Source organism: Drepanopeziza brunnea, assembly GCF_022702325.1.
Source record: "Drepanopeziza brunnea f. sp. 'multigermtubi' strain 214-2 chromosome Unknown ctg5, whole genome shotgun sequence".
NCBI lineage: Eukaryota > Fungi > Ascomycota > Leotiomycetes > Helotiales > Drepanopezizaceae > Drepanopeziza > Drepanopeziza brunnea.
In genome coordinates this window covers 149173-210120 of record NW_027094068.1, presented here as the reverse complement: position 1 = coordinate 210120, position 60948 = coordinate 149173, and the positions used below count along the sequence as shown (strand labels likewise).

General features: G+C 36.3%; 6 protein-coding genes across 6 annotated transcripts; 4 read left to right on the top strand and 2 right to left on the bottom strand.

The window, feature by feature from the left end:
- Nucleotides 1–605: 605 nt before the first annotated feature.
- Nucleotides 606–2763, top strand: L3040_003545 (uncharacterized protein; the record flags this gene model as incomplete). Its single annotated transcript, XM_007291860.1, has 3 exons — nucleotides 606–800; nucleotides 884–1757; nucleotides 1814–2763. 3 exons carry the CDS (start codon nucleotides 606–608, stop codon nucleotides 2761–2763), a joined length of 2019 nt encoding a protein of 672 aa, XP_007291922.1.
- A 412-nt stretch (nucleotides 2764–3175) lies between these two features.
- L3040_003544 (uncharacterized protein) lies at nucleotides 3176–4493 on the top strand (the record flags this gene model as incomplete). Its single annotated transcript, XM_066156453.1, has 3 exons — nucleotides 3176–3206; nucleotides 3267–4173; nucleotides 4235–4493. The coding sequence occupies 3 exons, from the start codon at nucleotides 3176–3178 to the stop codon at nucleotides 4491–4493; spliced, it is 1197 nt and encodes a 398-aa protein (XP_066012041.1).
- Nucleotides 4494–5594: 1101 nt separating this feature from the next.
- On the top strand, nucleotides 5595–6898 carry L3040_003543 (uncharacterized protein; the record flags this gene model as incomplete). Its single annotated transcript, XM_007291858.1, has 4 exons — nucleotides 5595–5683; nucleotides 5811–5997; nucleotides 6062–6757; nucleotides 6827–6898. The coding sequence occupies 4 exons, from the start codon at nucleotides 5595–5597 to the stop codon at nucleotides 6896–6898; spliced, it is 1044 nt and encodes a 347-aa protein (XP_007291920.1).
- A 945-nt stretch (nucleotides 6899–7843) lies between these two features.
- Nucleotides 7844–8644, bottom strand: L3040_003542 (uncharacterized protein; the record flags this gene model as incomplete). Its single annotated transcript, XM_007291857.1, has 1 exon — nucleotides 7844–8644. The coding sequence occupies one exon, from the start codon at nucleotides 8642–8644 to the stop codon at nucleotides 7844–7846; it is 801 nt and encodes a 266-aa protein (XP_007291919.1).
- A 1337-nt stretch (nucleotides 8645–9981) lies between these two features.
- On the bottom strand, nucleotides 9982–11619 carry L3040_003541 (uncharacterized protein; the record flags this gene model as incomplete). Its single annotated transcript, XM_007291856.1, has 3 exons — nucleotides 9982–10938; nucleotides 11002–11374; nucleotides 11468–11619. 3 exons carry the CDS (start codon nucleotides 11617–11619, stop codon nucleotides 9982–9984), a joined length of 1482 nt encoding a protein of 493 aa, XP_007291918.1.
- Nucleotides 11620–31581: 19962 nt separating this feature from the next.
- Nucleotides 31582–32187, top strand: L3040_003540 (uncharacterized protein; the record flags this gene model as incomplete). Its single annotated transcript, XM_007291854.2, has 1 exon — nucleotides 31582–32187. The coding sequence occupies one exon, from the start codon at nucleotides 31582–31584 to the stop codon at nucleotides 32185–32187; it is 606 nt and encodes a 201-aa protein (XP_007291916.2).
- Nucleotides 32188–60948: the final 28761 nt, after the last annotated feature.

Genomic DNA, 60948 nt, shown 5'->3' with positions numbered 1-60948 from the left:
GCTGCTCAGTCGGTTGTTGTTGACTCGGGGAGCCCTTCTAGGATATGGGTTGGGCCTTCCTCAGGCCGTGGGTGGAGGACGAAGAGGATGTGGGTGGGTGAGTGTTCGTGTACTCGCGACCAGAGGAAGGTAGGTGGATGGGTATCTACAGTAGTATGCAGGGTGTTTTGTTTGTGGCAAAGTTGTAGAGTTTTTGAAGCTCGAAGCAAGATGTGATGCGGATACTTTGGTGGATGCAGATGTACAATCCGAATTTCAAGGCCCCGGCTAGAGAGCTAGAGCGCGAAAGTCAACAGCAACGCATCTCCTGGGCAACGGAACTTCACTCGCCAACCCCAGCCCGGCCGGCGACCGAGCTCCTTCATCCCGACTGTCTGGTTGTCGCCGACGCTGTCCTCGTCGTCGCCCTATCAACCAAAACCTCGACTCGACAATTTCCCACGCACTTAATCACTGCGGTCAACCAGCGACCGCTGTCTTGCACCTACCTATAAACCCCCCCACCATACATACTAAATACGCGCTTGCAAAGGCCGACAAGAGGATCCAATACTGCTTCATAACACAACACAAGACCGTACAATCCTCCACGGCCCACCTCCAGGATGGCCTCTACCACAGGCACCATGAGGGGGACCCCGAGTCGCGGCGGCAATCGAGGCACGGTGCCAGCATTCCCCAACACCAACAGTCCGGCCTCGAGTATCCCACGCCCGACTCTGGAAAATCACACCACCCAGAGCGAAGCTGGCGGATCGAGCATGAGTGTGAGCAGGCAGAAGCAAACCAAGAAAGATGAGGTGCGTGGAAACGAGAAGGAGACAGATATGTAGGGCCGGGTTTGTTTGCTTCGGGACACCTCTGACAGGATATCCCATTCTAGGCAATCCGAAGAAAGATCGAGACGGATCTCAGCAAGAAGAGGCATACCACCAGTCGGGCCAGACAGACCCGAAAAGCCCCCCCTGGAACCGTCCTCGCTCTCCGCCCGAGTCAAGCTCTCCAGATCAAGCCCAACACCACCGTCGCCGAGGCTGCGCAGCTGATGGCCGCAAAGAGGGAGGACTGCGTACTGGTGACCGACGATGAAGACCGGATTGCCGGTATCTTCACCGCAAAAGATCTGGCATTCCGGGTCGTTGGAGCCGGGATCAAGGCCGGCAATGTGACCATTGCCGAGATCATGACCAAGAACCCGCTCTGTGCGAGGACGGATACAAGTGCTACGGATGCTTTGGACCTTATGGTCCGAAAGGGCTTCCGCCATCTTCCCGTGATGGACGAGAACCAAGATATTTCGGGTATCTTAGATATTACAAAGTGCTTCTACGATGCCATGGAAAAACTGGAACGCGCCTACAGCTCCTCGCGGAAGCTCTACGATGCATTGGAGGGTGTTCAGTCAGAGCTTGGGTCGAGTCAACCCCAGCAAATCATCCAATATGTGGAGGCTCTGCGATCGAAAATGTCGGGGCCCACGCTGGAATCAGTCCTCGACGGCAAGCCCCCGACCACCGTCTCCGTCCGGACATCGGTGAGAGAAGCAGCGGCATTGATGAAGGAGAACCATACCACTGCGGTATTGGTCCAGGACCAAGGCTCGATCACTGGTATATTTACCAGCAAGGATGTTGTACTGAGGGTCATCGCACCTGGGTTGGACCCTGCGACTTGCAGTGTTGTCCGTGTTATGACCCCACACCCTGATTTCGCTCCCATGGATATGAGTATCCAAGCTGCCCTCCGAAAGATGCACGGTGAGACAACTTTGCACCCTTTCCCTTTGTTTCTTCGCTGATCTCCATTCTTCAAGATGGCCACTACCTGAATCTCCCAGTCATGAACGAGGCCGGAGAAATCGTCGGAATGGTCGATGTTCTCAAGCTGACCTATGCTACCCTGGAGCAAATCAATACCATGTCCACCGGGGACAGTGAAGGTCCGGCATGGAATAAATTCTGGCTCTCGCTTGAGAACGAGACGGAATCGATCATGTCTGGGGAGGGCAGTCACCACCACACCCAAGGAGCGAGATCATTAATGTCACCTGACATGTCCCGGGGCCATGAGCGGATCGTTGACGCCAGCGTTGCGCCCGGAGATTCTGCATCTCACATTGGGGTCGAGTCACCACCTCACTCGGTTGTCACTAGCCCAGCGGAACAGAATGTGGATGAGATCCCCTTCCCATTCAAGTTCAAGGCTCCCAGCGGCCGTGTTCACAGACTTCAGGTCATTGCGGCCAATGGAGTCGCAGAGCTCATCGATGCGGTTATCTCCAAACTTGGCGCAGAAGTCGACGCCGTTGGAGGCATGGCAACTTCCGAGAACGGTAAAGTTGGCGCTTCTGGGTTTGCCCTCAGCTACTTGGACGATGATGGAGACACCGTTGCTATCACCACGGACCACGATTTGCTGGATGCCATTATTCTTGCCCGTCAAGGACACCGTGACAAGGTCGACTTGTTCGTTCACGACCCCGAGAAGCCCCCTATTAGCGCCACTCTGGATCCCCGTCTCGTCATCCCTAACGAGCCGACCCCACCTCCATCTTCCATCCGCGAGCGAAAGAAGATTATTTCCGAGGATGACGAGAGCGACGAGGAGCTGCCAGTCAAACGCAGAAAAAATACCTCCCCGCCTGTCCAACAGCAGGCCGTTGCTGGTGTCCCGAACGAGCTTTTGCTACCTGGGGCGATTGTAACTTTAGCGGTGGTTATCGTTGGTGTGTTTACTTTGACTCGCTTGACGAGCCGTAACTAATCATTGTTTCGATGGGAGCGTGATTGCGGGGAGCGTGATTACTGGGAGAGATAGCGAGAGAGTTAGAGTGTATTAGATTGCAACGGGAGCGTTTGGGTTACTGTATATTTTGTCTCTATTATATCCAGAGTGCTAGCATTAAGAGCCGGTCATGAGATTGATCTAGAGGCTCTGGCTTGTTAAATCTGTCTCTATACGATGATGCTCTGTTTCCCTTCAGTCAAATTATATATTGAGTGTGAAGCTTTCGTCATTATCTTGTAAAGCTTCGTCTGATGGTTGACATTTAGGTATGCATCCCAAAGTACACTAGCGTGGTGGGTCCGATTTTTATATATCGTATCGTACTTTATCTTCAACATCAAAATACCATACCTCGGGACAGCAGACAACAGTGCCGTCACCAACAACCATGATCCTCCGAAATGTAGCCATACGGCATGGCATGTCTCCCCGCACCCCCTGATACATGTGTACTGTCAACTAATTAATTGATTCTGCAGGCCGCAAGGCTCTAGCAGGACCCCTCCGAATCTCCTCCATCCGCTCCCTCATGACCGAAAGCCTATCCGACCCAACCACCTCCTCCGACTTGAAACCCAGCATCGTAGACCTCAACCAAGTCACATCATCTTCCTCCTCCTCCTCACCCCCTAGCGAACTCCACCTGGCCCAATCCCTCTCCTCTACCGGCGAAGCAAATCGCCGCGCTCAACCGCGGAGGGTCCGGGAGTCCACGAGTGTCCGCCGCAAATACAAGCTCCAACGCTTCATCAAAAAGAACATAGGGCACCTAGGCTCAGTCTTAGAGCCGCATTACACCCCTGGCCAGGTCATCGTCGACCCGCCGAAGCCAGAGGATGTGACGCTGGAGCTGCTCATGGCCAGCCAGTCTCACTTGGGCCACAGCACCAGCTTGTGGAACCCGATGAACCAGCGTTACATCTTTGGTGTGAGGCAGGGTGTGCATATCATTTCTCTTGAGACGACGGCTGCGCATCTGAGGCGCGCGGCGAAGGTGGTAGAAGGCGTTGCGTATCACGGCGGACTTATCCTGTTTGTGGGCACGCGACCGGGACAAGGCCCAGCGGTGGTGAAGGCGGCAGAGGTCGCCAAAGGCTGTCATCTCTTCGAGAAATGGATTCCGGGGTCGATCACCAATGGGGATCAGATATTGGCCAAGTGCGAGGTCAAGGCCGTGGGCATCAACGACGAGTACATCGAGGGCTTTGAGGACAAGGTTGCGGACTGGAAGGCGCTGAAGCCGGATTTGGTCGTGTGTATGAATCCGCTAGAGAATTACATCCTGCTGCATGAGTGTGGGCTGAATAATATCCCGACGATTGGGGTGATTGATACGGATGCGGATCCGACGTGGGTCACGTATCCCATCCCGGCGAACGACGACAGGTCTGTTCCCTCTTCCATTACATCGACCTCACGGCATCTTTGCTAATCTGTATTCCCACAGTCTACGCTGCATCCAAGTCATTGCCGGCGTCCTCGGCCGTGCTGGTGAAGAGGGTCAGCGGAAACGTCTTGCGGCTGCCCAGACTGGCGAGTCAACCTGGCTACCGCCTCAGGGACTGGGCAAGCCGTACGACGAGGAAGAAGAGAAGAAGAAGAAGCAAGAAGCGGAGATGTTGGCCAAAGCCAAGAGCCGTGCGGAGGAGAGGGCGAAGATGTCTCTGGAGGGAGGAGATATTGACCCGGTGGAGCATGAGCTGTAGAGCACCGAGGCACTGGGCTGAGGTCTGTAGAGATAGGTGTGTAGGTGTACGATGCATCGCATGGGAGGCGTCTTGATCTGGCTCGGCCCCTCCCCATACTGACTTGTTTCCCTGCATCACATCCAGTCCCTTCTGATAATTCTGCTTGTTATGATCTCGCTCAGCTTCTTACTACCTGGCCCGAGTGCAATTTGTGGTCATACGAGGCGCAGATGCATAATCAACATCTACTCTGTAGGAGGCCTCTACAGTTCTCTCTCTCTCTGTACTTCCACTTCCAAGGCATGTCTTGTCTTTTTCATGCCCGAGAATTTCTCTTCCTTCTCGGCTTCTACTTGCTCCAGTGTCTTCATATTCCGAGGTGCTTCTTGTTTGTTTATATTTCTCATTTCTTAGGCTAGGTAGCTTCTTCTCGGCTTCCCTTGGTTTGCCTACTACCCAGACTCGCATCGTCGTAGTGCACTTCGTTGAGCGCCGGTACTGTATGACCGAACCGGACCCAGCCAGCTGCAGTGCCCCGCTCCCACCGGCCCTACGCCCCTACTGTACGACCTTCCCTCTGTCTTATCCTCTCACCTGGTTTCTGATCCACCACAACATACGTGAAGCAAATCTCATCTTGCAGACCAGATCAGCACCAATAGCAACGTGCATAGTCCAAGGGATGGTGCATAGTCCACGGGATGGCGCATATTGCCAGGGATAGTGCATGCCATGCTCACTTCGGCATCATATTCTTCCATCGCCTTTCCATGTATGAAAAAGGAGGAAAAAGAAGGAAAGAGCTCGCTTGTGTACTGCTTGGTAGTACCGGTATCCAGTTCCACCGCCGCAGTCGAGTGACGCAGTCGTCATTTCCCCTTTTCCACATCTAAGGCAAACTTTTAAATAACATCATCGTCATCATGATGATCAAGAGCTAGCTGTTCCTGTGTAAAATCTCCTTCTCTGCACAACTCCATCTCACTCTTCTTTCTGACCGCAGTCATTCATTTCAACCCTCTGCTTCACTTCTTCTTCACATCTGCTCCCTACACCCTCTCTGCTCTCTCCTTTCCTCCTCAAATTGTGGAACTGTTACTTTGCATTGTGGCTTCGAAGATGCGTCTCTCCATCCTCCCCCTCCTTGCTGTCGTCGCTGGGGGTGATGCCAAAACGCCTAGCAGGTGGTCAGGATACATGAATCCCCAGTAAGCAGCAGTTTTTCTCCATCTCTCTATAGCCTAAGATCCAAATTGTCTCTCAAGATAAGATCAAAAACACGAATCCTATATCCTCCCTCTCTTCCTCCTACATCTCCGCTAATCCACACAATAGAACACCAATCAACACCTCCCGCATGGTCGACAGCTCGCCCTCCCTACTCGTTGGCTCGTACTTGAACAACACGCCCCATCTGACCGACATCATCGGGACGTGCAAGAACCAGCAGGGCGGCATAGTGGTTCGGAGTGACTGTCAGCGCAGCGTGTTGAGCATAGGAATGGCGATGGGACTGTCCGTTGTAAGTTCTTGTTGCGATGACGCGGAGAGGATGATGTGTTGGCTGATTGCTCTGGGTGCGGTAGCTGAGCTGGAAGACAACAGACTGGTGGGCCGGTGCGTTTGGGCCGAATGGTAGTAATCGGAAACGAGCCTTGGATGCAGCGGATGATTTTTTCTCGCACCTCCCGGACAGCTTGGCTATCAGTAACATCAAGATCCAGGGCACCGCTCTCCCGGCTTCGTCTACTGCTCGCTCTTTGCACCGCCGTAAATCCGGAGCCGAGGAGTTCTGTGTCTTTTACAATGGTTCGCTGCCCTTGACGTTCATGGTGCACCATCAAGTCAAAACACCCACATCAGCTGCCACCGACGCCGTCGCTGACGCCGCCGCTGCCACGGTCGCTGACCAACACTTCATCCCGCTGTTCGTAGCCACGGATGGATCTAAGATGTTGCTCACACACGTCGCTCCCATTTCTCAGCTCGCTCCTGCTCCTGGCGCCGGAACCTTGAAAGCGAGAAGCGGCTTCGACGAATACAACCACGTCGGCGCTGGTGGCATCAAACTATTGGCTAACTCCGATCCGGTTGCGAGCTGGGCTGACGTGATGAACTGGCTGAATAGCAGAACGGAAAATGGTGGGACTACACCATATCAGTCTGTCTACAGCATAGCGGCTTTCGGAAACTATTTGGGCCATAGCCTGGTCAATACCGTGCACGACGGGAAGAGTGCGTGGGGTTACAACGCCCAGTTTGCTATGGAGGGGTTCGACCACGTGAGTTGCGTTTTCAGCTCCTGTTGCTCCATGCTTTCATTGCGGTTTTTGTTGACTCGAGATACGTAGGGTTTTGCGCCAGACTGGGAGGATGACTTCAACTGGTGCTTTGGCGCTTATCCTACGAACTGCGAATCTTAGAATGGATGAGTGGGATTTTGATAGATGAGGGTGGCTGGACTTTCTCAGGCTGAGCTGGGCAGGGCTGGTTCTTCTGCCTATTTTCTTTCTGCTGTGCTGTTTGAATCTGTTAATCCTAATCGTATGGTCTTGGTCAAGTGAGTGTCTTTTGTTCCGTGAGTTTGTTATACCGATGGAAAATTGGTGCGAAGAGATAGGAGCGATTCCTGATCATTACAAGCTCCTATTCGAAGGATTTATCAAATTTCTTAAGCGATTCAATAGTTCGCAAAGGTAAGTACTAGTAAGTGTCTCTACATCAAATCTGCCATTCCGGCCCTATTTCAATAGCGGGTGTTCCTCCTTCCAAGACGGGGGCTTCCTTTGTTTTGTTGATTGATCTTTCGCCTAACGATCGATGGCGGGTGGGGTCCGACTCGTGCCTGCCAAGTCTGTCTTTATTCGTGAGAATTTCATCAACTTTCAATACTCAACGCTAAATATTCGATCAAGTCGGTCATATCAGTCACATCGTGTCTCTCTTTCTCGAGAGACAGAGCGAGAGAGAGAGAGAGAGAGAGAGAGTTTATACCGTATCCCTAACCCAACATCCATACTTCTGGCTTTGGCTTTGGCTCACTCGATCTGCTCTTCCCACACTTGATACCTGACACTTGATACCTGACACTTGATACCTATTGGTTCCCGTATCCCGACGTAGACTCTCCCAGCCAGCTAGCTGGCTAGCGAGCTAGACTTTTTGTTGCTGTTTGTTTGTTTGTTTGTACCCTGCCGCCTGCTGCAGCTCAGGTATCTCTGCATTATCTAGTATCAGGTGTGGTTGGTTTACGATGGCGATGCGCGTGCGGCACAGCATCGTTCTCCTATTCATTCTGCTCTATCGCCTTGTCCACCGCCGCCGCCTCATTCTCCCTCTCCTCCCCTTTCCCCCTCCCTCTCCTCCCATCACCGCCCCGTCTCTGCGCTCTTACCCCTGCCTCCTTTATGTATCCCCCCTCGTCTTCGTCCTTTCCCTCGCCCTCGTCCACCTCTTCTGCCTTTGTGATCGCCGCGCGCCATATTAGCTTCTACGAGCTTCTTCAGCTCCTTGACTTCGGCGACAAGAGAGTCCTCGGGCACAGGGGCGGTCTTGACGGTCTGTAGTTCAGTGGCATGCTGAGCCTCGAGTACTTTAAGGGCAACGAAGGTGTCTTGGAGGGTCTGGTCAAGGGATCGGAGTCGCATCTTGATGACTGGCCAGAAGCCTGAATTGGGCAGTCCTTTGATGAAGATATTTTTCAATCTGACATCACTCGGGCAGCCAGGGTACGCTCTTAACCGCGCTTGGAGGGCGCGCAGTCGATGCAGGTACGCGTCAGCATTCTCAACCGACGGGGTATACTTCTCGCTGAGCAGCTGCGTCTCGAGGTTGTCTTGCATGCCCGCGCTATGGATCATAGCCCCCTGGTTGGAAGCTATAGCTTCCCAGAGAGCACGAGGGTCGTTCTGTAGTGCTATATCCATATATTGGGCACAGGTATGCTCCGAGAGGTGAGAGACGATTATAGACAAGGCCTCCTTCCTGTCGTCATCCCATGTCTGGTCTTCAGAAGCAGTCTGTGGTCGTGGGAGTGGTGCCTCTTCGAGGACATGCTGGGAAACGCTCTTTTCCATGAGCTTTTTGATAACTGAGGATTTCCAGAGGTAATAGTTGTCATCCGTCAGCAAGCGTTTTTCTTCGTCCTCGAATGTAGCTTGTGGCGGCATATTGATCGTGAGTAAATTTTCGCTTCGCTAAGAGGTAGCGATTTTTAGTGGTAGTATAAGAGAGGGTGTTTTTGAGTGTAGGTTGACTATAGTCAAAAAAGTAGGCATGAATTGATCGTTTGCTTGAGGTTTTCTGATTTTGTTGAATTGCTACTGTGATAGAATCAGGAGCAAGGAGTACGGTAGTAGATTAGGTGTGAGAGTACTGAGAGCTATACCTAGTAAGGAGTAGCCAAGAGACCAGCCAAGAGGCTAGTCCATATCGAGTAAGTTGACGTAAATGGCAAGCAGCTTACGTAACATCAAAGCGAGCTTGGGAGTGCACCTACCAAGGTACATACGCGGAATTGAGAGTTTACAGAATTTGATGAGGCGTGTTTATTTGAATGATTTGAAATTCGAAATCTTTAGTCTTCAATTGTCAGTACCGGTACTTCAATCACGTTGTCTGCCATTTTGGGATTCTGCCTCTCGTCACCACGCGCACTTTTTGACTGACCAATCAATTCCATTCGCTAAAAAAGGTTATTTGCATTTTTTCATGAGGCCACATTCCCCCTTATAAGGGAAGGAGCTCTCCGGTAATACAAAGCTTCGCAAGCTCGCTTTGACAAGGGAATACAGGCAGCAGGCAGAACTCAATATTCCAACACTTATCGCAGCCGGGACAGTACAGAGAAGAGGATGTGGCGGTTGAGGGAGGGGCGAGCTGAAGCTATTACTTGTTGAGGGGGAAGGGCGAGAGGAGATGGATGATGTTGATATTGGTGGATTGTATGTTTGTATGTTTGTGTGTGACTGGAGGTTGGAGGCTGTTCAATAACTTGAATCACATGGCTATCATATAGAAATCAGAGGACGGGATATTAAAAAAAAAAAAAAAGCTATATTAGGCGAGTAGGTTGGCTGTATCTGTCTGCTAGCATGGAGGGTCAGGGGGACGATTTCCTTGTATATCTGAACCAATATATATATATATATATATATATATTAAACAAATGTCTTGTTTTATATGCAAGCTTCTTCCGATTCAGTTTATAAGATGAAAGAGGGAGAAAGAGGAAGAGAAGAGAAGAAGAAAAATAGATGTCGTGGATAATTATCTGCTCCTTTCCTTTTGTTCCCCGATTCGTGACTTGGTAGGATCGTGTTTTTCTTGAGCGGAAAAAGGAAGAAAGCGAAAAGAAAGAAGGAAATAAATATCTGAGATATGACGCACGCGGAAATATCTCCCTATCGAACGTGGGGTATAGAGATGAAGTAGAGACCATGTCAAATTAAACAAGCAAGCAACCAAGCAACCAAGCAACCAAGAAAGCAACCAATACAGACAGACCCTACTGACCACCAATCTGCCTCCTCGGAACCGGTCTGATCCACGCAACGGCCACGTTGACACCGATGGACACAACACCTATGATCCAAATGACGCGCGCGTAGTTCTTGCCATTGTAGCGGAAAACGATGGCGAAGATGATGCCCCCGAGGTTTCCCGCCGCGCCCACGAGGCCCGAGACGATCCCGTTCGCGAACGGATGGACGTGAGGCACGACGGCGAAGTTCGCGCCGTTGGCGGCGTCCATGAAGACGGCGAGGCCGGCCACGAGACTGAACATGGTGGCCTCCTGCCGCGCGTTCCGGAGGCCGATGGCGAGCTCGAAGCCGCCCATGGCGACGCCGCAGAACACCGTCCACGCCTTCTTGGCCCCGACCGAGCCGGCGGTGTACTTGTAGACGACGTCGGCGACGATGCCGCCCATGGGCCGGAAGAAGACGTTGAGGAGCCCGAACATGGCCGCCCAGCGCCCGGACCCGGTCTGGCCCAGGTGCGGGAAGTTCTTGAGGTACATGGACCCGATGATGGAGTTGATGGCGAGCTCGCCGCCGAAGGAGCAGGCGTACTGCGCCGCGAGGGAGAGGGTTTGGAGGGAGAACAGGACGGCGAGACCTTCCTTCACCGTGGGCGCCACGACGACTTCGTGCTCGGCCTTCTCGATTGCGGAGCGGGTGTTGGCTGCTTCTTGGTCGGGCTCGGAAGCATACGTGTGCTCGCCTGCGGGTCCTGTCTTCGCGAGGATCGAGGTCGGCGAAGAAGGGACGGCCACGATGTTGTCGAGAATCTGATGGCGGTTGGCCCAGACGCCGGCGGGACAGTCTTCACACATGAAGAGGATACCCAGTGCGACGGCAGTGATGATGATGAAGGGGACGATGAACGAGACTCTCCATGCTACGTGAGGTGTAAGGTTCTGGTCATTGACGAGAGAGTCGAAGATGGCGGGCATGACAAAGTACTAGAGCTGTTTCTTAGCATGACGAAGATGATGGGCTGGCTATCCATGGAGAGGAGCACGAACCGTAATGCCACCACCCGAGTTACCGAAACCTCCAGCCAAAGCGTTCGCCGTGCCGACAACGTTCTTGTCGAAGAACGCCGTCGACCAAACCTGGCACGGGACGAAAGAAGCGCCGAGTATACCGATAAAGAACCGCAGCACGACGATGCCAGCCGGCGTGGTCACGGTGCCCGCGAGCGCAGTTGGGATGGCACCACCCATCAGGCATCCCACGAAGACATAGCGAGGGCCGACTTTATCGCAGAGGGGACCAGCGATGAGGCGGATGACCAGCGTACCGGTGAGAGCCATGATATTGGAATTGGCCACCTCATTCTGGCTCATGCGAAGATCCTCACGAATAGTGCGGGTGAGAAGTGGCGGGAAGGCATACCTGCGATGTGAATGTGAGCAATTGCCTGCGCGCCGGCAAGTGAGAAAGTGGGAGGTGAAGCTAGGATGGGATGGGATGGGATGGGATAGCTACCAGGACAAGAATGCGACCAGGAATCCAAACCAGGAGAAGAAGAAGGTCCGGCCATATCTGTCGATTGGGTTAAGCATAGGGATCGAGCGCGCTTTGCCGTTCAGCGGATTGACCTCTGGCGCCGTCCAGAGGAGAGAGAGCTTGAAACCCATGGCGATCGGTTGGGTTGTTGTTGTTGGTGTTCTTGTTCTTGTTGTCGGCACCGTACGGATGTTTCAAGCGGGTGTTATCGTTGACCTCCGAATGATTACTGATCTTGCTGCTGTGCAAGGTGAAGATCAAACCAGACCAAACCACGAGAAATACCCCGCCTGGTATATGTTGTTCTGTATGGGAATATATCTCTCCACTTCACCCCACCTTGGTTGCGCTCGTCTGAGGATGGACATTAAAGATATCCATAGACTAGGGAAACGTATGTCTTAACTCTCTTCTCGCAGCGTATACGACGTCCTGCAATTCATAGTCCGACTCGCAGATATCGGATGCAGCAAAGGAAGTATAAAAGTGAAGTGTAAAGATATACTACGTAGTATGAAAGAAGAGTGCATGCCCCGAATCCACGGAATATCGAGCGGGACGAAGACAGTGACGGGGTTGGCGGAAGGGGACTTGTTGAGTCGCTAGCCTGAGATAGGAGCTGTTTACCTGCTCTGCTTCTTCCTCACTTCCTACTCTCTCCAATGAATACATGCCGAAAGTATAATTTTGCAAGGGATCTTATCAGGTCTCAAAACCGATCAGCAACATAAGGATTCATTCAGCCTTGAAAAGTATCGTTGAGCCAGTATCTAGTCTGTGCTATGGGGTTGGCAGGGCTATAAGGCGTTCAGAAATCACCGCTCTACGAATTACGGAGCTGAACTCCGGCATTTATTTATAGAATGGGTTAGTATTGGAATGTAAGGTTTTCTCTGATATTCCTTGCATGAGCTAGCCTCTGGGCTACTCCTTCTTGTAGTACCTAGGTACGATCCCCCCCTCCCTGAATAAAAGACCGAAAGTATATCTTTACTACTTACTGTAGGGGTTGACCAGGGGGTTGTAACCCTCACGCTTGGGAAGCAGTTCCTCAAGAATTTATATAATTCGTAGCAAAATCGATATCGAGCACTGATTGATGCTCAAGGAAAATCTACCATAATACTAGGAAATCAATATATGCGTTATTTTGCTACATTGAACAAGCGGTCAGCTTTAAGGTTAAAATATGCTTTCATCACCAAGTGGGTCCGTCTTTTATTCAGGGAGATAGTACGTAATATACGTATGCGTAGTACGTACTGCGACGAATATGCGAAGCCGCAAAGCTAAAGCTGGTTTACAAAGTAGTAGAAAACGACTAATAACCTCTTAAGCGTCAGGTTTTGTGGCCTTGTATAAAGGGTATTCTTCGATCAATTCTTTTTCAACTCAAACCTTTTCTCGGTAGCGATGATTTAATAAATGCAACCGATACTGTTAAAGACCTTTCTTTGTAGCAAGAATGTTTTCCTTCCCTCACTTAGTATTGATATCGATAGTGTGGAGGGGAAGAGCTCCGACATATACCTGACATCGAATCAAGAGATATATATGAATATGATCATAATAGAATCGTAAGTGAAAAGAAAAAGGAAAGGAAGACGTTCGAATGACATTCGAATATGTTTTACATATATGTATGTATATGATTGATGATAGCTTGAAGAAGAACCAATTACTCGTTTATATACTGCCTTATACGTGATTCATCCACGTGCTAAGGGTGCTTGGTAACAGTATTAGATACATAGACAAAACAAATAGAGACCGCCAGCTCCACTACAGTAGCGATAGTTTCAAATGTAGTAATGGCAGAAATTTAAGCGATTCATTGCGTAAAGTAAAAGACGAATTAGATTCTAATCAAATAATAATCGATAATTGATTATTCCATCGAATCATACGACTAAAGGTTTTTCTATAGAAGATATACTAATGGATTGATTTTTATATAAATATTTTATAAGTGTAATAGTAATTATTATAATTTTTTTTCTCTTTCTAACATGCACGAAAAATCCGCATGCGCTTCCGATCCGAAATCGCTTACGCGGATTAAGATTGAAAACATGTAAGGAAGCCTATTTAATTGAGCCGACGATTACATCGTTTCCGCACTCTTGTTTTTATCATGATAGTAGCAACTCAATAAAATCAGCAGCCTTAAACACTATTAATTCAAAACCACTTTCGTTGACTACAGTCAACTTTTACTTATCACTTAAAATATACCTTAAAGCCTCCCTCCCTTACTCTTCCGCTCAATTTGCTACTTTTCTTTCAGCAACTGATATTTTTTTCATATATAATATATCGGATACACAAAAGAAATCGGACGAAGACGGGAAGCTTTTTAAACCCATTTACGACGATTGTTACCTGTATAATGCCCCGCAACTGCTCTTAGCCGAAAACCTTGAGTCTGCGATTTTTCGCGATACGCGTTTTCTTTACATTTCATTATTACCAACGGTGACCCGAGATAAGCTCGAAGGGTTATAGTGATGATAAGACACCCAGTCACGTGTGACTATTCCATACCGGTCTGATAAGATTTCTGGGCGTGCTATGACTTTTAATCCCATATCAAGTATTTTATTATCTTGGCCTTTCGAATAGATCGGCTCGAAATGAAAGAAGTAAGTATCGGTTCCTCATTCATTGAACTACTACCTAGTCAAGAGACTGCGATGACGCTGCATACTTGGAATAAAGGTATTTGCCTTCTAGTATTTACCTCGGTTAGCTCTCGGTAAATGCTTACGTCACATCTGTTTCGGAGTATTCGCTTCCGAGTTATACGGTTTCTACATTCTTTATATAATATTGATTTACTCCTTCAGATAAAGGGGATCCTTTTTAATTGAAGAAGAATTAAGAATCATAAACCAGAATTAATATTAACCGAAAGATAATTTTACTTGTTGTTGTTGGTGTTGTTGTTATTGTTATTGTTATTGTTATAGGATTTATTAACGTCGGGCGGGTAGCAGGCGAAGGCTGAAGCCTGCCGCCCTGGGATTTTTTATAAGATACGGCGACGTATTAAGCTAAGGAATTATATATAAAAAGGCTTTAAAAAGTAATTCAAAGTTCTGCAGTGAAAGCTATTATCGTTAGCCCTTTTTTTTAACGAATAAAATGGATTATAATGAAAAGAAATCTTTCGCTGAAAGAAAATTATAAAAAAATTATCGGTATATGCATATCGACCCGAGGTAGTTAGTAGTACCTTAAAGGATAGTAGGGGGTCATTTAAATGGTCCTCTGATCCTCTTTTATAAGAGACGACCATTGGACCACTTAAATTCAGTACTAAGCTCTTTTCAAGAATAGTTTACCGAGAAGACCGTCCCATTGAAAGAAATCGTTTTGTAGCCGTTTTATAGCCGTCCCCGTTTATATTTTTGAAACAGGCCTATTAATAAGCTCGTTTTAAAAAATTGAAATAGTTCGATAATTATTTAAAAAATGGTATAATTATAAATAAAAATTGTCTTTCAAATGGAATCGTTTTAGTGATAATTTAATAAATTCGATGCTAAGATATTTCTCGGTATCGCTGCCACGACTTATATATCAACGCTTTAATTTTCTTATAATCGGAATCGATCAATTCAGCCAAAGTTTGCCTGCGCGCATTAGGGGAGGGTGTGGTAAAGGAGTGGTAGAGTAGAATGTAGACTAGCAGGTAATAAAAAAGAATAGAAGATTATTTGCTTATTAATTTACGTTTTCCGGGACGGTTTTAAGCTTAGGGACGGCTATGGGACGGTCTTAAAACGCTCGAAAACGGTCCCAAGACGGTTTTTATACGAAAAAACGAGTATTTAAAAAAGACGATTTAATCAAATAAAATAGCTCCATTTTAGCTACGATTTAAATAATTTGAATCGTTTGTTTTCAAATTCTATTCAATCTTAAGTATTGGCTTAGGGTGATCCACCAGCCATGCCAACCTATTAAAATCGTCCCTAAAAGAGATGGTTATCAGACGATCAGCTGACCGTCTAAAAGCCCCTTGCACGCTAGTATTTACGAAGTTACGAACGTTCACGAAATCGCTATCTCTACTTAGCACGTCGCCGTACCCCATGGGAGGTCCCCAGGGTCCAAGCATTGCGTTTTGGATACCCACTCGACGTTAATAAATACAACAACAACAACAACAACGAAATCGCTATCGGCGATCTACTACATCCCAGGCGGAAGTATTTCCCCTTGAGGATAAGGTAACCCGGGGGTTTATAGTGGGAACTAAACCTTTGAGGCACCCTCGAGGGGTAATACTTACGCTTGTACCGTGGTAATTGTCGGTACATCATACCGACCTAAGGCAGTTGGAGGTGATATGGCCAACTCGGGGATCTCAGGGACCGATGAGCACGCCTCGCTTAGCGTGGTACGCGCTTTAAGGAACCCTTAACTTCGATAGAAACTTATTATATAGCTAGTGCACGTGATTCTACTTATTCGTATAAAAGGAGTCAGCTCTTTTGAACGTTAAGGAGAATACAGAAGTCGAATACTACATTTTTATTAAGTGCTTTGCAATTGCAAGTACTTTTACGACGTTACGTGTCATGCGTGACAATGATACCTTACAAGAATACCATGTCACGCCCGACAGGAATACTTTATTCGGATACTTAGTAATCGTCGGCTCGCTTAGGTAGGCCTCCTTTCAGCCTTTCAGTCTTAGTCGGTATAAGCGACTGCGGATCGGAAGCGAGTGCGGATTTTTCGAATGTGTTAGAAATTTTTATTGTCACCAACGGTGACCCAAGATAAATTCTAGTAGTTGTGGTAGTGATAAGTAATCCAAGGGTTGTGGTAGTGATTAGTCATCTAATCACGTGAGAATATTCTATACGGATCTGGCAGGATTTGTGATCGTGCTAAGACTTTTATTTTATGTCAATCTATTGAACTTTTTTCGGAACGGGTCGGCCCGAATTAAATATGAAACACAGCTAAGCTTAATTTAGCCACCGCTATCAATTCTGCCGTACGTAAGGCTGCTATACGTAACGCACGTCGCTAGCACTGCCTTACGTAATACGTAAAGCATTGCAGCTAAGCTGCTATATGTAGCTTACGTAAGGCTGCTATACGTAACCTACGTAAGGCTGCCACACGTAACTTACGTAAGGCTGCTAGTGTGCCACACGTAACGCACGTCGCTGCCTTACGTATCGCACGTCGCTGGCACTGCTTTACGTAATACGTAAAGCACTGCAGCTAGGCTGCTATACGTGGCTTACGTAAGGCTGCTACACGTAACCTACGTAAAGCTTCTATACGTAACTTACGTAAGGCTGCCACACTTAACTTACGTAAGGCTGCCATATGTAACGCACGTCGCTGCTTTACGTAACGCACGTCGCTAGCATTGCTTTACGTAATACGTAAAGCATTGCAGCTAAGCTGCTATACGTAGCCTACGTAAGGCTGCCATACGTAACTTACGTAAGGCTGCCATACGTAACGCACGTTGCTGCCTTACGTAACGCACGTCGCTGCCTTACGTAACGCACGCTAGTGCTTTAAATATAAGTAATTTGCAAAAGGGTCTGGGACTTCCTTAATAAAAAAGGGGGTTTAAAAGGGTCCCCCCTTTATATTAAATTATTAAATATAAGTAATTCGCAAAAGGGTATGGGATTTCTTAGTAAAAAGGGGGGTTTAAGAGGGTCCTCCCCTTATATAAAATTATTAAATATAAGCAATTCGCAAAGTAGTCTAGAGTTTCTTTAGAAAAGGGGGTTTAAACGGATTCCCTTTTTATAATAAATTAATAAATATAATTAATTCGCAAAAGGGTATAGGATTTCTTAGTAAAAAAAGGGGTTTAAGAGGTTCCCCTCTTTATATAAAATTATTAGATATAAGTAATTTGCAAAAGGGTCTGGGACTTCCTTGATAAAAATGGGGGTTTAAGGGGGTCCTTTCCTTATATTAAATTATCAAATACCAGGGCAGAGGACCAAGTTCTCTGTAGTGTCACCAACGGGCTAATTACTCATTAGTATATTATTAAATTAGATTTTTATAAAATTAATAATTAGCCCGTTGATAATATTATATCGGACTTTATGTTTTGCTAAATATCAAACTTATTAAATAGATCGTAAAATAAAAGTAAATATATATAAAAGTATTATTATATTAAAAACTATCGAGTTTATAATTTATTATAAAAGGGAGACCCTTTTAAACCCTTTTTTATTACTCATCTTTTCATTTTTATACCGGGGAGACCCCGGACCCTTTTTATTACTTATAATTATATATTTATTTATATTACGAAAATATTAGAAGTTACAGAAGTTATAGAAGTTATAAAAGTTATAGAAGTTGCAGAAGTTATAGAAGTTACAGAAGTTACAGAAGTTATAGAAGTTATAAAAGTTATAGAAGTTACAAAAGTTATAGAAGTTACAAAAGTTATAGAAGTTACAAAAGTTATAAAAATTATTATCGAGTTTATATTTTATTATAAAAGGGAGACCCTTTTAAACTCCTTTTTATTACTTATCTTTTCATTTTTATACCGAGGAGACCCCGGACCCTTTTTATTACTTATATTTATATATTTACTTATATTACGAAAATATTAAAAGTTATAAAAGTCACAAAAGTTATAGAAGTTATAAAAGTTACAAAGGCTATAAGATTATACAAGTTATAAAAGTTATAAGAGTTATTAAGTCTAAGAATATGTATTAAAGAAGGTCTAAACCCGAATCTTTAACTTAGCTGTAAGAAGTGCACTTAGAAGAAGGAAAGGGGGGGAAAGGAGAGAGGTTTCGAGCAAAAGAAAAGGGTCTAGGTCTACGTTTCTTACGTAAGCTCTTTTTAAACGCAATACACTTCCGAAGAGACCACCGATAGCGAGCATACGCATCTTTCGAATTAAATATTTATGCTTTACCGGCCGAAAAGTATACTTAATACTCTTGGCGAGCAGCAGCGCACGCATCGCAAAGCGGGTCTACTAGCTCACTTTTATATATTTGTATTAGCTTAAAGTTGCTAAAAGATAAAAGTAATTCTTATAATTCGATCTTTATAATACGGCCGACGTGGCCGATAATAGCACGGCGAAAAGAAAAGAGCTTTAATAAGTCCGATTGCTTATACGACTACTATATGTTTATAGCGGAAAGCGTGTATAAGTCTTTGTTCTTCTTTTAAGTAGTTTATGTTTAAAAGAGCCGCGTAAACCCGGCAATTAATTAAGCTTGTTTAAGCTAAGCTTTAATAAAAAAGGTCTTTTTACTAACGGCCGGCGAAGACGTAAACATTTATTAATCTAATTAATAAGCATTAATAAAAGATGTGAAAATATACTTACGCTTGTGCTTTATTATAAAAGTAAGATCGGTTTAAAGCTTATAAAGCGAAAGGTAGCAAGTAGCGTAGTAAAGAAGAGCACGGCGGCGGCGAAGAATATAAAAGCCGAAGCGCTAATAAGAATCGATAAAGCAAAAAGGACGAAGATAGAAAAAGAAAAAAAGCGAAAGATCATTAGCTCATTCATATCGTCGTCGTCTTCGAATTTATATATATATATATATATATTATTAACGTAAGTAGCTTAAATATATCACTTGATCTCAAGATGACTTATATTACGAGCTTAAAATCTTTTATTACTTTATCTTTTTTTACTTTTCTTTTAACTTCTTTTACTATTAAGTCTATAGCAGCAAAAGAGAGAAAGAAAGGAAGAAGCAAGGTAGCAGCGAAAACGATATAAAAAGAAGAAGAAGAAGAGGAAAGAGAGCGAGAAATCATTAGCTTAATCTTATTATTATCGTCGTCGTTTTAATTGAATTTATATATAATATTAGCGTAAGTAATTAAAATATATCACTTATCACTTACACCGCGGGCTTAACTAAAGCAATAAGCAAAGCAAGAGGCAAAGCTTGTTAAAAGGGAAAAAAGGGGTGTAAAAGCAGCTACTGCTACTTGCGAAGTAGTTGTACTTGCCGCTTATAAGCCGGATCCGGCCGACTTACTCGCTTTGTATAAAGTCCGTTTCGAAGGTTGCGCTAGCGGAGTGAGATCATATTGTTAATATAATTGTAATCGTAATTGTAGCTGCAATTAAAGTTAAAGTTAAAGTTAAAGTTGAAGTTGAAGTTAAAGTTAAAGTTGATATTAATATTAATATTAAAGTTAAAAAGAATATTTAAGTTATAATAAATATTCAAAAGTGACAAACGAATTTACTTTTTAAAAAGGTCCGTGCTTAGCTAAATTCTTACACTTGCCGTATTCGTCGGTATAACAGTATATCTATACTATATTTTATAAAATAACTTATAACTCTTATAACTCTTATAACTTCTGTAACTTTTATAACTTTTATAACTTCTATAACTTATATAACTTTTATAATATAAGTAAATTTTCGCTCTTATCAAATCTATCGGCTTGGCATGCATAATCATATAAAATTATCAAGTTATAAAAGTTATAAAAGTTATAAAAGTTACAATTGATTCGGCGTAATTAAAATTACAATTTAAATATATTATTTACTTTTGATCAATTGCTAATAGCTATACAACTACCTTTAATAATAAACTATTAGTATATATTTTATAATTCGTTAAGCTTATACTTTTTTATAGCTATTAATCGATAAGCTTTAAGCTCGATCTTTGCGTAAGCTTTTAAGCTTTGAATAGCCTTTTTTATACGCTTATCTAAAACATATAAGCGCTAAAAGGTCCGCTTATTGCGATAGTGATAACAAGTATATAAGTTATCTAGCTTTCTTTATAAGAATAGACTTAAATAGCCTTAACAAAGTTCGTCCGTTAATTTCGTTGTATATTCCGATATTATTATATCTGCTAAATTGCTAATTAAACACTTCCGAGCTGTATCTCGAATAAAGTACTCTTTAGCTAGCTCGTAGCGTCGTTAGTAATAGCAATTTAAGCAAGTAATAAATCGCAGACTAGTATTCAAGATAAAGAAGTATAATAATAAGCGGAAGCTATTGCACTTGATGCATTCGATTTTAATAAGTCCTTTAAGTAGCTAAGCGAGTGCGAAAAGCGTAAGACGCGATAAAGATTAATAGATCGTATCTATGCTTGGCCTAAAGGTTAAAAAGAATAAAAGAAAGAGCAAATTTAACGTTAAATCTAATGCTTCCGTTTTAGCTTTGATCTTGTTCGATTGCTCGATTTGCTTAAAAGCGCGGTATACTTCGAGATCGTTGTATATTTTCTTATCTTTATACATCGTATATATAAACTTAAAAAGATCCGTAAGTATAATATCTTAGCCTTTTTTTTTACTTACTTCGTTCTTTTATTTACTTTAAGCATCATCTTATATTTTATTATTACTTTAAGCATTATTATTAATTTATTAACTGCTTTAAGTATCGATAAGTCTTTTAAAGTTAATCTTACTTATAATGCGGGTTATCTCGTCGTTATTATCGAAGAGATCGAATGACTTATATCGATAGCGTAGCAAGCTAGATAATAGTATTATAAAAGCGCGTTATAAGGTTGCGTAATAAAGGTCTTTTAGTAAAAGAGTTTTTGATAGTAGTATAATAACTTCTTCTTTAATATCTTCTTCCTTTTTAATGTCGCCTTCTTCTTTAATGTCGCCTTCTTCCTTAATATCGCCCTTTTCCTTAATGTCGCCCTCCTTCTTAATGTCCTCTTCCTTTTCAATGCTTTTTTCTTTAATCTCTTCTTCCTTAAGCTCCTTTTTTTCAAGCTCCTTTTTTTCAATATAATTAATAGTATTCTCTTTCTTTTGCTTTGTATTCATAATAGTAATAAGAAAAGCGATGAATAATTGATTATTATATATTGTTTAATTTTAGTATATCGTAAAAGTAAAGTGTTTGAATGCAAAGAAAGTATTCTATTAAGATTAAATGTACGTGGCAATAAGCTTTTGTTTGAATTAAGCGAAGAATAAAAGCTTCTTATTAGTTCTTATAACTTTTGTAACTTTTATAACTTTTATAACTTTTGTAACTTTTATAACTTTTATATAATATATAAATATATATATTTATACGTTTTATAACCGCTGTGCAAGCTGCTTTTAATATATATAATCTGTATCCCGATCAATACTAATACTAGTAGACTTCTTTTTAAAGCGGCAAAAATCAAACATATTCTTAAACATAACCTTCGCTAAAGTCTTTACTTTAAAAGCTAATACATAATATAGCTTATAAGCAAATTCAGCTTTAGCTTAGCTAATCATTGCTTTAATCAAAGAAATTCTTTAACTTTTATATACCGTGATTGCGTAAGCTACGCGAAAAAAAAGCTGCCGACGATTGCAAAGCTTATTATCGTAAAAAAAGTCTCGATCGACAATAAATATTAAAAACTATTTAGTTTTTTCGAAAGTAAGACTAGTATAATTCTCGATCTTTATTATAATGCTTTGTGGCAGTTCTTTACGTAGTTTAGCTTTTGCTTTTTAAAAAATATCTTTAACTATTTTTATAAACTTATTAACTATTTTTATTTTTGTTTAAAGATTTTAATTCAATATTACTTTAGCTTTAATATATATATTAATGCTTTGCTTTAAGCCTTTAGCTTCTTTTTAATCAGCGTTATAAGCTTTTGCGTTGCTTGTATTTTCTGATTTAAGTCTTAAGATAAGCGCGTCTAGCTTTTTTAGCTGCTCGTAGTTATATTCTTTAACTTCCGCGTTCGTAAAGTAAATATAAAAAGCATTTTTAAAAGAATCTTTATTAGCCGGCCGGATATTCATTTTAGCTCGAGAAATAAAGAGTTCTTAGCTGTCTATCGAAAAGTTATCTTCTTAGAGTTTTAAAAGTGCTTTACGGAAATTGATAGCTTTTAAAGACTCGCTCTTTTAACGCATAATGACTTTAAATCGAATAGTTTTATTAAATAATCGATAAAAAAACTAACCGATCTTTTATTTTAACGAAAGGTTGTAAGTTATAAATAAAGACTTCCTTTTAACTAGCGGTAACTAATAAAAATCATTACAAAAGTAAATACTTAGACTTTTAAATAGCTTTTAAGATTTAAAGAAAATCTGAGCATAGCGCCGTTGAATTCGAGCGAAATCTTTTAAATTAATTATTAACTTTTCATTAATAATTAAATACTTGCAGTCTTTGAATTTCGCTTAAAAGGTTTAAAAGGTAGCAAAAGAATTGTTTATAATATAGTGTTTAACTAGTAGCGCTAATAAGGAATGTAATATAACTTTTGCGATGCTAAAAGCAATAACACTTATAAGCGCTGCTCGGATAACTAGATTTAGCTTGCTAGCTTTATCCGTTATATCTTGAAGCCGAACGCAAGTAGTTAAAATAAAATAAGTTTTGCTCGTGTCAGCCTTGCCGTCGAAATGAATTAGCAGCTGTAAAAAGGGTTGGTTTAATAATATTATAATATAATAGTCTATTATAAAATAGTAAAACCTCTTTTGCTTATCGGAAAGCTTTTTAAAGTTATAACTTCGAGTAGCGTTAACTCGCATATCAAATACTCTTACAGCAGCTTTTTAATTTCGAATATAAATAAATAAAATATTATATTTGCTAACATATGAATCTTAATTATAAGCAAGATCTTCGAAGCGATTCGATATATCGTTTTCGTTTATAAAAACAATATTAAGATTTCAAAAATTCCGTAAGTTTTATTTTTCTTTTGCGTTAATATCATTATTATCTCGAAGCTTAAGGCTTTTTATATTGTATTTATCGTTTGAACTAGCTTTATCTTCTTCGTTAGCTATAAAAAGAAGATCGTAATAATCGAGCATATACAAAGAATCGCTATAAAGATCTCGATAAAAGCGCTTGCAAGCGTTATAAGTTAAAGCGAATGTCGGATGCTCTTCTTCGGTAATATTAATAAGTAAATCGTCTTTTTTTCGATAAAAATAGTACAGTATTAAGTAAGTGCGCGCGTTATGCTTATAATTATTATAAACCTTAATATTTAAGTATTAAAAGAAGTAATTGATGATCTAAAGCTTGCTTTTTCGTAAGAAGTACTTTTTTTTACAAGTATATATATCGTAGACTTTAAGAAAATCTAAGAAAGTAACCTTTTTAATTCGTTCGAAGCGTTATCGATACCGTTAAAAGTTAAAGAGTTTAAGTTTTAATCTATACTTATTCAATTCTATTTAATACTTCTTTTTTTTATTTAGTCGGCAATTTAAATTAATAAAGTTTCGAATAGATTTAATTAAATTGATCTTAAAGAGCAAGTGACAAACCTCTTAAGCGTTATAATCCTTTTCTTTTAACAGCTTATTAAGCATCTTAAAGACTAGCGAAAAGGCTAGAGCCTTAGCGTTGATGTGTTCTAGAACTATATTAATAATATCTTTATAAGAGTCGGATTCTTTTTTATGTTTAAAGCAATACTTAAAAGCGTATTCTAAGAGACCTTTAAGGCTAGATATAAGCTATATATCCGTATTAGCTAACTAGCTTAATATAAAAACAAATAAGAAAAGGTTTTGTAAAAGATGATTGCGTTAAGCGGTAAACTAATACTTGCGAAGATTGATCTTCCGATTATAATTAGTTATAAGCTGCATAAAACGCTTATAATAAAATCTGCAAAAAAGGACTTTTATATCTTTGTTTTTACGTAAATAGTATTTGATCGAGCAAACGCGATAGATTTGCATCTGATTAATTAACGCAATAAATTGATCGACCGTATTTTTAATTATATTAAAAGGTAGAAAGGTCGGGTTTTGCAAATCGAACAAACGAATCGCATTAAAGTTATAAGCGGTAATATAATCTTTTTAAAAGCTAACGAAGTTTAAAATACGAAAGTAATCGTCTTTCTTAAAGTTTATATCAAGTTTAAGCTCGCTCGCATCGTTCGATTTGCTTTTTAACTAAAATATACCGTAGATATATCTCGAGCTACGATTTTGCTACTTTTATTGCGCTTAAAAATTAGTATACGGCAAATAATGATTTAAGATATCTTATAAAAAAGCTTGCTAGCGGATATAGATATAATAAACAATAATAGCCGAGTTCTTTTAAACATTTTCTTAGATTATTTTAGCTCGCTTAACTTGATTAGCGGCTTTATATTTATTATACCGAAAAAGATAGCGCTAAAGGTTTTCTTATTGCATGTTCGCAATACTTTAAATAAGAAAAGCTGCTGTAGCATTTAGCTAAGACTTGGCTAGCGCTTTTAGTTGATAGCCTTGCTTCTTTTAAAAAGGGCGAGTGCTATTAATAGCTTGCTCATAACGCACGATTTAATTAAAGAAAGCTGGCTGCTCTTTTAATTGATCTCGCAAACTATTAATACTTAAGTCTTTGATATCTTTCCGAGACTTAATAAAGTAAAAAGATACTTTTACGATTTTAAAACGCATTAGAATATTGAAAAAGTAAAACCGGAAACGAAAGTAAGTTGTAAAACGCTTATCGCGGTATCTTATCAAGTGTTTAGCATAATCTTTTATATTAACTTTTCGAAGTCGTTAAGTATAGAAATCGCTTGCGCCGGTAAAAAAGAGTATAAGAAAGGCCAAATTAAAAAGCTTTTGATTAAGTTTTAGCTTAAAGATTAGCGTAGATCGCTAGCTTAAAGCAAAAGCAAAAATATACTGCTTCGATACGAGTTTATTAACTTAAGCAAAGAGCTAATTAGATTCCGTAGTATTTAGATTTAAATCGAGAATTGTAGTTTTTAAAAGAAGACGCTTTTAATTATCAAGTAAGTTATCGTTAGCATTTAAGTGATCTTTTATATTAAGTAAAGCATCTTTATCGGCTATAAAAGTTTTATTTTCGCTCGAATCTTCTTTAAGATTACCGCAAGCTTTTCGGCGTAAGCGGCGGCGTTTTTGTGCTAATAACTTTATACTTAAAGCCGTTATCCTTAATAAAAGCTGTTTAAGTGTTTCGTCTTTAATAGTTATGACCCGTCTTTTTATATCTTTATCTACGAGCAAAGAATCTATTAAGTCTTAGTTTATATTAATATTAATATATTTAAAATTATTTGCTTTTAAGAAAGTAAGCTAAATATAGATCGCAAAGCGCCGAACTCGGTATTCTTTTTTAAACTGCTTGTTGATCCGAAGATCTTTATTAAAACTTTTAAGCTTAAGAATAATTACGTTGACTTTTTTAAAAAGCAAAAAAAGATTTTTAAAAAACTTAGCGTTATTAAAAGCAAAGGTTATTACGTGGCTCGAGTACTTATATTAATAGCCGCGGTAGCGCTAAAGCGATATATTAATATATAACGGTGAGATTAACGTTTCTTTTAATACCGAAAGCTTCGATAAGTAATCCGGTACTTTACTTAAGTCTATATTATTATTAGCTGTTATAAGATAAAGCTGTTTAAAAAGATTCGGCTTTTTAATAGATTTATTATAGCGGTCACACTCGTGATAAATGATATCGCTGCGGACTTTTTTAAATCGCATTTCGAATTATCTTTCGTTATAGCGAAAGCAAAGGTTTATTTAAATAGCTTTTATAATCGAATGAAAATCTTAAATCATTTGCTATTCTTTTTTATTTACCGCCGGCTTATACTCGGCTAAAGTAGCATACGATTGTGATAAGTTCGAAAGAGAGATAAACTTTTAGAATTAGAAGTTGCAGCGGCGTTCTTTTTCGACTTAAGCAGCATCTTTTACAGCTTTACGAGCTTTTTTGCGTTGCATCCGGAAGTCTTTTTCGGCGTTAGCTTTAATCTTACGACTCTTTCGAGTCTCGCGGTCTTGCTTTAAGTTAAGCAAGAAAAAGCTGATAACCTTTAGTTCGGATCCGGAATTAAAAGAAAACATTTAATAGCTAAAAAAAGCTTTCGAGACGCTAGACGATCGAAGTAAAGAAGAACTTAATATCTGATTCTTAAGTCGCTTACGAGTCGGCAGCGATTCTTTTAATAAGAGTTGTCTAGCTTTCTTTTGGCTAAAAGAGTAACGAAGACGCTTTTTTTTTATTCGGATAAGTAATAAAAATGCGAAACCCGGTTTTTTATAGCTTTTTTTTTTATCGTTATCTTGTTTTGGCTGATAAGACGGTAGCAAAGAATTAGAAACCTTTTAAAAAGATAATGTATTATTTATATTAAGTATATTAAGTAATAAGAAAGTATATAGAATTAAGATAACGAGCTTTAATCGTATATTATTATAATCAACCTTTTATAAAGTCTTGTTAATAGGACTATTAATACGCTAATTAATAAGGCTTTTTTAAAATGCTTTAGACTTTATAGCAAATCTAATACGTCGATTTATAAGAAGTGAGCCTTAGCAGATTAGTAACCTTAGTAACTTTGGTAACTTGACTAGAAGCACTTACTTATGCCGCTTAAAGCAGCTTGCTTACGCATACCTTTATTGTATTTAAAGGTGTTTTTATTAAAAGTATTTTTATCGAAACCGGAATCTTAAAAGCGTTAGACCGTAGAATGAAAACCTTAATAACTTTAATAACTTTAATAACTTTAGTAACTTTAATAACTTTAGCAACTCTAGTAACTTTAATAACTTTAGTAACTTGATTAGAAGCACTTACTTATGCTACTTAAAGCAGCTTGCTTACGTATACTTTTATTGTATTTAAAAGTGTTTTTATCAAAAGTATTTTTATCGAAACCGGAATCTTAAAAGCGTTAGACCGTAGAATAAAGACTTTAATAACTTTAATAACTTTAATAACTTTAATAACTTTAGTAACTTGACTGAAAGCATTTACTTATGCTACTTAAAGCAGCTTGCTTACGCATACTTTTATTATATTTAAAAGTGTTTCTATTAAAAGTATTTTTATTAAAACCGGAATCTTAAAAGCGTTAGACCGTAGAATAAAGACCTTAATAACTTTAATAACTTTAGTAACTTTAGTAACCTTAGTAACCTTAGCAACTCTAGTAATTTTAGTAACTTTAGTAACTTGATTAAAAGCATTTACTTATACTACTTAAGGCCGCTTGCCCGCGTGTACTTTTATTATATTTAAGAGTATCTTTACTATTATTAGCACCTTATAAAAACCGTTTTGTATAACGTTGTAACGAAAGTGATAAAAAGATATTAAAACGATTAGATCTTCGTAATAAAGAAGGCCGTAACGAAAGAGAAGATGCGAATTAAAGATATTTGCGTAAAGTAAGTAGATTAAGATGTAAATAGTTAAGTTTCGACGAAGAATATCGAAGTAAAAGTAATAGCTTTCGAAGAGAAGCGCGTAACGGCGAAGCTATAATAAAAGCACGGCGAAGTCGACTTCGAAGTCTTTTTGCTAGCTGATTATCGCTAGACGAAAGCAAATTATGCTTTGCTTTAATTATGGACTTTTGCGATTTAGTCTTTAATTTGCAAGTGTTATAAGTAGCGAAAACTTTACTTTGATTTTTATTTTAAAAAGACGTAATAAGTTGATAAATATTTTTAAATACACACCGAGCTTAAAAGCAGATTCGAATCTTTATAATGCAAGTCAAGTGTTATTGCAACGATAGTTGTAGCAATGATAATTATAATAATAAAAGTGGTTGCAAGAATAATTATAAGTAACGAACGTAAGATAAGTATTAGTATAAAGCATTAATATAGCAAAATCGATAGCGGTAGCTGAATTAAGCTTAACTGTAAAATATATTTAATTCGGGCCGACCTTTTCCGAAATCTAGAATTATCTGCCGACATTTCTTTTAGCATTGCTTAAAAATCTTGCTAGATCGGTATAGAATAGTCTTACGTGATTAGATGACTTATCACTACTATAACTATTAGATGACTTATTACTACTACGACGATTAAATGACTTATCACTACTACGACGATTAAATGACTTATCATTACTATAACTACTAGATGACTTATTACCACTATAACTACTAGATGACTTATCACTATTACAACTATTGGAATTTATCTTGGGTTACCGTTGGTGACAATAAGTAATTTGCAAATGGGTCTGAGGTTTCCTGAATAAAAGGGGGGGTTTAAGGGGGTCCCCTCCTTATATTAAATTATTAAGTATAAGTAATTCGCAAAAGAGGCTGAGGTTTCCTTAGTAAAAAGGGGGGGTTTAAGGGGGTCTCCCCCTTATATTAAATTATTAAATATAAGCAATCTGCAAAAGAGTCTAAGGTTTCCTTAGTAAAAACGGGGGTTTAAAGGGGTCCCCTTTTTATAATAAATTATTTAATATAAGTAATTCGCAAAAGGGTCTGAGGTTTCCTTAGTAAAACGGGGGGTTTAAGGGGGTCCTCGTCTTATATTAAATTATTGAAATATAAGTAATTCGTAAAAGGGTCTAAGGTCTCCCTTATAAAAAGAAGTATTTAAAGAGGATTCTTTTTTATAATAAATAATTAGATAAATTATTTCTTGCGCTAATTACTTTTAGATTTATTCAGTTTTTATTATTATTTATTTTATAATATACTTAAATATATAAAGATTTTTATAAATCGATTAATTAGCTCGTTGGTGACACTACAAAGAACTTGGTCCTTTGCCCTGGTATATTATAGTAGTTAATTACTACTACAACTTAAAAATATTTATATAAATAATTAATCTGCGATTATATCTTCTTTCGAAACATCCGAAATCGTATCATTTGATAAAACATTTGATTATCGATTGCTATTTTTAAAATCTAATTCGTCTTTTACTTTACGCAACGAATCGTTTGAATCTCTACTATTATAAAATTAAAACTATCGCTATCGATATTAATACTAGAAAAAGGAAAAACATCTTGCTTTAAAAAAGGGTCTCTAATAGTATCGGTTATATTTATCAGATCATCGTTATCGTAAGAAAGTTCGGGTTGAGAAAGAGTTGGTCGAGGAATACCTTTTTTACGAGGCCGCAAAATTTGACCTTTAAGAAGTTGTTGCATCTATTAAATCTCTTTCGAATCGAGAATTAGAATGAGCATTGTATCGTCGTCTTTTATTAAGCTTATAGCAAAGCGTTTTCGTATAATACTTTTACGCCCGCGCTTAATTATGCGATTCCTTTACGATATTTAATATCTTTTTCTTCTTTTTAAATCTTATCGACGCGTTGTTATTTTGCAACAGATTCAAGATTTTCTTTACTTTGCTGCTTAATAGCAAGCTTGTTATCGATTAATAATACGATTTTAAATGTTTCGGAAAAAGATATGCTCGTAAATCAATTATTTATATAAATATTCTTTAGTTAATTATAATAGTAATTGCTGTAGTATATAAGAATTTCTAATACATTCGAAAAATCCGCACTCGCTTCCGATCCGCAGTCGCTTATACCGACTTTTTAAGACTGAAAGGCTGAAAGGAGGCCCACCTAAGCGAGCCGACGATTATCCGTTTAACTACCGGGGAGCCTTCGCTATACTTATAGTTAAGATGAGGATCTGATAAGTTAAAGATTCTGATAATGCGTATTATAATCTCGTAAGGTATCCAGGACATTAAGTGTTCCTATTTAATAATAGCGTAGAATTATATATGCTGATCCGAGGGTGCTTCTTAGAGCCCCAAAGATCAGTTCACTACTAATACATATTTCTATACTGTTGGATCGCCGGTCGCGATCTGTCGTAAATATTCGTAACGTCGTCAAAGTACTTGCAATTGCAAAACACTCGGTTGGTATGGTATCTGAATTCTGTATGCTCCCCAACGTTCAAGGGAGCTGACTCCTTCTATACCATTAGAAGGAGTCACGTGCACTAGCTAAATAGTAGGCTTTACAGTCAAGTTGGGGGTTGCTTGAGGCATAACCGCGTGCCACGCTAAGCGAGGCATGAACCATGGTTCACGGGTGAAGTTGTCTACATCACCCCCAACTATTACTAACTGACTAACTCAGGTCGATATGGATATATCGATATATACTCTTACTATTCTATCTTTGCCTGTCTTTAAAGCTACCTTCTGACAACCTTGGCTAGTTTGGCCAGAATGGCCTTTAGCAAGAAGCATAGCAAACCAAGTGTTTATATTCGTCCCTTTTATAAAATAAGTAAGCGCTCCCGCTTACTTGCAGGCAAAAAGAAAAAAAGAAGAAAAAAGAGAAAAAGAAAAAGTTTATTATATATAAGGGGTATTTTATTTTTACCCGCATTTAATGTAATTATTCTTTAGCATTCTTTTTAAAGTGAGAGGGTCTTTTTTTTTTTTTTTTTTTTTTGCAATTTTATTAATCTTTAACGACGATACTGCTTTAACGAATTCTTTAAATAATATAAAGCGTATTACGTTTTTACGTTTCTTGCTCGCAAAATCGTTAATTATCGAAATATAATTTAAGCATAATTAAACTACTAAGCAATATATATATATATATATTTGGCGAGTGCTTATCTATCAAAAAGGAAATAAAAAGTTGATAGAAGGAGTAATTAATATTCAATACGTCACGACTCCTTAGTAGCGCTAATAAGTATATAGACTTCTCTCCCTCCATAGACTAAAAATTATCTTCTTCTCCGACTCCTAGCAGGACGTATTTTCTACTGTCTCCCTAAGGAAGCGAAAGGAGCCGGAAAATATCCGTCAGGAAAGGCTTTCTCGCCCGTAGGTAGATCTAGGGATAGCTCGTTACGCGAATAGCGGTACCGACACCAGCCCGGCCCTCGCTTAATTAGTAGAACCACAACAAATCCATTGCAGAATGACGCTCTCTTGGTCTTTGGAAGGCGCTATCTAGAATATCTAGCACTGGTGTATATGTATAGTCAGAGGTTCGCCCGTGTTTCTCCGTGATAACCTCTTTATCTCCTCTATTTCTGTAGTCAGTAAATTTTCTTCAGACTGAGCTCAGACAGCTCTATATACATATTCCCCAGGCATAACCACTTTCACAACCCCATATCTCTAGAACTCAGACATTCCATCGTAATTTACTATACCAGACGCAAGTCATACCACGAGCTGCTTTAGGCTACCATGACCCAGTTCCCGTGCTGCATCAGAGCTGTAAGTATACATAACCCATCTATCTATATCCCATAATATCGCATAACCCCTCCCATCTTCCTCCCATCTAACGAGAAACCAAAGAACAACGACATCATGACCGCCAATAACCGGAACCAGGTCTACTACAGCCAGCAAAGAGCCTACGTCGACAGACCAGCATCACCACCACCACCGCGCTCATCAACACCGACCACGACCTTACTCAGCGCATACCTCCTTGCTCATTGTGAAACCCCAGAGCTATCCCACTCCGAACTCCTCGACCGAATCCACTCCGCCCCTAGCACAGATCAACACTCACTCTTCGTCCCCGTCAACGATCACACCTTCGACCAGCAGCAGCGACATACAGCAGAAACCAGCCGCCTCCAATCAGAGCTCCGCGCCGCCCGCGCCCAGCGCCGCAACCTCCGGCGCGACATCCGCGAGCTCCAAAGCGGCCGGGTGGACCTGATCCTCGAGCACCAGGCGCTGTTGTTGCGCCTACGCCGGATGCACGAGGACCAGAGGCGGCGAGACCTGACGTGGGCGGTAGAGATGGAGGATCTGAAGAGTGAGCACGCGAGGCGGGTGCATGCTTTGGAAGAGATGCTGAGGGTGGAAGCGAGGATCAGGCGCTGGGGTGCGGCCTTGGGTTGGGCTTTCTCGGGGGTGATAGGGGCGATGATAGTGGGCTTGTTATGTGTTGGGAGCAGCTGAAGGATATAAGGCGGATTGGGGGTTTTTTTTTTTTTTTTTTTTTTTTCCTTCAGTATATTATTTCTTCGGGGTTTAGGGCTTCTTGGGCATGCATACATACGGGTATGTAAAAAATCATTTAGGATAGGTAGTTGCGGCTGGGATTCCTCGTCGTTTACCAGCCGACTAACGTGCGTCAATCAAGATCAACAATGGAAAATTAAACTTCAATCTCCATCTTAATCTTCTATCTCACTCAGATCATCCAGTCTTCAAGTAGAGTTCATTATCATTACTATCATCAAACAAATTTTGAAGTGGTCATCCCTTTAAGCGACATCTCAGGCAAGTATCGATGCCTTCCTGTCCTTCGAGATATTACTACTTAAATTAAGCTTAATTATCATTTCGGATTAACGTCCGTCATTAATCAAAGAGCAGTGTTGTGGCTGTAAGCGCGCGCGCGCGCAAGAGAGAGAGAGAGAAAGAGAGAGGCAAAGAAAAACGATTTCAAGCCTAAACGTCAATAACCTTCTACTACCACTTCGCAAGGCAGCTAGATAGCCATAGCTATAGCGATATCAAGAACAGGCTAATTAATCTGTTCCCTTTGATTATGTGATTTATTCTATAATCCCTAGGTAATGCCTTCTTCTTCATCTTCTTCTTCTCACAAGCACAGCTTCATCGTCCCCCTTCCTTCCCCTCCTTCCCAGTACTCTCCATCAGCCCGTTCACCTTTACATCATCTCTTGAATTTAAAGGATCCTTCGATAAGGCCCTTTCTTGCCGTCCAGGCTTGCAAACAACTTCATTTTCTGACGTTTCAAACCTCTCTTATTCTTTTCGAACTGCCCTCGTCTCGGTAGCTCGAAAAATAGTAGGTAGGATACTAAACCGCCGCTCTCGAAGCAATATTACGGCCGACTTTACTCGACTAGACGAAGCAATAACACTTTATTACAACCTTACTAAACGTCTTTGAAACGAGCAACGAGATATAAACAATCAAGTATCTCCGAAGCTCATTATAAATATTAAAGACTAGCTCGATACTTTTAACTACGCTAAAATAAAAGCGCAAATAAAGGCTTTAAACAAAAAAAAAGCAGACACGCAACGTGTTATCTTCTAATACTTCGAAATAAACGATAAATTTATCGTATCGATTTAAAGCATAACGGATAAAGCTATTGCTCGCAAAATTGCCGAGAAATTTACGAACTTTATCACTATTACTTTTTACGCTAAGTTCGACGAAGAGATCTTTGTTTTTATTCGCATTCGCAACGAATCTTTTTACTTACTTTTTATTAAAACGCTTTTACTACTTTTTTTTATTAACTTTGCGGAAGCAACGGTCGAAAGAGTCGATTTAATTTTAATAAAAGCTAAGCTTTAAGCTAAAGCTCTAGTTAAAAAGAGCGGACCTAATTAAACTTTATCTTCGAATAAGGCTTTATTATCGTTAGCTTTTATATACTCGGAAAAACTCGACTTTCGAATCTTCGTTATAATCATAAACGAAGCTAAGCGCAATCGACTTTAATATCTTTATGCTTTACGTAAAGCGCTGATCGACTCTTTTCGCGATTTCATAATAGACTTTATCATCGAAATACACGCGACTTAAACTAAATAATCACTTTTAATTAAAGACTTATAAATACGTAATACTTTTATTAATTAAAAAAGAAAAAAAACGGTTAAGCGTCTTTTATTCGCGATTAAAGTCGAGATATTATAGCTTTAATATAATTACGCGGTTTACTATATCTTTTATTTTATATACGTTTTTAATAAAGACGGCGAGCTAAAACTAATATTAATTAAAGACTTCGTTTTCGATAAAATAGTTATATAAACGAAATAAACGCTAGTCGAAATTAAAATCGGCGATAAAAGCGTCGACTTTAAAGCTCTTAACGTTACTATGACTTTGGTCGTATCTTTTTTAAAAGAAGTAAAGCCTTTTCGCTTTTTTAATATAAAGAATACGATTAAATTAATTAAAAAGAAATACAAGATCACGAGACACGACTTAAAATGCTAAAGATATTATAATCTTGTTAAGTATACTTAATACTTTCGCTATAACAAATGCAGCTAAAGAATCGATTAGCACGACGGCTTAGCTTATAGCGATTGCATAGCGCCGGCGAAATGCGCGAATTGCTATAGCCTTTTCGAAGCCGAGCATTAAAACTGCTTTGCTATTTCGCATAAGAAAGACGGCAAATTAATACAGCTTATAAAGAAAAAGCTCGCGGCTATCCGACGAATTAACGCTAAGAATTATAAAAAAAAGCACGCACGTAATAATACTTTATGCTTTACTTTCGCAGCTCTTATAAGCAGCTGTAATGCTTACCAGTACTAAGATTAAGAAGAGATTCTGTATATTAAATGAAGCTTGGTATATTCTATTTAAGAAGCTCGTCAAGATCTATGTACATATACTTAAGAGCTCTAGTGTGCTAAAGGCGCTATTAAGCGAGGTCATATAACATGTCATATATAGCTTAAGTAGAACCATGCTTATTCCGCATAATATACTTTTTAAGTTAGCAAAGTAGCTGCTAAGCTGCAAGCAAATAGAAAAAAAAAAAATGAGTAATTAAGCTTTTTAAACTCGATATAAACAAAAAAGATTGTCATCGCAGTTTAAAATAAACAAATAGCGGTTATTATTATTAATTAAATGTTAATTAAAAATGCAATTCCTTTTTAAGTCAGTCTTATTACGTAACGGAAGTCTTTAACGCCGTCTTTATTGCGTTGCTATATAAGTAAGAGCGCGTCCGTTTTTATTATAACAAACACTTAATTTTTATTTATCTATACAATACTTTTTAAGCAAGTAACTTAATTTAGTAAAATCGTTAAGCGCGGCCGAGGCCGTTTAAAAGTAAGTGCTCTTAATAGATTAATATATTTATATTAATTATTAAAAGAATCTTTTCTTTGCTTTAGCTATTGCTATTGCTATAGCTGCGGCGGCTGCGGCGGCTATACTACGCACTCTTATCCCCGAAGCTTCGCCTTCTTTTTTAAACCTTTTTATTAAGCGCTTGCTTATGCTAACGACCGTTAAAGCTTTAAAGTGCATCAAGTGTATTAATAATAAGATCATATCGAAGTCTAATAAAAACTATTATAATTGCGATACGAGCGTTATACGCTGTCTCCGGTATGCTAAAGATAGCTATAGCAATTGCACCGCTGCTTTTGCCGCTGTTAACACCGCTTTCGATAACTTCGTAAGCGCTAAAGACAATAATATTATATAAAGAGTTCGCCGAAGTCTTCGAGATGCTATGCGATAATAGCTCGCTTTAAATGCTACCTTTTTAAAAAGTGCTGCTGATAGTCCGAGCGATCTAGCGAATAAAAGTGAAAGTTTTAAAAGTAGTCTTAATAGCTTTACAAGTTTTGCTTTTGCTTTTAAGACTTTCAATTTAAATATAGCTTTTATTAAATTAAATAGTCTTATAGCAGCGAACCGTGGTCCGATAACGCAGAGCGCTTCGAATATATTACTTTTTCGTAAATCAAGCTCTTTGACTTTCGAAATAATTTAATTTAAGCAGCTCTTTTTAATTAAAACTTCTTTTCGAATTTTATATAAAGGCTCTAATCTGCTACTATAGCAGCTTTTGCGCTTGCGCTAGCCGCTTTTATTGCTTCCGTCGCTTTCGTAGCTTTCGTCGTCGTCGCTTCTTTTACGCTAATTGTTATGCTTGCCGCTCTCGCAGCGGCGCTCGCCGTTGCTATAACTTTTGCGAAGCGCTAAGCTAAAGTAAAAAGATTGCTAAGAGCTTTAATTAATCTTTTATTATAAAAAGCGAAAAGTAAAAGCGTGTAAGATAAGATAAAATAACAGCTATAATTGTTAAATAAATGTTTTCTTTTGAATCACGTGCAAATAAAAAAAAAATATAATAAATGAATAGCAAATGCGTGCTATTAAAGCTTTTTAACAAACGCGCGAACGTCTTATAAATTTAAGAGCTTAATAAAGCTCTTAAACTTCTATTAAATCAAGTTCTTTATAAAACCGTTAGCGTACATCTTATTAATAAAAAGATATTGAACTTGAAAGCTCTTTTTAAAGTGCTCTTAGCGCAGCTATATATTATGAATATCGACGTAGCGAAGCTTAGTAAAGATACGCTCCTTTTTATTAGCTATAAGCTTAATAGTTTATTAATTATTATAATAGATTACTTAAAGCGCCGTAAAACGAAAGTACAGCTTTTTAAAAAATCGTTAAAGCGCTATAGTCTTTTTTACTATAAGGGCTATGTTAAGAAGCTTCGCTTTAATAAATGATATAATAACTATATCTTGCTTTAAAGCTTTTTAAAAGATCGCACCTTCGAATAAAAACATAATATACTTTTAAAAAGATCGCTTTATCTCTTCGTCATCGGCGTAAAAAGCGTCAAAGGCTATTACTAGCTCCGACTTGCTGAATTGGCTGTATTAAATACCTTTAAAGCGCGAGCTAAATAAATATCGCAAATATTAATTTATAGCTCGAAAGTGCTTTGCGCTTAAATTGATGCTAAAGTAAGAAAGTTAAAAAGCTGCAAAAGCTATATTTAAGCGTAGCATAATCGCTATATATAATACGGATCTAACCTTCTTTTAATACTTTTTTACTTGCTTCCGCGAAGCTATCTTTTTATTTTTAATTAAATTATAAAACAATAATAAAGTTGCTAAGTAACGTTCGTTCGTAAGTTCGAATTTCTTAACTATTTTTTTAATATAAGCGTCGTATATAAGCGTTAGCGTTTTTCGCTAACGGTTTCGAGCGACTTTTATATTAAGAAACCATTTAATATCTTTTATCGCTTCGATCTTATACGCTTTGTTAAGACCGTTAATGATCTTTTACGCTTTAAAAAGATTAAAGTAATAATATATAACTTAAATATCGTTTACGTAAAACGCTATAAAAACCGTTTTATTTAAATTCGTAAAAATACACGGTTCTTTATCGAGTAGTATAAGCTTTAATTTATCGAGTATGCTTATAAAGTCGAAATATTATAAAGCTAGCGAGTCTTTAAATCTATATAAAGCTTTATCGACTTTTACGAGCATACCTTTTTGCTTAAAACCGTTAAAAAGATAATACGTAATTAAAACGCTATCCGTATATTTTATAGCGTTGATAAAAGCGTTAACGACGTCGAACTATTTTACTTTTAAATTAAATTCGACTGCTATAGCTATTATTATCTTAAACGATCTAACTGCTAGCGTAGCAGCGTAAGTTAAATAGATAATAGATTCGTCTTAAAGGTCGCTTTTAATTACAATCTTCGATCTAAACCTTACGATTTCCTCGAACGAGCTAGTTTTATATATAAATATCTACTTAAAAAGTATAAGTTTTAATTTAGCTTCGCTTTCGAGAATTACTTTTTAGCAATTCCTTTTTTCTAGATTATTCAGCTTTATAAAAGCTCCGTTTATAAACTCTTTACCGTATAAGTGCCGTTATAGCTCTTTTTAATAAGTAAAAGGTTTTAAATGTTTTCGTTCTTGCGAGTTAAGCTGTTTTAATAATAGCTTAAACGAAATAACAGCTGCTATAATAGCGTGCAATGTTTCGTAATCTTTGCTATCTTCGCGCACGGGTTCGCTATTAGTTTAAAAAGTCGATATAAAATCTAAGACGCGCGAATAACAATTTAAATCGGCGCGAAAGTTATTTAATAAAAGCTTATTAATACTTACGTATATTCTCGCGCGTTTTTTAATACGGCTATTAATAAGTAAGTGCTTTTTATTAAAATCGGAATTTTATTTAAAGTGTTTATAGTCTAATTTCCTTTTATTAATACTCGCTTTAAAAAGATCTAAAAGCTTTTTTTTAATTGTTCGGTTTAAATCTTCGCCGGTTATTAACGTAAAAGCTTTCGTTAATCAACTTATAACTTAGCTTTCCGAGCTTCGGCTTTAAATAATAACTTAAAAGTATGATTTGCGCGCTTTCTTATTAAAGCTAAGTTTTTATTCGTATACGGTGCTCTTTTTTACTTCTAGCAGTCTTAAAGCACTTTCGCTTTTGCTTTTAATTAAAAAGCTAGCGAGACGTTTAGCGGTGTGATTCGAATCGTTAAAGTCTATTAAATCGTCTCGTAAAGCAATTGCTTTTAATATAAACGTATTTATAAAGTCTTTAATTAAAGTTAAAGCTCTTAACGTTCAATATTTATGCATCGCTCGGATTAAATAAAGTCGCATTCTTTAAGCTTTAATTAAATCCTTTTAAATCAACTTTTATAAAGTTTAACGGCTGCTCACCTTTTATATTAATTGCATTTGTCTTTTTTAAGCGATCTTTTACAACGTTTTTTATATTAAACAAAGCGTTTTTTATTTGATTAAAGTCTTTAATATGCTTTAATTCAATAACGATACTTTTAATTTCGTTAATCAATTAACCGACCGATTTTTCTTCGTCTTTAAAATAGAATTAAGTTTTATCGAACGTTACGTTGCGTATAATAATCACTTTATAAAGCATAAGAATATAAATTTTCTATATATTAAAAGCTATATATTTAATTAAGTAGCTTATATATCTTTTCGGTTTGACCTTAAAAGCTTTCTTATTACGAAAAGCTTTTCGGTCTTTAATTATTAAATACGCACGAGCGTTATACGCAACTAAACCGCTATAATTTAATCTTAAATCGGTGTCGATCCGTATAAAGATCGCCGGATCGTATTATTTAAAATATTACTTAAATTAAAGCTATAGCATTTTATTCGAACTCTTTATAAAGCTCTTCGCTTTCGGTATTATGTTATAAAAGTAGATAGCGGCTAATATAATCTTAAGCTAAAGCTTCTCTAAAAGCTTTGCTTTTACTTTTATTTTAATAAACCGTTTTATCATTTCTTTCTTAATCTTTTTAGCTCTTTTATTAAGTTCGTAATTAAAAAATAATAAAAGCTTTAATTCGATCTTAACCTTTTTCGCTTATCTTTAATATTTAATAAAGCCGATAACGTTAATTGCGATTATCGAAGAATCGTTATTATAGCGTATAATAGTTATTAAAAGATCGTATTTGCGTTTCGTTTATGCTTTAAATTCTTTTAGCACCTTTATAACCGTCAATTGCAATTTGTTTTTTAATATAAAGCCGAATAGCTTTTTATTATATTTATCTTTAATTATTAATAATTATTTGCTTCCGTCGAAACCGTTAAAAAAGTCGAATAAATCTTAAGCGATCTTATAAAATAGCTTAGCTGCTTTATTGTTTAACGTGCGGCGAGATATGACTTGTTAAGCGTGCGTAATTGCATATGCTTTACATTTAACTTTAATAATTCTTTTAAGTCTTACTTTTTTAGCGTTGTAAGTTAGCGCTTCAAGCGCTTTTTTGCTTAAATAACTTATCCGTAAATGCTAAAGTAGCGATAAATCTTTTTTTAAAGCTTAAAAGACATTGTTCTTTTAAAATTTATAACGTGTTTGCAAGCGCTTTTAAGTTATAAAAAATATTATTAAGCAAAAAGAGCTACGAATTAATTAAAGCAAAAAATAGCTAAATAGCTTATATTTAAAAAACGTAAAATTAAATTTCTTTTTTAACTTTTTTAATACGACGCTTTTTTTAACTTTTTCGTAGCGGAAAGTTGCGTCATATCTCGAGTATTATACGCTAGCCTTGCTTAAAAAAGCTTTCGAAATGATATTAATATTAAACTTTTTAACGATAGCGACGTTTTTTAACTTTAAATCTTTTGTTTTAGCTTTATTTAATCCGTTTAAAGCTTTTTTAAAGACTTTAATCTTTCGCTCGACAATTAAAAGACTATTCGTTTTAGCTTCGATAAAGTCGGTTAAGCGAAAGCGTTGAATTAATTTTAATATTAAAAGATTTTTATCGTTAATAAAATGAATAGCGCCGCAATTATCAAGAAGAGTGCTATTAAATAGCTAATGCTTATTATTAGCCGTGCTATAAAGACCGTTAAAGACAAGATTATTAAGCGTGCTAAAGAGCTTAAGATCGATAATAGCTATTAACACTTTTTTAAAGTATTTTGATTTATCGCTATCGTTCGATTGTTTTTTTTTGCTTTTTAAAACGATCTTATCGACTTGAATCTATGCTTAACCTTTTTTTATAATCTCTTTTCGAAGCGCTTTAAACTTAAGCTTTTAAAGCTTCTTTTTTATAACGACGATATTATCTCGATTCGGCTTTGCGAATTTACTTTCGTTAAAACTATTAAAGCAATAGCGAAAGATCTTGCACTTAATTATATCTTAATAATATATTTTCTTTTTAAAGCACGAGCATTTAAAACCTTTAGCAAGTCTTTTAAAGCTATCGAAACGTTTACCGGACTGCTTAAAAGCAGTATCGTTAACTTTATTACTTCCGAAGATACTACGAATTGTTTAATCTTTAAAAGTAGCGAATACATTAAAAAAGTTAAAGTTCGAATTATTAATCTTTTCGTTGATTTAGCTTTCGTACTAATTAAAGTAATCGTAAAAAGTGCGCTTTTAAAGCAATAACAGCTCGTCGTTTCGAATGACTTTTACGAGCTTTAATAACGCTTAAATTAATAACTACTTTTCGTTAATAGCTTTTAAAAATGCTTTTATCGCGAGTATACTCGTCGTCTCGTAAAGGTCGTTTATCTTCGCTAACTTATAAATAGCTCGGTATTCTTTAATTTAGACCGTTAAAAAGACGCTCTTTTGCTTAGCTATTTGCAAAGATTTATTATAGTCTCGTGCTATCGATAGCTTAAAACTCGAGTCAAATAAACGGCATATTTCTTAAAGCTTCTTTATTAAGAATTAAATAAAAGTATTATCTTTTTTTATAGCCGCCAAGATCGCTTCTTCGAGAATAAAGCTTTCAACCGTCTTTTTAATTCAGTTTATAATTTAATTGCTTTTATTACTTAAGATCTTTTAATTGTTTATAACGAAGTTATATTCTTTTATATTATCGTTATACACTTTTCGAACGTTTTCGAATTCAGCTTCGCGTAATCGTAAAAGTCTATTAAAATCGTTTGCAAAAGCTTTTAAATACAATTCTTTTTAAGCCTTTCGTTAACGGTCTTAATCTTAAAACTATTCGTTATTAAGCTCCGTTACTATCTTTATAATAGATTTCGTTTTTAATTTAATTTATTCGATAAAAAGAGCAAGCTCTTTTACGCTAATACGAAGAGCTGCGTATTGTTTTATATTAAAGCGCTTAATAAAGTATTTATAGTTCGTAATCTATCTTAAGAAGTCGCTACGACTTATAAAGTTCGTTTTATTAATTAAAAGAACCTTTTTTACTTTGTCGTTTATTATTATAGCAATTGATTTTGTAACTAAAGCTTTTGAAAATTAATTAAAGTTTTTAAGAGTAGTAGGTATTAATTATAAAGAATAAATATAGTTAAAAAAGAATAGATTGCAAAAATAAAAGTTATAGCAAAGTAGCGTTAAAGTGACTTATAGAATCCGCTCTCGATTAATTCGGAAGTTATTAAAAACTAATTAAATAGCTCGTGAATGCGAATGTAGCTTTTAATTGTAATGCTTATTAGCATTAAGATTAAAAAAAGATTTTGTGTATTAAATAAAGCTTGGTATATTCTATTTAAGAAGCTCGTTAAGATCTATGTATATGTACTTAAGAGCTCTAGTGTGCCAAGGGCGCTATTAAGCGAGGTCACATGATATGTCATATGTAGCTTGGGTGGAACCATGCCTGTTCCGCATAACAGCAGCGTTATTATTATTATCATTACTAGCAATAGCACTTTTAATATAAATACTTCGGCATATCTATTGCGCTAAACATAAAGCTCGGAAGCAATTAATATTATAAATATTAATACGGCGAAAGCTTTTACAACGCGCAAGCGCGTTACAAAACAAAAAGTAACGGAATACGAACGCATAACTTCGATCTTTATTTTTACTTTTAACAATCGCTTAAAAGCTTAAAAAAGCTATAAGATAATTAAACAGAAACTTAAAGTCAAGCTTAAGATCTTATTTTTAATAAACGCGGACGCGAACTCGGAAGACGAACTTACTTTTTAATTTACTTAATAAATAATATACCGATACGAACCGGCTACGGCTATACGACACGGTTTAAGCCCGATATATACGTCGGATAAGCTAATATAAGACGCTTTATACTTAATTACTAGATCATATTCTCTTTAGCGCACAAGCATAAGATAGATATAATATACGTGTAAAAACTAATTATATACTTTAATATAAAAACATAAATATACTTCGCTTTTAATATCTACTTTTTAATAAATTTATAAAAAACTTCGAAAGATAATTTCGAAGCCGAAAGGCTTCGGGTCTTTATATATATTCGCAAAAGAGCTAGACTTTATATAAAGCAGCGACGATCGGTCTAAAGCAAAGACATGCTTTAAATCGACGTTAATAGATATATTATTTTTAACGCTTATAAACAACCGATTATTAATAAGGTTATCGATTACGTTTTATACTTTACTTTTAATTATAAGTGCTTAATAAGAAAAGATTTTAATATGTAATACGAAATATTTAAATTAAAAGTTCGGACCGCTTATCGAAAAAAAGATCTTATAGATTAGTTTATAACGAGCGGCATAGACTTTATCGGCGTGCTAAAAGAACTTATATATTAGCTCGGCTACGTTTTAAACTTTATTTTCTTAAATATACCGCACGCTATTACGGTAATAAAAAAAGACTTGCATAGCACTTTAGATTATTAAACTTTAATTATTACGATCTTAAAACGAAAGCGCGTGCCGGTAAACTAGTTTTATAAGAAAATAATAAATAAAAATATAAACAAGTTTAAAGATTTTATACGCAATAGCATAAACACTCTTTCGAACTTTTCGAGTTTTTATAACTCCGCACAAATTAAACGAAATGCTTTAACTTTCGCAAAGGTCTTTAAAGACGCAGTTAAAGCCGTTAGCATACTTTATCGAGATATAAGCAAGATAGCTTTTTAATAGACTTCGAAAGTTAAACGAGCTTATTACGAACACATCGAAGCGCGTTAAAACTTTATCGACCGTGTTTTAACGAATAAAATCAAGCACTTCCGCAACGCTATACGCAAAGCTAAAAAAGACTATTAAATGCAAGTATTAAACGGAATTGCAAACGATAAAGACTTGTATAAAGTAGTCGGCTAGCATAAGCTGATTATTAACTTTAAATCCTTTTTTTTATATACGAAAAAGTTATCGTATAAAATATTAAAAAGAAAGCGGACCTATTACGACGGATTATACTCGGCCGGTTTAGCGCTAAAGATAACCTTCCGGAAGAACTTTAATACGACGGTACGAGATATTTACCGTAAGATTTAACCGTCTTTTTCGAAAAAGTAAAACGGAGCATTATAAAAGTAATTAGCACTTCGTTAAATACGGACCGGATTACTATTAAGCTTTTAAAAAAAGTCTAGTAATATATTCGATATTATATTTACGCTTTACTTAATGCTTGCTTTCGGCACAGCTTCTTCTTTATTTATTAGAAACTAGCAGAAGTAGCTATAATGCTTAAGGTAAGCAAGAAAGACAAGACTTCGGTGCGCTCGTAGCGCTTTATAGCTTTTTTCTTTTATGTGTTTAAGAATTTAAAGCGCATTATCGTTAAGCGAATTGCTTAAACTTTTTTAACTTTAAGTATTTTAAGCTTTTAGCACGGCGAAGCTTTACTTAAGCGATTTGTTATAAACTTCGTAGCTTGCTTTACTTACGATATTAAAGCAGCTTTCTGTGACAGCCTGCCTTGTTACCTGCAGTCAGCTGATCACCCATCCAGGCCTAGCGCCTGTGGCCATGTATATAGACCTTCCTGAGCTCCCCGAGCTTCCTGTTTCCTCTCCTCACTTTGTATTCTAAGGTCAGAATTCATCAGTTCGTCACATTATACAAAGTCCTTCGATTAGGTCGTCGTATTACAGCTTATTGTTATTGCTTATTGTTACAGATTACGGCTTATTGATTATTGTTAAGAACGGAGTGAGTTACTTGTTGGGTGCTCCACGGTCTTCATTTATTGCTTACAGATTATTGTCTTTTTTACGACCTCACCTCTTCCTCAGCTCTTCCGACCTAAAAGAGCTCCCCCCCTCAATTTTTGCACTTCGGTTGCAAGACGAACTCTCTTCCCCACTCTTTTTCCTGGCGTTTCCGACACTCAAACGCCCCCCCTCATTCCACTACCATGTCCTCCCACGAAGACGACGGCCCTTCCCCCCTTACGAGAATCGCTCAATTGGAGTCTTTCGTAGAGCAATTACGAATGGCCCCTCGCCAGCGCAATGCGTTCTCTTTTCGGATCTCGATAAGTTCAATAATACGGTCCCTTTTTTCAACGCTTCAGCTCAAGACTTCGGAAGTTCGGAACTACAATATCGGTATTCTCGGACCAGCTAGCTTTCGCTTACGGTACGGTTCAGCGATAGGATGCTAGGCTCCTCTCTCACGGCCCAGCTCCTTATCGGCGGTAAAGCTCTTGGCGGACCCACTACTCAACTCAATTACGTTTACTCCGATACGGCTCCCGGTCCTTATTCAATCAATTTGAACTCAACTATACGGACTCGCTCAAACAGCCAAATTGACGCTCCTTAACGTATACCGAGTACGCGCACGAGTACGCGCACGTCATTCAGCAGCCTGAACGCTTTTCCGGCTCTCTCGGCCTTCCTAGCTTTTCGGTTCGTTCTTACGAGTTCCCCTTTCCTGGCTTTTCGGCCTTCGGTTTTTCGGCTTTTCGGCTCTTCGGTTCTTCCGGTCCTTTTGGTTTTTCTCCCGGCCCGTCCTACGGATTCTCTTCGTCCCTCGGCTCCTTTCGGTTCCTCAAAACCGCCCTCGCACGGCCACGGGCCCCCTTTTCTTTCGGCGACTTAACCGACCTCTCAATACTCAAGCATTTGCATCTCGAACACTTGCAATACGCTTTCGGTTCCTTCGGCGCGATAGAACTCGTCGCTCTCGGCAATCAAACAAAGACTCAGCTTTTTGGAAGATCGAAATCCCACCCTCCAGCATGCTCCTCACAGCTCCCTCGATCAGCAAGCTTATCAATCTATCCGTTGTGGTGCAATCAATTTGGATTGCTGGGTGCTCCTTCCTTTTAGCTAAGCCTTGAGTTCTTTTCGAGAGAACAAAGGTTTAAGGGGGTTTGATTCAGACGAAAAGGAGGATATTTTGGCGGATTTAGAACGCTTCTAGAAGCTACGATCGGTAGCTTCGGCGTATTTTTTTGGTTTTTTTTTCAGCAATTCCACCCGTGAACCATGGTTTACGACTGAATTTTTTTATTTTTTTCCTTCCTCTGTCAGGTACTTTTGAGAGAGCTGGGACCGCTCTCTAAGGGGGTAGTGTGACAGCCTGCCTTGTTACCTGCAGTCAGCTGATCACCCATCCAGGCCTAGCGCCTGTGGCCATGTATATAGACCTTCCTGAGCTCCCCGAGCTTCCTGTTTCCTCTCCTCACTTTGTATTCTAAGGTCAGAATTCATCAGTTCGTCACACTTTCTTAACAAGTAAGATTGTCATAATAATAATATTAAACGTTTAAAAAGCTTTCGACGCTTTGCTTAAGCGCCGGCTTTTTAAGCGCATAAATAAGCAAAGCTGGCCTTTTCTTTTCTTAAAGCTTATTTACTTTTTTCTTAACGATCGATAAGTTTAAATGCGCTTCGAAAGTGCAGTTACGGATCGATACGACGTAGAATGCGATATACTTTAAAGATTACCGCTATCTTTTATTTTATATATATTATACTTCGCAGAACTCTTTAATTAAGATACGATATTGCGATTCGGATACGCTAATAACATTTGCATTTATAAAGCGTTACACTTATTCGCATTTAATATTATCTTTTTCGCGACGGACATTTAAAACATCTTAGCTTACGGAATAAAGAATTAAATCTTTTTCGCTTTAAAAAAGATAAAAATAATCTATTTTTCTTATAAAAACGAAGATTTTATTTTAAATATAATTATCTTATAGTTAAACGAAACCGATATTACTTTAAGCTTTTAAGCGTAGCTTTCGACGATAAAAGCTGTTTCGAAGCTACGATAGCTTAAAGTATAATTCGATCGGAAGATAACTTTTAAACGCTATTTATTTAAGAAAGCTAAAAAAGCACGACGGATAGCATTTTATATTAAAAGCTTCGCTCGTACGGCGGACGGTCTTTTCGCTTACGCGTTACGCAAAGCAATAATCACTTACGTATTGCTATCGATTTTATACGGCACCGAAGCTTAATATAAAAGACGAACGAAGCTTTTACGATACTTGATTAAAAACAATTTAAATAAAGAAATTAGCGCGAGCTTAAAAAGATATATCGACACGATTAATAAGATTATTATTTACGCAACGAAAAGTGTTTTTTTTATTTAACGCACGGCTTTAACTATTACTTTTTTAAAAGACGCTAGACTCTTTTTCGAAAAAGTAGCATTCGAAAAGACTAAAGTGCAATAAGCATTGCAACTACGAATAGTTGACGAAGCTTACTCGATAATAAAGCGCATCTTTCTTTTTATGATTATTAAAAGTCTTATTATAAGCTTTCGATAGCGGATTAAAATAAAACTATAAAAATTAAAAGCTATGTTCTTTTTTTACTTACGATTAAAGCTAGCTTACTTTCATTTCTTAGCTAAGTGCCGCACGGACCTTACTTAAAGCGTTAAGAAAAAGCAAGCCGCTAAAGACTTTAAAAAGTAATAAGCTTAATTTATCGATCGAGATATTACTTTCTTTTCAAACGGCTTAAAGCAATATAAAAACGGTTATAAATATGTCGAATACGGATACGCTATTTATTAAGAACAAAAGAAGATTATTATAAGCAAAAAAGCTATTAACAATTTATCGCACGTCTTTAACGCGAAAGCAATAAAAGCTTGAAAAGCGCTCGAGCACGCGATTCGGCTTTTATTAAACCTTACTTATTGCCGCATATAGCTATATATAAATAGCACGTCCGTGATTTAATGCATACGAAGCACTGCTTCGGCTACCTTTTAATAAGCGTTCTTACGCATTTAAAAAGTAATAAAACAATTAAAGATTAACGTTAAATAAGCTTCGAGATACACCGGTATCACCGGCAACGAAACGGCGGATCGGCTCGTCGACGAAAAAGCAAAGCTTAAGCTTGCACCGAGACTTATTTCCGAGCTTACGGCGTCCGGAATCAAGTTTATTATTAAGACTTTAATCGATTAAGCACGAGACAAATAATAAAGTGCGAGTAAAGCGAAGCTTTTTACTTAATATCGCAATTAAAGTCTCGAATACGCAAGTAAAACCTCGCTAAAATTATATTTGCTTAAGTACGTATTGCATAAACTACTCGCGTTACGAACTTAGCATAAAAACTTTGCGTAATATTATCGAAAGTATTGCTACGAAGACGCGAAAACCACTTGCTTTTACCGGAAAGACAAGTCTTCGATATATATTGCTTTTTATAAAAAGGCCTAACGCTTTTTTAATCGATAGCTTAAAAAGACACGACTACTTACTCCGCTTTTTACTTCGCGAAAAGCGACAGCTTACATACGCTCTTTTAAAGCTTCGCTAACTAACTTTTATAATCTTTTAAAAGTCACGGAATTTTATTTTAAAATCTGCTTTCGATACTAGTAGCAGGTCGATCTTGCATATCGATGTGACGACCTTAAGCGATTACTTGAAGGAACTTACGGAAGCGCGAAGGTTCATATAAAAGCTCAAAAGAATCTTAAAGTAATGACTTAGAATTAATAACTATCGAGTATAAAGGTCGAAGGTAGCTAAAGTTTATATATACGAAAGTAAGAGCGTTAAGGATTCGTGAATTATAATTTATAAGTTAAAAGCAAAGAATAAGAGAATACGAAGAATACGAAAGAAAAAAAGAAAAGAGTAGCTTAACGTATGTAAGGTGCGTTTAAAAGACTTAGCGTATCGTTACACTACTTTTTTGTTTGAAAAAAGCTCGTTTTCGAGCGTTTATCTATTGCTTTATTATTGCTTAAGTGATCGTAGTTATTAATACCGTTCGAATAAGTTTTAATTTATTCGAAGAGCTTCGCGGAAAGGCTAAAGAGCTTTTTGTATTTTAAATAGAAGTCACGTATTTTAAAAAGAGCGTATATAAAGTCGGAAGCGGAGTATTAAATAAGGTCGATGTCGCGGCCGAGCTAAGAAGCGCGGTATTTAAAGTGCTTTTTAGTTTAGCGTACGGCTAAGATGTTTTTTACTTTGTATTTAAGTTCGCTAATAATATTAATCGAGTTAAGTTTAAAAATGATTTGCTCGAAAGTAAAGTTATTAAAAGCTTTTCGTAGCCGTTCGAAATAAAAGATTAAATGAACTTTTATTAACTCGAAAAGCTTAAGTTTAAAGCTATTATAAACGTTATCGGTAATTTCGAACGATCCGTTCGTAAGGTTATCGAGCTTTTTTAACGGTCGAAAAGTAAAGAACGAGCGTATGTTTAATTAAACTTTATTATTAACGTCGAAGTTAATCGAGCGCTTTGATTTATTGGCTTATTTAGCTATGCGATCTTAAGCGCGCTAAAAATGCTTTTTAGCAAGGTTTTAAGCTCTAAAGTAGCGGTTAACGTAAGCGCGAGCTTCGTTTTAATTAAGCTTGCGAAAAAAGGTTTAGCCGTTAAATCGTTTTAAGCTTTAATTTTAAGTGGTTCGAAAAGCGTAGCCGTAAATTATTTTAAAAAAGGAAAGATCGTTGAAAGAGTCGTAAAAGAGCGTTAATTAAGCGAAGTCTATTATAAGAAAAAACTCGCTTTAATCGTTTTAATAATAGCTTATAAAAAGACGGAAGCGCTTTTGCAAGTACTAGTTATAGATTTCGGTTTGATCGTTAGTCTTAAAGTGTGCGGCGATGCTAAAAGTCAGTTTAATACCGAAGATCTTATTGAATTCTTTTTAAAACTCGAATTAATATTAAAGTCTTTTATTAAAAGTCAATGTTAAAAAAGCTTTAAAATACTTATAAATATAATAAATATAAAGCTTAGCGAAGCTTTTAACGTCGATAGACTTGTGATAAAAGATCGAGATTGCTTGCTTAAAAAAGCGGTCGATTATTATAAAGACGTTATCGTAGCCGTGTTTGTTTTTATTAAAGCTATAAAAATTTATAATAACGTGCTTTTAAAAGCGCGAAAAGATCGAGAAAAGTTAAAGCAAATTAAGTTTTTTATCGCGAAGTATTAAAGCTCGTTTGCAAGCGTAGCAATTGCGGTAGTATTAGTTAACGAATCTAGCTATACCGTGCTAATAATATTATATTATAAAGAGCTTATAAGTTTTGCGAAAGCTAAAGTATATTGTAAATACTTAATCGTAGACTTTTCGGATAAGTAACGAGCGTAAGTTTTAAACGTCGAGAATTAATAAGCGGCCGTTATAAAGCAGTAAGTCGCTTTTTATAATAAGTTTAGCTCGTGAATCGTAATTCATAAGTAAAGGCTTAGCTTTAAAAGCTTAAATTCGAAGTGCTATAAAACTAAAAACGGTTCGATTAGCTTTTAAAACTTAGTTAATAATTCGGAATGTTAATAAAAGCTCCGCGATCTTTTCGATAATAACGGCGGTTTTCGAAAGCGTAAGTTAGCGTAGCTTTTCAATTAAAAGTCGTAAGTTAACGTTATCGGCGCAAAGCAGCGTTTGCAAGCGTTAAATGCGCTTAAAGTTATTTAAAAAAAAAAGCTTTTCGATACGACGTATTAGCGCGTTAGCTAAAAAGTTGTCTTTATTTAATTTATACGTAATAATAAAGTTGTAATCGGAAAAGAGCTTTGCTTAGCGTGTTTAACGAGCGTTAAAAGTCTTAAAAGTTATAAAGTACTTTAAAGCTTTATAATTAGTGATTACTTAAACTTAATAAAAAGAGCCGGCGAGTTCGTCGCGAAAGTTATTAAAAAAGCATATAATAACTAGCATCTTTTTATCGTAAACGATATAATTAAGCTTAGCGAAAGCTATAGTTTTAAAATAATAAGCGATTAATAGCTAATTGGAATTATGCTTTTAAAAAAAGATTAAAGCGATTACGCCGTCGAAAGCGTTAGTCTTTAGCATATAAAAGAGGTTTTGGTTATAATATTATAAGATTAGCGTAATAATTAAAGCGAGCTTTAAAAGGTCGAAGCTTTTTTAATATTAAAAATTAAATAAAAAAAAAACCTTAGCTTTAGTTAAGTGTATTAAAAGCTTTGCGATAACGCCGTAATCTCGAATAAATCGGCAGTAAAAATTATAAAATCTAAAGAAGCTTTAAACGCTTTTAACGGTTGTAAAAAGCGCTTAATGCTTTATTATCGACGTTTTATCCGGATCTATTTTTAAGCTTTCGGTAAAGATAATAAAGCTTAAGTATTTTACTTTAATAGTATTAAATTCGCATTTTTTAATATTAGCTTAAAAGCTAGCGTCGTCGAGTCGTTAAAGAACTTAACGGACGTAATAAGCGTGCTTTAAAAGGTCGGAAGAGTAGATTAAGATATCGTTTAAATATACCGTGCAAAAGATATTTAAAAAGTCGAAGAAAAAGTTATTTATATAGCGTTAATAAGTGGCGGGTCTATTAGTTAATCCGAATAAAAGAACTTTGCACTTATAAGTATCGTAGCGTATTTTAAATATTATAAGCTTTTCGGAAGCTAAGTTTATTTGTATTTTATAAAAAGCTTATCGAATATCGAGTTTCGTAAAGATTTTAGCTTTTAAAAAACGTACGAAGGTCTTATCGATCAAAAGGAAAAGGTATCGATCTTTACGAGTAAGGTTGTTTAGCGCGCGGAAGTTAATATAAAAGCGGAAAAAGCCGTTTTGCTTTTTAATAAAAAGGATTAGAGCTGCAAATAGCGCTATTAAAAGTTCGATAAAACTTTTGTTAAGATTATCGATAAAGTAAGCTTTAATAAGCTTTAGCTCGAAGATTGATATCTTATATAATAATAAGTATCGAAGCGCTTTTTCTTTTTCTTTAAGAAGCTTGATTTTATAATCGTAAGGCTTATATAGCGCTAGCACGTTGCTAGCGGCTTTAGAAAACACGTATGCGTAATCGAAATATTTAAAAAAGATAGAAAAGTCGTTAATAAGTTTAAATAGTTCCGCTATAAAGTTAATAATAAAAATAAAACCGTTAGTAAAGCGTATTAGCGTTGCATAATAATCAGTTTAAATAAAAGCAATCGTTTAACGCTCGGAGATTAAGCAATCGAGCTCGTAAAAAGACGTAAAGAATAGTTTTACGTCTTTTTAACGAGCAATTATATAAAAAGCGTGTTCGAAGACGCCGTTGATTTTAAAGTTTCTATTGATTTTATACTTAGATGTTTAGCGAAAGCGTTTAGCGAGTAAAAGAGGTTTTACGGAAGCGATATCGGTTGATATAAACTTACGGTTTATTTAAAATATTAATTTAACGTAGTCTTTAGAAAAAGTGTTTTTCGTAAAGCGAAAGAGTGACGGCTTTACGAGAAGGTAAATAAAAAAAAAAGGTTTAACGATCTTAAAAAAAGAAGCGAAGAGAAAGCGATTCTAAAGAAAAAAAAGTGATTTTGCAATTATTATTATTATTTAATCTATTCGTAAACTATAGTTTACGAGTAAATTAGCGTCGTAAGCTTTTTAAAAGCGGTTTAAGGCTCGATTACGCTTATTAGCGTCGTATTGATAACGAACGTTTACTTTACGCTAATTAAAATGTATAATCTTAATAGGTTTAGCGTAAGTAGCGGTCGGAAGGTTAAAAAACGAAGCTAATAAAGCTTGCGGCGAGCGTAATTAAAAAGAATCTAGTGCTTAGCTAGCTATACTCGTCCGAAGATTACGTTATGATTTTTAAAGTTAGTAATAAGAAAAAGAGTAAAGGATTAAACGCGCTTATTAATCGTAAAGTTAAGAAGTGCAAAATATAAAATAATAGCTTTACGAGCTTTATTATATAATTTAATAAAGAATAAAGCCGAAAAAGGTTGAATTAAAAGTTTAAGAAAGAAAGAAAGTGATTTAAATAGCGCTAAGTTAATTAGCGCGTACTTATTAGCTCTTGAGTCGAGCAAAGTAAATACTTTATACGAAAGGCTATTCTTAATAAGAGTAACGGGTATAGTTATTGCTTTATTATTAAAGAGCTTCGTAAGGTCGAAGTATCGTATATTTCGAAGCTAGCTTAAGAAAAAAGCTTTGCTTAAGCTTCGACGTTTCTTTTATTATCGGAAGCGTCGGAGTTAGCAAAAGGAAGCTCTTAATGATCTTTAAGAGCGTCGGAGTAAAGCTTATCGTCCGAGTCATTCGAATAAAGGCCGTATTCAAGTTTAGCGCTGTATTTTATCTCGTTGATTAAGTAGTAGCGAAAGAGCTTCGGCGTATTCGAGTTTTTGCGAGACGATCTAAAGCCTAAAGGTTTTGATCGTTAACTTAAAAGCGTTTTCGAAAAAAAAGAATTTGTTAGATCGATTAGATCGATTTGCATTAACGCTAAGGCTATTAAAGGTTTAGCGCTAAAGAGTAAGGAAAAAGACGAAGGCTAAGCTACTTTAGCGGTTCTCGTAATAAGTAGTTTGCTTGACCGCTGTTTTTTAAATCGAGCGAGATTCGTTACGAGCTTTATTATAAAAGCTTTTCGCGAATTAAGTACCAGGGCAGAGGACCAAGTTCTCTGTAGTGTCACCAACGGGCTAATTACTTATTAGTATATTATTAAATTAGATTTTTATAAAATTAATAATTAGCCCGTTAATAATATTATATCGGACTTTATGTTTTGCTAAATATTAAACTTATTAAATAGATCGTAAAATAAAGGTAAATATATATAAAAGTATTATTATATTAAAAACTATCCAGTTTATAATTTATTATAAAAGGGAGACCCTTTTAAACTCCTTTTTATTACTTATCTTTTCATTTTTATACCGGGGAGACCCCGGACCTTTTTTATTACTTATAATTATATATTTACTTATATTACGAAAATATTAAAAGTTACAAAAGTTATAAAAGTTATAGAAGTTACAAAAGTTATAAAAATCATAAAAGTTATCATCGAGTTTATATTTTATTATAAAGGGGAGACCTTTTTAAACCCCTTTTTATTACTTATCTTTTCATTTTTATATCGAAGAGACCCCGGACCCTTTTTATTACTTATATTTATATATTTACTTATATTACGAAAATATTAGAAGTTATAAAAGTTACAAAAGTTATAAAAGTTATAAAAGTTACAAAAGTTATAAAAGTTATAAAGGTTATAAAGGTTATAGAAGTTATAAAAGTTATAGAAGTTATAGAAGTTATAAAAGTTATAAGATTATACAAGTTATAAAAGTTATAAGAGTTATTAAGTCTAAGAATATGTATTAAAAAGGGTTTAAATTCGAATCTTTAACTTAATTATAAGAGGTGCACTTAAAGGAAAGGGAAGGGGGAGGAAGGGAAGGTTTCGAGCAAGAGAAAAGGGTTTAAGTCTACGTTTCTTACGTAAGCTTTTTTTAAACGCAATACACTTCCGAAAAGATTATTGATAGCGAGCATACGCATCTCTTGAATTAAATATTTATGCTTTACCGGCCGAAGAGTATGCTTAGCACTTTTAGCGGGCAGTAGCGCACGCATCGTAAAGCGGGTTTACTAGCTCACTCTTATATATTTGTATTAGCTTAAAGTTGCTAGAAGATAAAAAAAGGTAATTTTTATAATTCGGTCTTTATAATACGGCCGACGTAACCGATAATAGCACGGCGAAAGGAGGAGAGCTTTAATAAGTCCGATTGCTTATACGACTACTATATGCTTATAGCGGAAAGCGTATATAAGTCTTTGTTTTTCTTTTAAGTAGTCCAAGCTTAAAAGAGCCGCGCAAACTCGGCAATCGATTAAGCTTATTTAAGCTAAGCTTTAGTAAAAAAGGTCCTTTTATTAACGGCCGGCAAAGACGTAAACATTTATTGATTTAATTAATAAATATTAATAAAAGATATAAAATATACTTACGCTTATGCTTTATTATAAAGGTAAGATCGGTCTAAAGCTTATAAAGCGAAAAGTAGCAGGTAGCGTAGCAAAGAAGAGTACGGCGGCAGCGAAGAATATAAGAGCCGAGGCGAAGTTAAGAGCCGGGGCGAAGCTAAGAGCCGGGGCGAAGCTAAGAGCCGGGGCGAAGCTAAAAGCCGAGACGCTAATAAGAATCGATAGCGCAAAAAGGATAAAAAGAAAAAAAGAAAGAAAGCAAAAGATTATTAGCTCAATTATATCGTCGTCGTCTTCGAATCTATATATATATATATTATTAGCGTAAGTAGCGAAAATGTATCACTTGATTTCAAGATGACTTATATTGCGGGCTTAAAATCTTTTATTATTTTATTTTCTTTTACTTCTTTTTTAACTTTAAAGAAAAAGAGAAAGAAAAGAAAAGGCAAAGCAGCAGCGAAGACGGCGAAGACGGTATGAAAAAGAGAAAGAGAAAAAAAGCGAAAGATCATTAGCTTATTTTTATTATCGTCGTCTTGATTAAATCTATATATAATATTAGCGTAAGTAGCTAAAGTATATCACTTATTACTTATACCGCGAGCTTAATTAAAGCAACAAGCAAAGCAAAAGGCAAGGCAACAAGCAAAGCAATAAGCAAAGTAATAAGCAAAGCTTATTAAAAGAAGAAAAAAGGGTATAAAAGCAGCCACTGCTGCTTGCGAAGTAGTTGTACTTGCCGCTTATAAGCCGGATCCGGCCGACTTATTCGCTTTGTATAAGGTCCGTCTCGAAGGTTGCGCTAGCAAAGTAAGATCATATTGCTAATATAGTTATAATTATAGTTGTAACTGAAATTAAAATTAAAGTTAAAGTTAAGGTTGAAGTTGATATTAATATTAATATTGATATTAAAGTTAAGGTTAAGATTAAGGTTAAGAAGAATATTTAAGTTATAATAAATATTGAAAAGTGATAGACGAATTTACTTTTTAAAAAGGTCCGTGCTTAGCTAAATTCTTACACTTGCCGTATTCGTCGGTATAATAGTATATCTATACAATATTTTATATAATAGCTTATAACTCTTGTAGCTCTTGTAACTCTTATAGCTTTTGTAACTTTTATAACTTTTATAACTTTTATAACTTTTATAACTTTTATAACTTTTATAACATAAGTAAATCTTCGCTTTTACTAAATCTATCGGCTTAGCATGCATAATTATATAAAATTATTAAGTTATAAAAGTTATAAAAGTTATAAAAATTATAATTGATTCGGCGCAATTAATCGTATAATATAAATACATTATTTACTTTTAATCAATTGCTAATAGCTATACAACCTTTTTTAATAATAAATTATTCTTATACATCTTACAATTCGTTAAGCTTATATTCTTTTATAGCTATCACTCGATGAGACTTAAGCTTAATTTATTTATAAGCTTTTAAACTCTGCATGACCTTTTTTACACGCTTATCTAATATCTATAAGCGCTAAAAGATGCGCTTATTACGATAATTATAACAAGTATATAAATTATCGAGCTTTCTTTACGAGAATACACTTAAACAGCTTTAACAAAGTTCGTCCGCTAATTTAATTATGTATTCCGATATTATCATATCTATTAAATTGCTAATTAAACTTTTTCGAGTTATATTTCGAATAAAATATTCTTTAACCAGCTTATAGCGTCGTTGATAATAGCAATTTAAGCAAGTAATAAATCGCAGACTAGTATTCAAAATAAAGAAGTATAGCAATAAGCGGAAGCTATTGCACTTAGTGCATTCGATTTTAATAAGTCTTTTAAATAGCTAAGCAAGTGCGAAAGGCGCAAAACGCGGTAAAGATTAATAAATCGTATTTATGCTTAGCTTAAAAGTCGAAAAGAATAAAAGAAAAAGCAAATTTAGCGCTAATTTTAATGCTTTTACTTTAGCTTTGATTTTATTAAATTGCTCGATCTGCTTAAATGCGCGGTGTACTTTAAGATCGTCGTATATTTTTTTGTCTTTATACGTCGTATATATAAACTTAAAAAGATCCGTAAGTATAATATCTTAGCTTCTTTCTTTACTCATTTCGCTTTATTATTTGCTTTAAGCATTATCTTGTGTTTTATTATTGCTTATTTCGCTTTGTTTTTTGCTTTAAGTATTATCTTGTGTTTAATTATTGCTTTAAGCATTATTATTAGTTTGTTAGCTGCTTTAAGCATCGATAAATCTTTCGGAGTTGATTTTATTTATAATACGGGTTATCTCGTCGTTATTATTAAAAAGATCGGATGATTTATATCGCTAGCGTAGTAAGCTAGATGATAATATTGTAAAGGCGCGTAGTAAGGTTGCGTAATAAAGGTCGTCTAATAAAAGAATTTTTAATGGTAGTATAATAGCCTCTTTTTCTTTTTTTTTAATCTCTTTTTCCTTAATCTCTTTCTTCTTAAGCTTCTTTTCTTTAAACTCCCTTTTCTTAAGCTTCCTTTTATCAAGCTTCTTTTCTTTAAGCTTCTTTTTATTAAGCTCCTTTTCGTTAATCTCTTTTTTTTCGGTATAATCAATAGTACTTTGTGTCTTTTGCTTCGTATTTATAATAGCAATAAGAAAAGCGATGAATGATTTATTGCTATATGTTATTTGATTTCGATATATCGTAAAAGCAAAGTGTTTAAATGTAAGGAAATTATTATATTAAAGTTAAGTACACGTGCAAATAGGCTTTTATTTGAATTAAGCGAAGTACAAAAGCTTTTTATTAGTTCTTATAACTTTTATAACTCTAATAACTTTTATAACTTTTATAACTTTTATAACTTTTGTAACTTTTATAGCTTATATAATATATATATATTTATACGTTTTACAACCGCTATGCAAGTTGACCTTGATACATATGATTTGTGTCTCGATCAATATTAATACTAATAGACTTTTTTTTAAACCGATAAAAATCAAACATATTCTTAAACATAACTCTCGTTAAAGTCTTCACTTTAGAAGCTGAAACATAATGTAACCTATAAGCAAATTCAATTTTAGCTTAGCTAATCATTGCTTTGATTAAAGAAATTTTTTGACTTTTATATACCGTAATTGCGTAAGCTACGCGAAAAAGCAATTGCCGACGATTGCAAAGCTTATTATCGTAATAAAAGTCTCGATTTACGATAAATATTAAGAATTATTTAATATTTTCGAAAGTAAAATTAATATAATCTTCGATCTTTATTATAATGCTTTATAGCAGTTCTTTACGTGGTTTAGCCTTTGCTTTTTAAAAGATATCTTTAACTATTTTTATAAACTTATTAACTATTTTTATTTTTATTTAAAGATTTTAATTTAATATTACTTTAGCTTTAATACATATATTAATGCTTTGCTTTAAGCCTTTAGCTTCTTTTTAATTAGCGTTATAAGCTTTCGCGCTGCTCGTATTCTTTAACTTAAGTCTTAAAATAAGCGCGTCTAGCTTTTTTAATTGCTCGTAATTATATTCTTTAATTTCCGCGTTCGTAAAGTAAATACGGAAAGCATTTTTAAAAGAATCTTTATTAGCCGGCCGGATATTCATTTTAGCTCGAGATATAAAGAGTTCTTAATTATTTATCGAAAGGTTATTTTCTCGAAGTTCTAAAAGGGCTTTACGGAAATTGATAGCTTTTAAAGACTCGCTTTTTTAACGCATAATAACCTTAAATCGAATAGTTTTATTAAATAATCGATAAAAAGACTAACCGATCTTTTGTTCCGGCGAAAAGTTATAAGTTATAAATAAAGACTTCTTTTTAACTAGCGGTAACTAGTAAAAATCATTATAAAAGTAAATACTTAGACTTTTAAATAGCTTTTAAGATTTAAAGAAAATCTAAGCATAACGCTTTTAAATTCGAGCGAAGTCTTTTAAATTAATTATTAACTTTTTATTAATAATTAAATACTTATAATCTTTGAATTTCGCTTAAAAAGTCTAAAAGGTAGCAAGAGAATTGTTTATAAAATAGTATTTAACTAATAGCGCTAATAATGAATGTAATGTAGCTCTTGCGATATTAAAAGCAATAACACTTGTAAGCGCTGCTCGAATGACTAGATTAAGCTTGCTAGCTTTATCCGCTATATCTTAAAGCCGGACGCAAGTAACTAAAATAAAGTAAGTTTTGCTCGTGCTAGCCTTGCCGTCGAGATGAATTAGCAGTTATAAAAGGGTTTAGTTTAATAATACTATAATATAATAATTTATTATAAAATAATAAAACCTTTTTTGTTTATCGGAAAGCTTTTTAAAGTCACAACTTCGAGTAGCGCTAACTCGCATATTAAATACTTTTATAATAGTTTTTTAATCTCGAATATAAGTAAATAAAATATTATATTTGCTAATATATAAATCTTAATTATAAGCAAGATCTTTAAACCGATTCGATATATCGTCTTCGTTTATAAGTATAATACGAAGGTTTCGAAAATTGCGCAAATTCTATTCTTCTTTTGCGTTAATATTATTACGATCTCGAAGCTTAAAGCCTTTTATATTATATTTATCGTTTGAATCAGCCTTATCTTTTTTATTAGTTATAAAAAAAGGATCGTAGTAATCGAGCATATATAAAGAATCGCTATAAGGATTTCGATAAAAGCGCTTGCAAGCGTTATAAGCTAAAGCGAATATCGAATGCTTTTTTCCGATAACATTAATAAGTAAATCGTTCTTTTTTCGATAAAAATGATATAGCATTAAGTAAGTGCGTGCGTTGTGCTTATAATTATTATAGACTTTAATATTTAAGTATTAAAAAAAGTAATTAATAATTTAAAGCTTGCTTTTTCGTAAGAAATTCTTTTTTTTATAAGTGTATATATCGTAGACTTTAAAAAAGTCTAAAAGAATAACCTCTTCGATTCGCTCGAAGCGTTGTCGGTACCGCTAAAGGTTAAAAAGTTTAAGTTTTAATTTATACTTATTTAATTCTATTTAATACTTTTTGTTTTCATTTAATCGGCAATTTAAATTAATAAAGTTCCGAGTAGATTTAATTAAATTGATTTTAAAAAGTAAGTGACAAACCTCTTAAGCGCTATAATCCCTTTCTTTTAGCAGCTTATTAAGCATTTTAAAGACTAGCGAAAGGGCTAGAGCTTTAGCATTGATGTATTTTAGCATTATATTAACAATATCTTTATAAAAGTCGGATTCTTTTTTATGCTTAAAGCAATACTTAAAAGCGTATTTTAAAAGACTCTTAAGGCTAAATACAAGTTATATATCCGTGTTAGCTAATTAATTTAATATAAAAATAAGTAAAAAAAAGTTTTATAAAAAATGATTACGCTAAGCGGCAAATTAATACTTTCGAAGATTTATTTTCCGATTGTAATCAGCTATCGGTTGCATAAAGCGCTTATAATAGAATTTGCAAAAAAGGACTTTTATATCTTTGTTTTTACGTAAATAGTATTTAATTAAATAAACGCGATAGATTTGCATTCGATTAATTAACGTAATAAATTGATCGACCGTATTTTTAATTATATTAAAAAGTAAAAAGATCGGGTTTTGCAGATTTAATAATCGAGTCGCATTAAAGTTATAAATGGTAATATAATCTTTTTAAAAGCTAACGAAGTTTAAAATACGAAAGTAATTATCTTTCTTAAAGTTTATATTAAGTTTAAGCTCGCTCGTATCGTTTGGTTTGCTTTTTAATTAAAATATACCGTGAATATAACTCGAGCTACGATTTTGCTATTCTTATCGCGTTTAAAAATCAGTATACGGCAAATAATGACTTAAGATGTCTTATAAAAAAGCTTGCTAACGGATATATATATAATAAGCAATAATAGCCGGGTTCTTTTAAACATTTTCTTAGATTATTTTAGCTCGTTTAGCTTAATTAACGGCTTTATATTTATTATATCGAAGAAGATAGCGCTAAAGGTCTTTTTATTATATATCCGCAACACTTTAAGTAAAAAAGGCTGCTATAGCGTTTAGCTAAGACTTAGCTAATGCTTTTAGCTAATAGCTTTGCTTTTTTTAAAAAGATCGAGTGCTATCGATAGCTTGCTTATAGCGCACGATTTGATTAAAGAAAGCTAGCTGCTTTTCTAATTGATTTCGCAAACTATTAATACTTAAGTCTTTAATATCTTTTCGAGATTTAATAAAGTAAAAAGATACTTTAACGATTTTAAAGCGTATTAAAATATTAAAAAAGTAGAATCGAAAACGAAAGTAAATAGCAAAACGCTTATCGCGGTATTTTATTAAGTATTTAGTATAATCTTTTATATTAATATTTCGAAATCTTTAAGTATAAAAATCGCTTGCGCCGGTAAAAAATAATGTAAAAAAGGCTAAATTAAAAAGCTTTTAATTAAGTCTTAGCTTAAAGATTAACGTAAACCGCTAGCTTAAAATAAAAATAAAAATATGCTGCTTCGATACGAGTTTATTAACTTAAGCAAAGAGCTGATTAGATTCCGTAGTATTTAAATTTAAATCGAGAACTATAGTTTTTAAAAGAGGACGCTTTTAATTATTAAGTAAATCATCGTTAGCATCTAAGTGATCTTTTATATTAAGTAAAGCATCTTTATCGCTTGCAAAAGCTTTATCTTCGCTCGAATCTTCTTTAAGATTACCGCGAGCTTCTCGGCGCAAGCGGCGGCGTTTTTGTATCGATAA